Raw genomic sequence first — 72,089 nt, 5'->3', positions numbered from 1 at the left:
AAAGAAAAGTTATATTCTTTTATTAGTTTAAAGTCTTCCATAACTTGTCCTCAAGTTATGGAACTTGAAGAGTTTTTTTTAATTAAAACTACTTTAAACACATAAGTTATGGAATTAATTAGTTTTGAATAGTTTCAAAACTTGCCCTCAAGTTTTGGAATTTGAAAAGTTTTCTCTTATGAATACTTTAATTCCAAGTTAGCCCTTAGAATTTTAAAAGTTAAAATTCAAACCCTTATACTATTATTATAATTTTAATTATATAGATATGTATAATATAAAGTCAATCTTACCGTTAGTAGGCCTCATTCACGAAGCCGGTCTATAAGGGGGTATAAGGTTACTGCCTATAAAATGGCAGTTTAATGGGTGTCCACTCTCACCCACCGCTTCCTTGACTGGTGGAGGGTCGTTAGCCGAACGGGTAGGAAAGGACTATAATTATCCCTTCATTAAAAGTATTAATGATAAATACTAAGTAACTAAACATTTATAAATTCTCAATCTTAGTTACTTAGGAAAATGTGAATTTGGTGCTAACCCATGAAATTACACTTTGCACTTTGTTTAAGTCAGTTAGTGGAGCGTGTGTGGTTAACCGGCACACTAACTCGTATTTAACAAGGTAGGCAAAGGGTAACTTAATGTTTATCATAGTATCGATGGAGCGTGTGTGGTTAACCGGCACATCGATTGAGGGGTAAACACTTAAGGGTACCAAGTATATTTGCATGGTTATTCACACCTTGTTTTGTGATCCTCGGCATCCCAGTCACAAAACCTGAAGGGCACACTCGAGATTGAAACATGCCATGGAACAGTTCAATGAATCTCAAAAGAATCTAGGAGTTTCAAAATCAATTAAAACCTAATAATACATTTCGTTTATCTTGGTGGAAATTGGTGAATCGTCATTCACCTACCTTCAAATATTTTATAGCTTGGATTACGGCATCCCTCTTCCAAGTTATAAAAGTATTGTGTTGGGTCCTAGCCTTAATATTTCATATTGGGTGTTATATTAAGGACTTTAAATCAACTATCTTGAATATCTCCCAAAAGATGATCTTCCCAAATCCCTTGAAACAAGCTTTCCTAAATGAAGATGATGTCCCATGGAAATCATACTTCTTTCACTTCCTCCATTTATTCTCCCTAACCCACAAGTTCCTGAAAAGTTTAAGGTCACTCTAGCCCTATTGGCAAGCAAAGGTCTATATGTGATCACATCTTGGAGATGTAGTTAGATATTGACAAGCCGGGAGAGTTGGGTGTCAAAGTCTTGAGAAAGTTGGTGACTCAACTATTTTCTAAGTCACATAGTGAGTTCCTTTGGGACTCCTATGAAACAGACTATGACAAGACCCTTAATGATCTTATCTATTTGCTAAGATCAACTTCCTAAAAGTTTTAAAATAAAAGAAATTTTTTTTGATTTTATTTATTTTAAAATATCCTTACAATGGCATTTGTGAAAACTTTTGTTGCTTATAAGATTCCATTAAGAGCAAGAGTGGAAATATGAATTTGATTCTTTCATTTGTGGTAGTGTCTAAATTTACCAAATAAGGAAAGATTCTCATCACCTAAGTTTCAGTTGGATAGAAACTTGGAATCATGCAAGTTGTATAGCATGATGAATAAGAACTTTCAAGCATTGGAAAAATTAAGACTAAGTACTTGTTCACATGGATGTGTGAGTCAAGTAAAGGATCGAGTACACATTCTTGTGCACTGATCAAGCCCACCACAAATAATCGTTAAGACTATTCGTCATTATTTACTAAAATTAGTAAATATGGTTATACTTACAAGCTTAAGTGTAATTCTAAGACATTGGAAAAGGTTTCAATGTATGGCAGAGCGAATAAGAAGAATCAACTTAGGCAGAAAGATAAAAGTTTCTCAAATCTGAAAAGATGGGAGAGTACTTTAGTATCATGTTATATAATCATCTTAATGATTAAGAGACCTTATCACAATTCATCCTCTAAGTGCATTCTGGTAGCTAAGAAGAGGAGCTATGAATTGTTGAAGTGGTTAAATCAAGAAGATGATTTATACTTCATTCCAAAAACAATTCTTAGAGTTATACTCTAAGATTGTAACTTGAGTGACATGTCTTAAAGAAGGTTTAAAACACTTGTCAAATGTAAGAGTAAAAGTTTTCTACTCTTGTACATTTGAAATTGGTAAGTTGTGATGTTTTGGATAAAACAAAGACCAACTAAGGCCAATTGTGTGAAGTGTTTGTCTTGATTAGAATCCACACTATCTCTTGAATATCTGACAAGAAAGTATTATATGTCAAGAGGACAGTGGGAGTCTTAAAGGTCTTGAAAGTCTCAAGAACTAATCACGAATAAAACCTGAAGTTCTTCACTAGCACACGACTTGAGGTTTATAGCCTATCGTGTTGACATATTCTGTGCCCATTCCAATTAAAGTTGGCTTTGCATATGAGTTCTTAGAGTTCTCAATTGGTTGCACAACAACTTGGAAGCAATGGCAGACCCTTGACTGCCAGACGACAATAAATTAAGATTGAGTTCAGTCCATATGAGTTTGAATTTGAAATTATCCTTGTCTTGTGACTATGGTTTTGACAATTCACATGGATAAGAACACATACACCATTAAATCTAAGTGTCATAAGGTTTCTCTCCGATTCATGAAAATGATGGTGAGGAAACACTTTCACTAAGTAGATTTTAGCTAGATAGCAATTGTGATATTTGCATTCTCAAAGTCGTTAGTGGAGCGTGTGTGGTTAACCAGCACACTAACATGGACTTGTGAGAAGTGGTAAAGGTCTAAACAATCGAGACTATGATTACGGCATCCCTTTTCATAGTTCTTTAAACTGTTTAGACACACATGTGAGCTATCTAAGATAAGGTGTATGATATTGATAAAGTTTTATCAAAGCAATCTAGTATCAGAAATCTAAACTTTGGTAAGAAAGTCAATAAAGTATTGATTTCTAGAAGTCCAGCTGATTTCTGATTACATGTCAAAGCTAGTGGGAGCATAAGTGTTATGCTAATAATCATCATGTTAGTGGGAGCATGATAATTATGATAAAGGTTGCAAGTTAGCAATGTTAATTATAGAAAACAAAAGTTTCAATTCGTGAGGCTGCAGGGGTTGAAAAAGTTGTTTTGCTATAATTAAGGGAGAGAAAATTATACTTCATTTCAATTCTAAAAGCTTAGATTGAGATTTTAATCATATTTAGTCAATGATATATATATGAATTTCATGTTGGAATGGCTCAACATAAGGAAATTCTATATATGGGTCCATTATTTGCGTTCTAAAATTCGATTATGATTACGGCATCCCTTTTCATAATCTGAATTATGAGAACTTGACAAATAGAAATGGAAATGTTATAGCAAAAGACTGGTTTAGTCTTTATGTGAGACATCATGACTCGTGTCCCATATGCTTCGGATATAGGATCGATTTCATGTGCTATATTCATCCTTTCTAAAATTTTCCAAATGTCTGGGGAATTAAGAAGGGAAAAGGTCTAGAACTGGATATGACTAAAAGGATTAAGCAATTGTCGATGACAATCTAAGGTTTACCAAAGATTGGTAGCTCAAGGACAGTTGAAGTATAGTGTTAATTCTGAAAGGACCATATTGACATATTCTGTAAGGAGGTAACTCTTGTTCAGAAGTGATAGTCAAAATGGAATATGGAAATGTTTCAAAGTTGGAAATTATTCAATCTGTGTAAGATTAGGAAACTTAATGCAAGAAGGATGTTTCCAAGGAGTTGATCTCCTTGGAATGCTCTGTAATGTTTGTTGTCAAGTCCTTGTGACTTTGTGCATAATCATTACAAGAGGATCAATGCATATAAGTTTAGAATCTAACAGATTTCAGTAAATGGAATGAATTTGGAATTCATGCATTTGCAGTAAGGATTTGGGACTGTGAAAGAGGATCATTGGAGTTATGTCCAATTGATCTAATTCACAAAGTGAAGATCATAGACAAACATAGTATGCATACTTGGTGTATGGCATGACTAGTGTTTAGAAAACATAGTGTACATGCTTGGAGCATGGGACAACTATTGTTTTAAATTCAAGAATAAAGTTGATAGCTGAAACAGTATACAATGAATAATGTGTAATCATATGGTGATAAATAAAAGGTGTTTTATTTATGTTCATAGGTTTTGATACCATATTAGATTCTATTATTATTGTGTTTCATTTTGCATGTTTTGACTTCCAGAATAACTAGGTCGTTCTTCCTGATTGACTAAGTTATTCAAACTATCCACAGTCGGTCATATGTTGGAAGTAGATATGAATCAAGACTGTCATGGGTTGGCTTGTAGAGGTCTAAGATGTTGGACAAGGGGCTACAACACTCATGAGTGCTCATAAGTTCTGAGTATTGGATTCAACCCGCGCTCATTGGAATCACTTCATGGATTTTATCACGAGTGATCATGAAACGATAATATCTTATATTCTTCAAAACTAGATATATGAGTTGTTACTATGAGTTGGTTGTACATTGATTGCACGAAAATGCATTTGGTAACTCGGTGTTATAAAACGTGCCTTTGTGTATGATTCAACAAGTAGTAGAACAAGCCATATGAGTCGAAGTTTATCCATTCCTTTTACCTTCGGTATAAAAGCGATATTTGTGGGCCCCTCGATGATTTGATGATGACAAATAGAAGTGCTTGGCCGAGCCAGGACTGATTTGATATGTTCAATTAGTCAATCGTCATAAATCGGAAATCGGGAAACAACAAATGGACAGAGAGAATGATTATAATCCATGTCTCATTCCATATGATATCTAGAATGGAGGAATATATGATCCCTTATCTAATGGACAAGTCATTGACAAAGGTAAGAGTTCATCTACAAGGTCAGAGTTCGACAGCGGCTTTTGAGAGCTACGATTGCCAGTTGGTTCCTGAAGTCATTCGTAATAATAGTTTTAGACTTATCCAAGTCGGAGACTGTTGGATTAGTGTCTAAGTCCATAACTGTAATTGATATGTACTTGACCCGACTCGGCATGGTCCATTTGGGTTGCATGGCATCGGAACATTTGGATAGACCGTTTATGAGGAAAAGACATTTTGTGACATATTAATATATTATAAGTTCTAATATATTAATATGAAATCATGTTATTTAATTAGTATTGATCAAGAATTAATTTGGACTTAATTTAGTGATCAAAAAGAGACTAATTAAATATATGGGGATTGATTGTGTAAATCATTCATTCTTATATATGTGGGCTTATGATCCAAGATTCCTTTATGTTGGGTTTAACCCATGTGGTGATCCATGGATACTCCATGGAGGTTAAAACCCATGGAGCATAAGGAATGGGTAAAGTCATGAGTTACATGGTGTAACCCTAATAGCCACACTATATAAGAACCCCTTTAGTTCAAGAAATTAGCACTAGTGATACATATTTTGAGGGCTAGCCGATTTGAACATGTATGTCTTCTTCTCATGGTTATTCCAAGAGTTCATGATGTTGTGTGAACCATTTGAGGTGTCACACTTGGGGCACTAGGCTCTCAAGCTTCATGGAGTCAAGCAACAACAACAAGGTATGTATTCTATCTATTTTAGTATCCTAGTATCAATGTTTTGGTATGCTAGTTAGGATAATACCTTGGATAATCATATTTGCATGTATAATAGAGAAAACATATATCCAAGATATTTAGGGTTGCATGTACACTTAGGAGTGTTAGAATGCTCAAAACCCATCAAGCCTTGCCTAAGGGCATGGAGGATTTTGTAGTATACTGCGATGTGTTCATTTTGGGTTTGGACGTAGTATTGATGTGGAGAGGGCATGTCATCGCCTATGCCTCGAGGCATCTGAAGCCTCACGAGGCGAATTACCTGATGCAGGATCTGTAGTTGGGGGAGGTTGTCTTTGCCATCAATATTTGGCGATATTACCTCTATGGGGTCCGTTGTACCATTTACATGGATCACAAGAGTTTGAGGTACCTCATGGATCATTCGAATCTGAACATGAGGCAGCGTCGGTGGCTAGATGTGGTGAAGGATTACGACTGTGAGATCCTCTACCACCCGGGGAAGGCCAATGTTGTAGCCGATGCTCTTAGCCGCAAGGCAGCCCCGATCAGAAATATTTGCTCACGGATGACAGTAGTGACTCCGCTTCTGGAGCAGATCCGGGAGGCCCACCAGAAGGCTATGAATGAGGAACATCAGAAGAGAGAGCGTATTGTGGGTCTGGTTTCCTCCTTCGACTATGATAGCTGGGGGTTGTTAACACTACACCGTAGAGTGTGGTTTCCATATCATGGAGGTGTACGCCAGGTTTTGATGGAGGAGGTGCACAAATCCAGGTTTTCTATCCATCCCGGGGCGACGAAGATGTACAGAGATATTCGTCCTGATTACTGGTGGCCCTGCATGAAGCGACATGTAGCCTGGTACGTCGAGAGATGCCTGACCTGCAGGAAGGTCAAGGCCGAGCACCAGAGGCCTCACGACAAGACACAACCATTGGATATCCCTATGTGGTAATGTGAAGATATTACTATGGATTTCATCTCAAAGCTTCCCAGGACCGCACGAGGGGTGGACTCGATTTGGGTCATCGTGGATCTGTTGACCAAGAGTGCCCATTTCATACCGATCCAGGAGAGCATCTCGGCCAAGAAGCTGGCCGATATCTACATCAGAGAGGTAATAGCATTGCACAGAGTGCCAGTTTCCGTGATTTCTGACCGAGACATGCGATTCACTTCCAGATTCTGGTAGAAATTCCATGACGAGTTGGGTACTCGTCTGCGTTTTAGCACGACTGTTCACCCTCAGACGGATGGTCAGAGTGAGCGGACCATCCAGACCTTGGAGGACATGCTGCGAGCATGCGTATTGGACTTCGTTCGTAGCTGGGATACCTACCTTCCCTTGGTAGAGTTTTCTTACAATAATAGCTACCACGTGAGTATCGATCATCCTCCCTTTGAGATGTTGTATGGGAGGAAGTGCAGGACCCCGATATGTTGGAGAGAGGTTGGGCAGAGGGTCATGGGGAGTACCGAAGTGGTGCTCAAGACGACGGAGAGGATACATCAGGTCAGGAGCAGGCTTCAGACTGCTCAAAGTCGGCAGAAGAGCTACGCCGACAGACGTCGATCGGACATGGACTTCCAGGTCGAGGATATGGTCCTCCTGAAGGTGTCACCTTGGAAAGGTGTCATCTGGTTCAGGAAGCAGGGCAAGTTAGGCCCCAGGTACATTGGTCCTTTCAGGGTTGCAGCCCGGGTGGGCAAGGTGGCATATAGGTTGGATCTGCCAGCCGAGTTTAGTCAGATCCATAATACCTTTCATGTCTCCCAGCTGCGGAAGTGCCTGGTAGACGACTCTGCGGTGGTGCCTCTAAAGGATATTCAGGTGGATGACAGCCTGAACTACATTGAGAGACCAGTAGCCATCCTCGACAGGAAAATGAAGGATCTGAGTAACAAGAAGGTTGAGTTGGTGAAGGTACAATGGCAGCACCATAAGGGCTCATAATGGACTTGGGATCCAAAGGACGAGATGAAGGAGCACTACCCGGAGCTATTTTCATATAGTAGCAGACTTCAAGGAAGAAGTCTAAAATAAGGTGGGAGATTTGTAACGTCCGGTTCCTGGTGTGTATTTTAAATAAGAATTATTCATTTTTGCACGGGGACTCAACGAGTTGGAGGCCCCAAACTCGTCGAGTAGGAATGGGATAGGTTTGGACGCGGGACTTGAAGTCTACTTGACGAGTCAAGGAGCCCCATGGGATAAGTTTGCACCCTATTTAAAGAACTTAACACCGCATTTTGGCCTCCCTCATCGCCTCCCTTAGTCCATAAAACCCTAATTCAAAACCCTAACCCATTGTGAGTGTTCTTGAGCCATTGTTGTGTGTTCTTGGTGATTTTGAAGCTTGAGAAGGAAGAGGAAGCTTCGGGGTTCAAAAGGAAACAAGTAGATCCAGAGTTTGTGCTCCATTTCCAGTTCATTTGAGGTATAAAGTTTATACCTTGACTATACATTTACTAGACCTCTTCATGGAGTAGTTTAGGGCTTTAAGGAGCGTACTTTGGAACCATTCATGGATGCAAGCATGTTCTGGGGTATTGACTAGATCTGGAACCTTTGAGGGACTCTATGGCATAAAGGTGCCAACTTTATGGCCATGGGAGTCCCATGCAACTTGTGAACCTCATTTTAGGGCCTTTTGAGCTAGATAACTCATGCATGAACATAAAGTTTGTAACTTTACGTGTTATATCGACCCTAGGAGACCCGATATACGTTTTGGATGCATTAAGCCCGACTAAAATCGATTGTATGGATTTAGAATTTGGGGAACTCGACGAGATGTTCTTAGGACTCGATGAGTTGGCTCGTAGTTCCCCAACCTTTTCTGTTACTGAGCAAACTTATTGAGTCTAGAAGATGACTTAGCGAGATGGACATGTTTATGGACTTGAAGATCAAAGAACTCGACGAGTCCAAGAATGAACTCGACGAGTTGATAGAAAATGTCCCGACTTGTATGAAGGAGAACTCGACGAGTCCAAGGAAGGAATCGACGAGTCCAAGGAAGGACTCGACGAGTTCAAACAGAAAGTCCCGATTTTGTCATAAGGAGAAACTCGGCGAGTTAGAGAGTAAATCGACGAATTAGCTCGTGAGTTCGAGATTCTATAGAATCATGGGACTCGACAAGTTGACGGATCAACTAGATGAGTTGAGTCAACCAGAATGTTGACTTAGACCAGAAGGTTGACTTTGAACAGAAGTGTTGACCCTTGACTTGACCATTGACCAGAGTTGACCCTTAGAGTGATTATGAGAATGATAGAGTAATTAAAGGAGATTGTTATGTGTAGGGGTTTGAGAGGAGCTGACCCCAGAGCCGAGGACAGTACAACTACTAAATGACACTCGAGGTGAGTTACCTTCCAGTAGAAGTGGGTCTAAGGCCACAATGTCGGCCCACTAGTAGGAGTTGTTTGTTAGATGATTGTCTTTGTGATAATTGTCTGGTATGCCACTACCTGTTATGTTTTATGTGCTAATATGGTATGATGTCATGTGATAGTGGTAGTAGGGGGAATAGTCCCTGTATCAGGTCGAAAGGACCAAATGGGTAAGTCGGGCACCCTGGTATGCCTGACAGTATGATTATGTTATGTTTTTATGTGGTAGTAGTAGGGTTGAAGTAGTCCCTGTAACCGGTTGAGATAAACCGGAGGGGTAGGTCGGACACCACGGTATGTCTGACAGGGGTAGGCAAAGCACCCCGGTATGCCTAGCAGGGGTAGGTTGAGCACCCCGGTATGCTCAGCAGTGTAGGTCGGACACCCAGATATGCCTGGCAGTATGTTTATTATATGGTATGTGGTATGATGGGGGAACTCACTTAGCTTCGTGCTTACAATTTGTAGTTTTGATTTCAGGTACCTCTTCTTCAAAGGGAAAGGAGCCGACGTGACTGCAGTGCATCACACACACGATTTCTTCATATGAGATTTCTGGGAATTGTACTCTGACATTGTTTTATCATGTTGTGATCTGACTATTGATACTTTGGTTTTGATATGAATTGATGCTATAGTGGTATTCAGACAAATGGTTTTATAATTATTATATATAAAAATAAAAAATTTTGGTCATGATTTTGGGATGTTACAATATATTTTCAGGTATAACTTGGGGGCAATTGTTGGGACCAGGATCCTTACTATATCTAGGATCCTCAAATATCCATGATCCTTAGCAACATCAGGATCCCGGTTCAATACCGTTATTATTTTTATCAATATTTATAACGGTCATATTTTGTCTATAACTAACACGTGTGCAGAAGTAGTCAAGGGAAGACCAATTCTCAATGCAGAATCATCTCAACTATGCTAAAGACCCGGAATACTTGGTCAAATAACGCTCAGGAAGCTGGTCATAGAGGATCCCGGAAATATCAGACATCTTGTTCGCTGGATTAGACTATAAATCGACACTTGTAATCTGCACACACCACACTACACTTTACCTTAAGCTTACTTTACGAAATTCTCTACTCATTCTCACTAAGAACTCATTGTAATCTTTACTTTATATCAATAAAATCATCAAGGCAGGTGATCATTATCACCTCCCAAGGTTTTATGCCGGAGATCCTAGCAAGGATCAAGGGATTTCCTTGTAAACCATCGTGTCACTTTTCTTTTACTACTTCCTATTACACAATCTGAACATCACAACCTCTCATTCAATTTGGTTGATTCGTACTTGTGTAATTTTTGACCAAAACATGAGCTATATATCTATTGTCTAGTTTATGTGTTAGAAATATATGTGAGGATATACGATATGTTAACTATATATATATATATATATATATATATATATATATATATATATATATATATATATATATATATATATATATATATATCGATTATTATATAATAACGATAATAGAAATAATATTAGGGAAAAGAATGAAGATTTACTAATGCCTAAAATACTTTGTGATAAACATATACACTAAATTAGGATATTGTTGTCTAAACATAGTTGGTGTTGGGAGTTTTGTAGTTATGTCCGTTAATAAAGATAAAACTTATTATAGATACCTAGTTTAAATAAGTTTGATATCGGGTAGTCTCATTTGGGATATTCGTGTGTAAGTTAGGAACGGAAAGTAGAGTTTTGTCCCTTGACACTTTAGGTGTTGATGGTACGAAATACGTAACGAAGTACAAATTGTATTCCTTTTTGGATGATCGGGAATGGTGGGTCCAGATCAAACAACTGTAATTGTATGTCCGCTTATACTTTTGGGTGGCCATGGATGGTGGGTCCAGATCAGACAACTGTAATGGTATGTATGTACAACCTTTTGGATGGCTAGAACCGGTGGGTCCAAATAAAGCAACTATAAAACTATGTTTGGTCATCTTCCAGATGACAAATACTCGATTATTCTAAACGATTTTATCAGATGTTATAATCCTTCTTGATAATCATAGACTAGGATCTATGATGATCGATTGGGGTGGGTATGTTTTGGTATGAGGGTTTATAGATATCCAAGTCGGAGACACATATATATGTTGTTTTGATAACAGTTGGTTTTGGTAGTATATATATATATATATATATATATATATATATATATATATATATATATATATATATATATACATACATACATATTAACATTGTGGGATTAAAATCCCTATGTACTCACCAGGTTTCCCAATGTGACCCACTCAATTTCTTTGTATCACAGGAAACACTACGAAGGTACAATTCACTTAGAGATTCAAGGAGTTTAGTCCATTGTTACAATAAGTTAAAATAAGGCCTCTAACGATTACGTTTATGCTTATGTTTCTTGTATTAGTTATGACATCCCAAAGTTATAATAATCAATGAAAAGCATTTTTTCAGAAATAATTTTAAGGGACCAAATTTGACATTTATAAATAAAGTGTGTTTTTAAAATAAGCATAAATAAATAAAATGGTCTTTTCTGGCGGAGAGATGTCACAGTTGGTATCAGAGCATTAGTTTAAGCGAACTAGGAAATTAGGGAATTTCTAGACTTAAACTTAGAATGATAAGCAATGATTGTGAGGTGTGTGTCTATTTTACTTTAGGTAGTATACCCGAACTGATACAAGCACTAGAATACTTGGGGAATATGCCTTAATTGCTATTACGTGCTAAATGATTTATATGACAACATGCTATAAGAAGATGCCTTGATTGGTAGAATATATATATATATATATATATATATATATATATATATATATATATATATATATATATATACATACATAATAAGTCAAGTATTATAATATTAAAATACTTGAACCTACGAGCATAGAACCTCATGACGATCACGAGGAGCGGTAGAGTTGTCAATAACGAAGGAGGTCTATCACCTCAGAACGCATGAGCAGGAGTTGCTCATCTCCTGATGGATGAAGTTCGATTAATGATGTAGAAAGCTAGACCAACAAAGGTGTGAGTTCATGGATCCCCTAACGTAAGGGCTAGCTAACGCTAGGGGTGGAATACCAGTGATCAACAAACTGATAATCGTTGAGCGAATTAACCATGGGTTGGTTCCTTCGCATGCAACAGGGGATCAAGAAGGCAATAATGATTACTCTGAAAGTTATCAAGGACCAGAGCAACCAGAGGTCCGAAGGAATGGTGAACCCAGAGGCCATTACAAGTATAAGGAGTTCATGACTTGCAAGCCATCATCTTTCAATGGAAAGGAAGATGCAATTGGAGTTATGGATTGGATTTTGGGGATGGAGCTAGCCATCATCACATGCAGTTGTACCAATAAGTAACAGACTACCTACATTGTAAGGAAATTTAAGGGCTCAGTTGTTCGTTGGTGGAACACGTTGGGTAAATCAATAAACCCTAGTGAGCTATTGCAACTCATATGGATAGAGTTTCTGGTGCATTTTAGGCGAAAGTATTGTTCATCTCAGAACATACTAGAATTGGAAAACCAGTTTCTGACATTGAAAAAGGGCAGTATGACCATCGATGAATACACTGATGCCTTTACTAACAAATTGGAATTCGCCCTGCACATTGTTCCCAACGAACTGTCAAAGATCGACATGTATGCCAAGGGTCTGCCATGGGAATATTCGGTGCCAGTACATCAGGCATCCACTTTTCAAGATTCCATCTGGGTTGCAAAGTCTGAGGAGGACATGATCAAATGGAGAGAAGACGACAAGGTTAAGGTCGGTGAAAAGAGAAAAAATGAAGGTTTTCAAAAAACTACAACAATAGCAAGAAGAAGAAGTTCTCAAAGTCAAGCAATGAGTTTGGGAGCAACCAAGAAGGGAAGTGGTGTGTACAGTGTAAGAAGAAGCATTTCGACGATTGTGTCATCAGCTACAAATGCAAGAAAGTCGGGGAATATCTCTACAAACTGCCTAGTGAAAGGAAAAGGTTGATTCACTTGCGGAGAAGAAGGGCAAATGAAGGCGGAGTGCCCAAATACTGAAAATCCAACCCCGAGGATCCTACCAGCAAAGCCCAAGGGTAGAAGCTACCTAATGATCCTTGATGAAACGGATTCCATTGCAGGAAATCAAGAGTAGGAAACAGCTTATTCGGATATCGATATATGAAGTAGTCATCCTATATAGATAGTAATCGGAAGTGTAGGCTAATATAAGAGGCATAATGTATGAATAAATGTTGTAATCATTTTCGAAGGTCATAAAATTTATGTTTATGTTACATTGTTGTGTGACACCAAGAAATTATGATTTCAACATAATGGATTGGTTACGAATAAATTATAGTATAGTGTGCCTTGTAGGTAGGACACTAAACATGAAAGTATTTATATCAAAGGTTGGGAAGTGGAAATGTGGTTGAAGATATGCATGGAAGAAATCGTAGTGGAGTCTAGGAAATTTGTTGTATATGTATTAAATTGTTTTTGTGATCTTTAGGAAATAATAACTTGGGGGATGCGAGAAAGTTATTTGGATATGTATGAATATGTGTGGAAGGTAGTATGGGCCCGTACTACCGAAAGCATAGGATTCGTACTTGAATCAAGATGAGTCACAAGGCTACTAAGGCACTACTAGTTGAAATTGGTTGATGTCCGTCCTTACCATCGTTTCGGTAATGGCTAACAAGATAAATGTTTTTTCAGACCCTAGTGGTCATATCAAATCAATTCTGACTAATCTATGAAGTAAGTTACTCGGTTAAGGGAACCAAGTTGGATTTAGCATCCAAATTTAGTCAAAAAATTGAAAGGAAGGACAATCGAAGCGATCGACAGAAGTATTGCAATCGCCATTCAGAGTAAGCAGCCACTAGCTAGAAATGTTGCCTACAATAATGTGGTTGTACCATATTAGAACACGAAGGAAGGTGTCCACCATGCTAGAGTCTGACTCAAAGAGACTTGAGTCTAGCTAATGCATCATGCAATAGAAGGTCATAAGGGTATCACCATTCGGTCTGCTATGGTAGTAGGAGTAAAGATCTTATCTTGGACGATTATTAGTTAGTATGGAAAACTTACTCGTGGGATCATCATCCAGCTCTGTTTTGTTGATGATTCTGGGACGTAATCATCCTAAGGGGGAGATAATTGTAACACCTGTAGATTCGGGCTAGTCAATTAAGATATAATAAAGCGTTAAAAATGACTTTTTGATAGAAGATTATTTAAGATAAATAATTATAACCAAAGTTATAGTATATGTGACAAGGATTCCGTACATATAAAGAACGCTCAAATCTAATTTCATAAGAGGAAGTTATGATTTTTCTAATATTTTAGTGTACTAGTGTACGACTCAGAAACAAAAATTGAAAATGGTCGATTGTTAGGAAAAACAATCTTAATGAGAGTTGAAGATCTCATCAATACCTATCCGTTGATATAAAGACAGTCGAGAACAGATAACATATGAGAGAGTTATGAATTTTTAAGGGACTTTAACAGTCTAAGCCTGTTAAAAATATAACTTTAAAAATAAAGTAAAAATTAGCCGACGGAGTCTAAATGAAAGTTGTAGATCTCGTCGATAAGTACACGTGGATATAAAACCCATCGAAAACGAAGCTCGTATGAAGAAGATATGAATTTTTTAAAGGTTCTATAAAAATATGTTCCCAACGGCACGCCCAGACAGAGGGCGCGGCGAGCCTATGACGTTCCAAAGAAAAGGAAACACGTGGCACCTTTGATCGACACATCACCCTGGTCGACTAGATGAGCGACACGTAGGGGACATGGTGCTTAAAGCGCCTTCGTTTTTAGGCTATAAATTGTTGTAGTGCTCAACATTTCTCTTCACACCTCTTGTCCATTTCTCTCTAGATTACCTTCTATCCTTTTAGCCTTTTTCTCTCGAGTTCCCGATCCCTGAAGCAAAGCCCTGCAGTGTCAGATAGCCGGCGAATAGAAGCTCCTGGATCAGAGTTCCGCCTGCATAATTCCCGGCTTTCATCAGAATACTATGTAAGTTAAGCTACACTTTTTTAATTAAAGTGTAACTTTTAATTATAATCATAGTCATTATTATAAACCTATAATTAAGATTTATCAGTAATTAGTCTTACTGATCTACTTACATGGATTATTTGTAGGTTGGATTTAGTGAGGTGTTTATGGTGGGATTCCCAAACAGTATACTCTGTATGCCAAACAGACCTTACCTCCGATCTGATCCTACCTGGTTGTTCTTTACTTGATAGATCTTGATGTAGATATTGGGATTGTTGAGGAATCTAGACTATCATTAGTCGTAAGGAATATCAGACTGAGACTTAGTAATGTGAACCTAGGTCACGTCAAGGGAAACGTCAAAATGCAAAGGCGAAACGTTGCTCAGATTCTGAGGCATCCAGTTTTAACAAGTGAGTGCATAGTCTTTTTCATGAACACAATTTTAATACAAGTATTAATTAAAGTATTAAATATATGTTAGAAAGTTTATATGTGAGCCATATGTATATTTCTTGTTTTATGTGTTAGAAATATATGTGAGGATATACGATATGTGAACCAAATATGGTTTTATATATATATATATATATATATATATATATATATATATATATATATATATATATATATATATATATACACACACATATAATAACGATAATAGAAATATTATTAGGGAAAAGAATGAAAATATATTAATGCCTAAAATACTCTGTGATAAATATATACACTAAATTAGGATAGTTTTGTCTAAACAGAGTTGGTGTTGGGAGTTTTTTAGTTATGCTTGTTAATAAAGATAAAACTTATTATAGATACCTAGTTTAATTAAGTTTGATATCGGGTAGTCTCATTCGGGATATGCATGTGTAAGTTAGGAACGGAGAGTAGAGTTTTGTTCCTTGACACTTCAGGTGTTGATGGTATGAAATACGTATCGAAGTACAAATTGTATTCTTTTTTGGATGATCGGGAATGGTGGGTCCAGATCAGACAACTGTAATGGTATGTCTTCTTATTCTTTTGGGTGGCCAGGGAATGTGGGCCTAGATTAGAAAACTATAATGGTATGTTTGCACAACCTTTTGGATGGCCAGAACTGGTGGATCTAGATCAAGCAACTATAAAAGCATGTTTGGTCATCTTCCAGATGACAAACACTCGATTATTCTAAGCAATTCATCAGGGGGGATAATCCTTCATGATAATCGTTGACTAGGATCTGTGATGATCGATTGGGGTGGGTATGTTTTGGTATGACGGTTTATAGATATCCAAGTTGGAGACACATTTATATGTTGTTTGGTAACTGTTGGTTTTGGTAGTATTAAGATATATATATATATATATATATATATATATATATATATATATATATATATATATTATAACATTGTGGGATTGAAATCACTATATACTCACTAGGTTTTCCAACCTCCCACTCGGTTTCTTTGTATCACAGGAAACAGTACGAAGGTACAATCTACTGAGAGATTCAAGGATTTTAGGCCATTAATACAATAAGTTAATGTAAGGCATGTAACGATTATGTTTATGCTTATGTTTCTCATATCAGTTATGACATCCCAAAGTTATAATAATCAATGAAAAACATTTCTTTGGAAATACTTTTACCAGACCAAATTCCGCATTTATAAATAAACTTTGTTTTTGAAATAAGTATAATTAAATAAAACGGTCTTTTTTTCCGAGAAAATTGGGTATGTCACAGTACATACATGATAGTCCTTTTTCTATACCCTCGATTGCAAAGAGATGAAATAGTTGTTGGGGAGCGATTGCCAATATACCTAAAATACTGGGGAATAAGAATGTGGCAATTTCGGACCACTTTTGGCTATCAAATAATGCAAATGGAACAATTAAGTAGAACCGGCCATTAGATCCATCAAGGTTATACTCAGTCTCATCATTCATGAATCACATCGACATGTCAATCTTTCCGCATACCAATGGTAGATGGTCATGGAATTCATTGGTCCCTAATATACTAAATATTTTAGCTTGGCAAACCGGCCATGGAAAACTCCCTTCCATGGCTAATCTCTCTAAACATCACATTAGTTCGTCTAACTTGTGCAATATCTATAATGGAGCCCCAAAAAACCAAGGATCATATTTTTGTGGAATGCCCAATATCCAAAAAGTCTGATAGTAGGTTTGCAAATGGTAGCGATTGTTGGACTCTCCCATCAACTCAGATTAAGATATGTTGAAATGTAAAACAATGCTAAGGGGTCAACAAATGTTGTCAAATATCCAAAAAATTATCACGTTTTATGTTTATTTGGGTGATTTGTGGGTACAAGAATCTTTAATCTCATTATCCAAAGTTCAAAACAACATCCGGTGCTGGCTCATGAGGTATAAACCCTTTCATATTTATGGATTAATGCACAGAAATGAAAAGGAACATCTAAGATGGTTCGAATGGAGTCGTAACCCTATATTAGAATGTTATAGCATGTTATAATTCTCCTTTACTTACTTATTGCTTTTGTATGTTCTACAACAAACTCTCTCTTTGTTTTTACCTTTTAGCCCTCACAAAAAAAGGTAGTCAACATACAATGGATGCACTTAGGTTTTTTCCCCATATTGCTTTAACTCAACACACCAGTTTAATGTTGTGACCGTTATTCAACAAAGGTAAATTATTGAAAATAGGTTAGAGAAACAAAAAAGATGATTCAACCTCCTTCCCTACCTTTCTTACTCTTGTCGCCAACCACCACTTACCAACAAGAGGTCATCATCTTCTTCCACCACCGAGCATTTTCGTTCCGACCACTACTTCCCCAAGGTATTTAAGGCTTATATGAAGCTACGAGATTACCAAGAAAATAATCAATCACAACTTGTTGAATTGGGGCTTTAGGGATGATAAATCGGAGATAACGCATCTTATATTGGTCTTATTTACTTTGTGTAGTACATGCAAGTCACCATTCTTGCTGAATCGTACATTTTCTACGAGGCTATATTGAACCGAGAGTACTTTAAGGGCTCGAGTTCCAAGGATTTGAAAGATCAAGGGATTATGTTTAAGGAATTAAAGTTTTAAGTCGGCCTTGTGTTAGTTTCATTAATTTTGATCGTTGGGAGATGATTAAGCTTCTTTGCAACATCTCGATTTCTAGGTATTTTATATTTTGACCCTTAATATGAGCATTGTTTGCAAATTTGGTCCCAAATGGTATTTTAATGAAAATTAAAGGTTGCATGCGTACATTGGGCGTATGTGGCCAGGGGTCAAACCCTAATTTTTAAGGTTTAGACCCTATTTAAACATCCTTATCTATTTGAAACCTTTTCATTCTTCAGCCTCCACCTCCATATTCGACCTTAGCTAACCCTTATCCATTTTTGAGCATCCTTGAGCCATTAGTGCGTGTTTTGATGTTTATAGAGGAAGGAAAAGGAAATAAGAATATCTTGGAAGCTTGGAGAAACCTTGGATCTAGAAGTTTTGCACCCTCCTACATCTCCAAAAGGCATAATGTCACACCCCCAAACCGCAACGGCAAAAACATTCGGGGGCGGAGGACGTCGTGTATAGTATCACAACAATTGAATAGTAGTAATCAAAGCAACAACAACCATTGTATTGATATTAAAATGTTTACATTGTATTCGAATCATATATGATTTACTCCAAAAGTAAATAGCAAAGTAAAGACTTGAAGCTACTATGCTTCGTCTTCCAGGAACCTGGGGCGTGTACCTCTCTACTAGTGTCCTGAGAATACAAGTAGTTTTTGAAAGAGTGTCACCATTAAAGTTGGTGAGTTCATAAGCGTTTGGTTTTAGAAAAACAGGTTCTTTGTTCTTTGTAAAACATGATGTGTTTCTCCAGAAAATCCTATATTTTCTGATGTGATGAAAAATAAGTGAAATGACTCGTACTAGTTCCTTCTACTAGTACTTAGTGTATACAAGTTATATACAATTCATATCGAACAGACAATTGATTGTGTAATTCTGTCCCAAGCCCACAACCAAACAAGGAACAGGAAATGAGGCGGAAGCCACACATTCCACTGCATGTCGAATCCTCATTGTATATCACTCTAGCGTATTCACTAAGTACTTGAAGAGTGAACTGTAGTGGTCCTTTAAGATATGATGAATGTGTTCCTTCAGAAAATCCTATATTTTCTTAGTAAGAATTATGATGATACAAGTTCCTTCTATAACCACTTAATTTGTACTAGTTATATATAAACTAATATCGAACGGACAGTTGAATGTGTGGATATGCCCTAACCCCACAACGAAACAAGGAACAGGAAATAAGGCGGAAACCACACATTCCACTGCCTATCGGATATTCTTCATATATAACCTGGATGTATAAACTAGGGAATTATAGAATTAACAATGATTGTTCGTTAGTTGAATGATAAACCGTTTGCTTGTAAAATATTGATGTTTGCCCTGGAAAATCCTATATTTTCCATAAAAGTGAGTTGTTGTCTTAAAGGTTTCAAAACTGAAAGGTACAAGTATTTATCCATACTTAAGTAGTTAAAGTGTAGCTCTATTGTTAAATAAAACTAGCCGAAAACGTGTTTATTCTGTAAACTGGAAGTGATGTTACTACCCTCCTATGATCGCTTAGTACATACGAGTTATAGAAGCGTAGATCAAACAGACTGTCGATTGGGTGACTCTGCCCTAAGCCCATAACCAAACAAGGAACAGGAAATGGGCAGAAGTCACACATCCCACAACATGTCTGATGTTTATTTCATATCAGCCTTGTGTATATACTAAGTAATCACATAGTTATTAACCCTGGAGACTGTTTGTTAAGTATATTTTTATGTGAACGAGTCGTTGTTTTATCCATGTGAGTTTTTATAACCATACTGATGGACGTTAAACCCTACGACATACTTCGGACGTCGTAAATGTTAATGACGTTTGTCACCCAGAACGACTGTAGCTAATAGTCAGGGCGCGGGATTGTCAGTCCCGTATAGATCTATACACAAACTCACGCTCTCCCTCCAAGAGACTCTGGTTCATAAGGTTAGACTTCCCTTGGTACTTAGGTAAGTACTCGAAGACGTGTCTCACAAATTTGATCCCTCAACGAATTTGCGAATAATACAATGAAAAACCTTTTTGTAAACAACGTGTAACCTTGTAAAAGTAGTTTGTTCGTTCCTTAAACTATAATTAATATAGTTTATAAGTTTGTTTCCGTGTTTAAGTCTGTGCTTGTAAAATAGTTGGTCTTAACATGTTTTGTAAATTGTTTGTAAGTCTAGTAGCCATAATGTTTGCCGTGTTTAATAAGTTTCGCGTTCACTGGCATGCTAATGGTAAAAAAATATAATAAGCAAAATTATATTTTTAAACACAAGATTACTTGTGTTTTACTTGTATCCCCACCCCCCTAAAACATTAAAAATCTTGGAAAAATATGGGGGTATGAACTGACCTCGAATGTGTGTGCTCGGTTGAGTTGCGAAGTGCTAACGGTAATCCTCAGATTAGAATACGTAACAGTAGTCATATCCTAAAAATAATTATCCCCGACGTCGTATTTAAATTAATAAGATATTAATTTAAATAATAAATTAAATGATGATTTAATTAGTTAAGGAATACTTACAATATTTATTTGGAATTGTTAGGGATGTTTGAAATGGGTTCACGGTTGAAAAATGGAGTTTTCGGTTTGGGTTAATGTGTTTACGGTTGGATCTTGGCAATTGCTTGAAGATTTGAAAATTTGAATAAATGTTCTTGGTGTTCTAGGTGTAAATATGAAGATCTGGGAAAGAGTCTTATGAGTTTATGGTGTTCACGGATGATAGTTGAGAGCAAATTGTGAAGTGTTTACGGTGTGAAAAGTGGGAAATTAATTGGTTCATGGGTGAAAACATATATAGGGGGTGTTTACGGATCATAATGGGGTTGGGCCTTGGGATTTACGGATTTAGGCCAACCGTAAACACCATTTTGCATTGAAATTAATTTGTGAACTACTTAGGAATTAATGTCTAAACCGTGAACACCACATGGAAATGAATTCAAGTCCGTAAACCCTTTCCCTTAATTGTTTTGGACCGTGAACACATATGTGCATTGATTACATGGGCGTAAACTCCATTTCTTTTAATTACTTTGGGTGAAAACTCATTTAATGGCTATATTTAATGGCTATATTTATGATTTACACCCTTAGTCTTTTATCTTATGTTCTGTTATAATCCTCTAATTTTGATTAGGTTTCAATCCATACCTCTTTGTTAATTCTTTAAACAAGCCCCAAGGCTATAGATGATAAAATGCAACAAGAATTGCAATGTAGTTTCACTTGTACTTGGTTAGGGTTTAGGCTTTACTTGATCTAAAAATTTCGAGTTGTGAGATCATCCCCCGTTAGAGAGAATTTTGTCCCGAAATTCGAATTCCTAAGTGGTTACTCATGAACTAGGGAGAGAGGTGGGTACTTCTATTCCATATCATCTTCTTGTTCCCAAGTGAATTCTGATCCTCGCTTGGCATTCCAGTGGGTCTCCACTGTTGGGTCCGTTGTTCTGATCGGTAAAAAGTGTGTGGGTTTGACTTACTTGTCTATATTCATTCGAATGGTAGCATGTATGCTCGTAATCCTAGGCAGTTTTTGTCCTGAAGTTCATGGTAGGACCCATACCTGGTTCATCTATCATTGTCTCATGTATACAAGTTGTATATAATTAAGATTGACAAGATGGTCGGATGGTTGACTCTTCCCCAAGTCCACAACTAGACAAGGAACAGGAGATAGGGTGGAAACACACATCCTAAGTCCTTAAAATCTTAATTATATACCACCCTCACGTATACACTTAACAGTGATATGTTAACCGTATTTGTACCTATCCTCTGTGCTTGAACTTGACTTGCTGCATAATTGGTATTCCCAAAAGATCTGATGGGAATACTTCGGGAAGGTTGTGGAAGGATATAATACCCCTCGCATGAGTACTTCGGGGGTTTGAAACGAAAGACGATTCTGAGGTCGGTTTTGGGTTTGTCGTTAAGAGTGACGAGAGTTTCGTTGGTCGGTCAGTTAGAGCGAAGGTTCGTTCGGTAGTACACGTGATTGGTATGGTGAGGAGCAAGCCAATCCAGGTCGGATGACGTCGTCGTAACTTCTTATTGACACACGTGTTAATTTGGTTCGGAAGGCGTGTTTGTTAGAGCGATAGTGTATCCTATGTGTACGTCTCTAGTGCTTTCAGTTTTATCCTTGTTATTACTACTACGAGCATTTTGTACTGCATTAAGCGAGTACTAACAGTAGGAGTGTTCCGATGGATGGTATTGATACTTAATATTATGATCTCCACCAGGTCCATCTATAATCGCTTGTTGTCTACAAGTCATATATAATTAAGGCTGGGAAGACAGTAGACTGAGTGACTCTACCCTAAATCCACAAACAGACAAGGAATAGGAAATAAGGCGGAATCACACACTCTAAGTCTATAGGTTCTTAATTATATATAACTCAAATGTTTACACTAAGCCATTATAGCTTACCTGTAAGGATACTTTAGTTTTATATGAACGATGTGCTTTGTTTAGACGAGGAAGCAGTTTACAGTTAAGATCTGGTTGGTAACAGTTTTCGCAAAAATTTAAGTTTAAAAAAATACTTTTATTTTTATTTATAAAACGTACCGCTGTTCTCAGGTGGTTCCGGGATAGTCTCTCATGATGTAATCATCAGCACACTTCCATCTTCGCTGGAGTTCCTTGCCATTGGACAATCTCTCTTGTAGTGTCCCGTTTCGCCACACTCGTAACAGGCCTGGCTTACTTCGTCGAATGGGACCTGGGAGATTGGTCGTGTCGGTGCCCTGCAGAAATGGATAGTATGTCCCTTCCTGAGGCAGTTCTTGCAATACATATTTTGGCATACTCCGATATGTGGAGGTTTCACTTATTACACTTCGGGAGGTTTCCAGTATATTGAATGTCGAGTGCTGGAGTGGCTGGTATCATGGCAGCATGAATCACAATCATTTGTTGTCTATTTGAGGGATCTTGTGTTGACTGTCTTTTCTTCTTTCTCCTGGATTTTTGTTTATCGTCATACCCTTTGGTTGACTCAGGAACGGGGGTCATTATGCCTTGGCGGACTCCATGGTCCATCAGTGTTCGAGCCAGACGCTTGGCACTGTCGAACGTAAGGGGTTTCGCTGCTATCACGTTTCCTTGGATTGGAGGAGGTAGTCCCTAAATGTATCTCTCTACCTTCCTGCTCTCCGGGGTAACCATCCCAGGGCATAGCGCGGCTAAATCGATGAATCTATCGGTGTAGGCTACTATGTCCGAGCCTACCATGGTAAGGTTCCACAACTCTTGCTCTAGCTTTTGTATCTCGCCCCTCGGCCAGTACTCTTCTAGCATCATCTTTTTTAGATTCTCCCAGCCCATCGCGTTTGCCACTGGTAGGTTCAGTGACTTGACATGGATATTCCACCATGTCAAGGCTCTGTCAGAGAGGGTGCAGGAAGCAAACTTCACTTTGCTCCCTTCTGGGCACGTGCATATCTCAAAAATCGACTCCGTTTTCTCGAACCATCTTATTAGGGCGATGACTCCCCCACTTCCATCGAAGGATTTGGGTACATAATTCATGAAGTCTTTGTAAGAACACTCTCTTGTGCGTCCGTGGCTTTCTCCGTGGTTAGAGTTGTTAGTACCACTACCCGATCCACTGGTACCACTTGCGTGGATTTGATTCATGACAGCTGTCACTGCGGCTGGTACTGTCGCCTGAAAGACAACCGGATCATACTGTGGAGGTGGTGGCGGTGGTGCATTGTTTTTGTTTCTGATCGACTTCTTCGGTGGCATCTTTCTGCCATAAGGTTTAAAAGATGAAACGGTGGTAAGCCTTTAGTAGTGGTTACTAGTCGAGTGTTATTTGAATCTAAGTTACTTTAGTTCTAAGTATATCATGTTCTGACTTTTGAAAGCAATTCATAACAGAGGTCTATGTATAATAGACTTATGAATTTTTAGTAGAAATCACCTTTTAACTGAAATCCTGTGATCTGGTTTACTGTTACTAGTTGGTACTGAAGTAGCGATAAGCCTAACACATAATGTGAGTAGTGTAATCACTGACTCACTAAGTTATGTTAATTGGTTAATTATTAGTGTGACGCGTAAGGTGATATACCACCTCGCACGCCTCGTGAGTGGTTTCCTCTGTTCTCTGTCCTAGTTATGGTTGCCTTGGTTTCAACTGTAGGAATTTGTTGTCTCTGGACTTTCCTATGGTGTTCTTGTTCTCCGTAGGTGTGTTGAATCCTTACGCGTAAGGTGATATACTCTATGATGGAAAGTCTGACTCCTCGTATGATTCCTTATCGGAATTCACTCTATGAATCCTCTCTTGTTCTCCCTTGACTCCTATGTTGGTTGTTGTAGCGGAGTGGCTATATCTATCTAGGTTATTCGTGCAAGAATGGGAATTTCTAAAGAATCTTATGAGATTAAGTAAAACATTTCTTCTGAAGTTTTTGATGATCCAAACTGGGTCCTCCTATAACCACGCAGTTCATGCAAGTTTTATATAACCAAGATCAAATAGACCTTCGAATAAGTGATCCTACTCTAAAATCACAACCAAAAAAGGAACAGGTAGTAGAGAGAAGATCACAAATTCTAAGTCTATAAGATCCCAATTATATATAACCCTGGAAGCATACACTTCACAATTATAGACCTGCCAGCAAGGGTCTTTTAGTGTTCCATAAGTTAGTTATAGTGTCTAAAATACTCCTATAGTATTTTAATTGTATGATTGTTTCTGACGTTTCTTGGTATATGGACTTGGTAAGTTTTCAAACTTATTGTTATCTTATAGTACCATAAAATACTTCTATAGTATTTTAACTTTATGTTTTGTTATAGAGATCCTTTGTATATAGGGTTGGTAAGTTTTAGACTCGTTGCAACACCACTATCACTCCCAAACACATGTTGGTCGTATCTCAAATAAATATAGTTGATCAGATTATATTTATCCCAAATATGATTACATAACTGCCTAGGTTTGACTGTAGTGTCCAACATCTAAATACTTTTGTTTTGTTCTTCTTGTGATACTTGTTCTTATTATGTATGCTTGTTCGTATACTTCTCTTAAAATACTTATATTTTAAAAGTATACTTTTAGTCAGAGCACATCGGCCCCATTGTATTTATAGTTGTATATCTTTTATGGGTTGATATACTGAGTTCACTATAAACAATGCTTACCAATCTGTCACACCCCCAAACCGGAATGGCGGAAACGTTCGGGGGCAGAGGACGTCATGTACGGTATCACAACAATTGAATAATAGTAATCAAAGCAACAACAACCATTGTATTGATATTAAAATGTTTACATTGTATTTGAATCATATATGATTTACTCCAAAAGTAAATAGCAAAGTAAAGACTTGAAGCTACTATGCTCCGTCTTCCAGGAACTTGGGGCGTGTACCTCTCTACTAGTGTCCTGAGAATACAAGTAGTTTTTGAAAGAGTGTCACCATTAAAGTTGGTGAGTTCATAAGCGTTTGGTTTTAGAAAAACAGGTTCTTTGTTCTTTGTAAAACATGATGTGTTTCTCCAGAAAATCCTATATTTTCTGATATGATGAAAAATAAGTGAAATGACTCGTACTAGTTCCTTCTACGAGTACTTAGTGTATACAAGTTATATACAATTCAGATCGAACAGACAATTGATTGTGTGATTCTGTCCCAAGCCCACAACCAAACAAGGAACATGAAATGAGGCGGAAGCCACACATTCCACTGCATGTCGGATCCTCATTGTATATCACTCTAGCGTATTCACTAAGTACTTAAAGAGTTAACTGTAGTGGTCCTTTAAGATGTGATGAATGTGTTCCTTCAGAAAATCCTATATTTTTTAGTAAGAATTATGATGATACCAGTTCATTCTATAACCACTTATTTTATACTAGTTATATATAAACTAATATCAAACGGACAGTTGAATGTGGGGATCTACCCTAAGCCCACAACCAAACAAGGAACAGGAAATGAGGCGGAAACCATACATTCCACTGCCTATCGGATATTCTTCATATATAACCTGTAAGTATAAACTAGGGAATTATAGAATTAACAATGATTGTTCGTTAGTTGAATGATAAACCGTTTGCTTGTAAAATACTGATGTTTGCCCTGGAAAATCCTATATTTTCCATAAAAGTGAGTTGTTGTCTTAAATGTTTCAAAACTGAAAGGTACAAGTATTTATTCTAATGCCCGTGTTTCTAGGCTAGGCATTAATATTGATGTGATAGTCTAGGTTAACCTTTGTAACTCATTTTGAAGAAATGAAAACGAAATATGTGAATTTTATGTGTTTTATGCTTAATTACTAGGAGTTAATTAATTAAGAATAAAAATGAGCGTCGAAAATAAATATTAGATAAAGCCGATATCTATTAAGAAAGTTGTGGTGGTCGTGACAAGGATTACGGATATATAAAGAATACCGAAATCCGAGTTATAACGAAGAAGTTATGACCTGTCGAAGTTTTGCGTCAAAACCGGCACGGTGCCGAATGTCGTAAAAAGTGAGTTTTTGATAAACTACTTTTAAGCCTTAGTGATCTAAACAAAATTCGTAGTGCTCGTTAAACCTAGAGTATGTATAAAAAGAACGCCCAAATCTGACTTCGTATGAGGAAGTTATGATTTTTCTAAGTTCCAGTTTAGCAGTAGACAGCTAAAAAAATCGAATTTTAGATCAAGTGATTTTTAGCCGACACAACCTAAACGAGAATCGAAGGTCTCGTCAATAGTAGCACAACGGTAAAAAGACAGACGAAAACGGACGTCGGATGAAGAAGTTATGAATTTTTAACGGATTTCCTGTCCCGGTCTGTTAAAAATAATAGTAAAAAAATTAAAGTCAAAATTAGCCGATGAAGTCTAAACGAAAGTTGTAGAGCGTAATTTACCTACGCGTGCATATAAAGAACGTCAAAAACGGAGCTCGTATGCGAAAGTTATGGATTTTAGAAGTTTTGGCGCAAAAATCAAGAAAATTTGCAAAATCCGAGAAATTTCGCAAGTTGGACTTCGGCCACGTCACCCTCGCTCAAAACGTGCCACGTGTCCGAAATTTGATGAGTCACCGAAGCCACCTAGTGAGGCGTGTCGCCTGCCCTCGCATCCGAAGTTCGGTCCAATGGGAGTGCGACGCGTACCCTCTTCTGACGTGTCCGAGCCTCGCAGGTGTGCCACGAACCCTCCTCCTCGAACCACTAGACCTCGGTCCAATCAGAAGGCCACAGCAAGACCCTCGCATGTGCGACCCACGTGACTTCGCTTTGGATCTGCTGACGCGTGGAGGCTTCTCATCCCTTGGATCAGAAGCCTCGCCCCTATAAATAGGAGGGTGCGAGTCCTCCCGGGGATACTTTGAAAAATTGTCAATTTTCACCCTTCTTTCAATATTTCTTTCATTCTAACTTCCCCCAAAGCCCCGGTATTATACCAAACACCCGAAACATGTCCCGAAGTGCCCGAGAAGCCCGAGAAATTTATCTTTTCGGTTTTGAAGTCCGACCCTCGCAGAGCCCGGTTTCTCAATAAAACTCCCGATTATCATCAAATCATGTGAGTGTGTAGTCACTTTCATCTTACACCTAGATATGAAGTATTTTCTATAAAATACGTGTTATGTGTAATTATATTAATTGTTTATTTAAGGTGACTGTTGAATAGATGTTTTATACAAGTTTTAAACTGTATATTTATTTTATCTACAAATATGTTGTGTAGAACATGGGTAGACAAAATAGTCGATGTGTGTTAAAATTGTGAGAGGCCTCGATGTTGTTGTCGTTGTTGTTGTTGTTGTTGTTGTCGTCTAGCGGAGTATAGATGACGACCACGGACCTTTCTAGACAGTCCGGTGGCACACTAGCAGGTTCGCAACTTGTAGGTGTTGATGAACTAAATGTTCATTGGCGTACTCCATCCCCCTCATGGTTGCCTTTAGGACATGTATGGCTGAGGAGTCCCATTAGCAGTAGTGTCCATCCCGATGATATTCCTTAGGCTAGGTCCCTTGTGATAGGTGTTTAGGGACGTAAAGTGAGGACAATGGGAATGGGCAATCAGGGTTATTATTGATTGGTGAACTTAATAAGTTTATTATTATTGTGGGTTGAAAACCCTATATGCTCACCAGGCTCCCAAGCCTGACCCACTCAGCTTTTTATGTTACAGGTAGTGGACCTCGAGCATAGTCGGAGGATAATAAGAGATTTTTGGATTATAAGCCAGTAGTTGTAAATAACTGTTGTAAGGCTTATAATGTCTTGTTTATGCTTTTGATCTGTATCGGAACATGACATCCCGAGGTTTTGATATGAAATGAAATTATATATTTCTTAAAGAAAGGTTTTGATAAACTTTTATCATGTTTTGTTTTGGGGACCAATTCCGCAACATCTTTTAAAAGGATTTCTCTGATTTTATTTTAAAAAGCATAAATTAAATTGGTCTTTTCTGGCCTAGAAATTAGGGGATGTCACTGTTGGTATCAAAGCATTAGTTTAAGCGAACTAAGAAATTGTAGGATTTCTAGACTTAAACTTAGAATGCTAAGTGATGATTGTGAGATGAGTGTCTACTATATTTTAGACACGAGCACTAGTTTATTTTAGGAAAGATGCCTAAAATACTTTTATGTGCTAAATGATATATGTTTGCCATATATGCCATTATTTATCGGATCTATGGTCTGTTGCCGACCGGATCTGGAAACCTTATGTGTGTAGGATTCTAAGCGTATGATTACGAGATTAGACCTAACATGTAAACGTTTCGGAGTGATAAGGGGATTGAAATACCTATCAAGGATAAAGACCTAAATTCGCCTTATTCAGTATATAGATTATAATGGCAAGAACTCGAAGTGGAGCGGGAAATGCAAACAGAAACCAACAACCTCAACCTCAAGTGGTGGAACAGGTGCCTATAGTAGGAGCTGCACCAGAACCCATCATCATGGCTGGAGTACGAACTATGATTCAGACCATGATGGCTTAACAGAGGGAGGAATTGAGGCAATTGTTGCTGATCAACAGGGATGAACCTTCAGTTCCTGTTGAACAACGTGAATTAAATGACGATCAATCTGAAGAAGGAAACAACAGTAGATCTGTTGGTCATAGTGAACCGCTTGTGGTTGGGAGAAATAACCACGAGGATAGAGTGGAGAGAAATGGGTGCAAGTATAAGGACTTTATGACTTGCAAGCCATTGACCTTCACTGGAAAAGAAGATCTTGTCGGAGTAATGGATTGGATCTCAGAAATGGAATTGGCTTTCATGACTTGTGGTTGCCAAGGCAAGTTACAAACCACATTTGCAGTGCGTCAGTTCAGGGGTAGTGCTGCTCGTTGGTGGAACACTTTGGGGAAAACCCTAAGCCCTAATTAGCCACTGTAACTGACTTGGGCAGAGTTCTTGGTGCACTTCAAGCGCAAGTACTGCTCGGCCCAAAACGTGCTTGAGCTAGAAAACCAATTTCTGATGTTGAAGAAGGGAAGTATGATCGTTGATGAATATACGAATAACTTCACAGAAAAAATGGAGTTTGCTTTGCGTATTGTCCCAGATGAGCTGGCAAAAATTGACAGGTACGCAAAGGGACTTCCATGGGAGTATGCGGTGCCAGTACGTCAGTCACTTACTTTGGAGGCAGCTGTCTGGGCTGCCAAGTCTGTTGAAGATATGATTAAGGGGAGAGCCGCCAGCAAGGTTGAAGTTGGCGAAAAGAGAAAGTTTGAAGGAACTTCAGGTTCCAATAAAAAGAAAAAGTTCTCGAAGACTGGTTCGAGAAAATTCGGAGGAGGAGCCGAGGCCAAGTGGTGTGACAAGTGTAAGAAGAAACATGCTGGGAAATGCAGCGTGGAACTCACTTGTTACAAATGTGGAAAGCCAGGGCATTATGCCAATGAATGCACCTTCAATAAGAACGTCTGTTTTGGGTGCCATGAAAAGGGGCATATTTTGAAAGACTGTCCGAAGAAGAAGGATGCAGCAAAGCCCAATCTTCCACCAAAGCCGAAGGCAAGAGCCTTTCAGATGACACTTGAAGTTGCGAAAGAAGAAGCCGATGTCGCTTCAGGTACCTTTCTCGTAAACGAATCGCCTGCCCAAATTTTGTTTGATTCTGGAGCCAATTACTCCTTTATTTCTCATGAATTTGGTAGAAAACTAGCTTTGCCTATTGATAGACTAGCTAATGCTTTAATAGTCGAGATTGTTAGTGGCAAGTTTGTACCTGTTAGCCATCGTATGAAAAACATCTTCATTGACTTGAATGGGAATAAGTTCCGCGAGGAATTATTGCCTATCGAGTTAAATGGATTCGACATAGTTTTAAGAATGGATTGGCTTAGCGCCAACGATGCCGAAATATTGTGTAGGAAGAAGATAGTAAAAGTAAACCCGCCAGGGAAAGAGTCGTTTATGGTGTATGGAGACAAACGCAGAGTAAACTCTGGAATCATTTCCCTAATGAAAGCCAGAAAGTGTTTGGCCAAGGGATGTACATCATATATAGCGTTCGTTATCGATGCTAAGAAGGAAAAGAAGGAGGTGCAGAATATTCCGGTGGTGTGTGATTATCCGGAAGTCTTTCCTGAAGATCTTCCTGGATTGCCCCCTAATCGATAAGTAGAATTTTGTATCGACTTGTTACCAGGAACGACGCCGATAGCAAAAGCATCGTATCGATTAGCACCATACCTTGATAAATCTGTGATAGTATTCATAGATGATATCTTGATTTATTCGAAAAGCAAGCAGGAGCATGACAAGCATCTGCGTGAAGTGCTAGAAGTTCTGAAAAAGGAGAAGCTGTATGCAAAGTTCTCCAAATGTGAATTTTGGATTCAAGAAGTCCAATTTTTAGGTCATGTGGTTAACCAAGAAGGAATAATGGTTGACCCATCAAAGATTGAAGCTGTGATGAAGTGGGAACAACCAAAAAGTCCTACAGAGATTCGAAGCTTTTTAGGATTAGCCGGATATTATCGCCGATTTATCCAAGGCTTTTCTTCGATTGCTACTCCATTAACAGCTTTGACCCACAAAGGAGCTACTTATACTTGGAATGAGAAGCATAAGGAAGCCTTTGAGAAGTTAAAGAAGAGATTGTGTGAAGCACCGATTCTTTCGTTACCTGAAGGAGTTGATGACTTCGCAGTTTATAGTGATGCCTCTGGAGTTGGGTTAGGTTTTGTTCTGACCCAAAGAGATAAAGTGATAGCGTATGCATCGAGGCAATTGAAAGAACATGAAAAGAACTACCCCACTCATGATCTGGAGTAGGCAGCGGTAGTATTCGCCTTAAAGATATGGAGGCACTATCTTTATGGTACTAAATGTAAACTTTTCACTGATCATAAGAGTCTTCAATATCTCTTTAATCAGAAGGAATTGAACATGAGACAATGGCGCTGGCTAGAATTACTCAAGGACTACGACTGTGAGATACTTTACCACCCTGGTAAAGCAAATGTTGTTGCTGATGCTCTCAGTCGGAAGGTAAATCTTGAAAAGAAAAGGCCAAGAGCGTTGAGAATTGAAGTTGTATCGACAATTGTGGAAAGTATAAAGAGAGCTCAGGAAGAAGCTTTAGAGAAAAATGACCGGAAGGAGGAACGTTTGGGTAAAATGTTGGTGTTTGATACAAACGGTCAAGGACTGAAGGTATTCAAAGATAGGATTTGGGTACCTAAGACGGGAGGAGTAAGAGATCTACTGATGGAAGAAGCTCACAAGACCATCTACTTGATTCATCCCGGCAGTACAAAAATGTATAGGGATCTAAAACCCTATTACTGGTGGCCGACGATGAAGCTCGATGTTGCTAAGTATGTGGCCGAGTGTGTAACTTGTGCTAGGGTTAAGGCACAACATTAGAAACCGTATGGGAGTTTAGAACGTTTACATGTACCCATGGGTAAATGGGAAGACATCACCATGGATTTTGTGACTAAACTGCCCAGAACAAGGAACGGTCACGACATGATTTGGGTGGTCGTTGATCGCTTTACTAAGAGTGCACATTTCATAGCAGCCAACGAGAAATAGTCTATGGATAAACTTGCGAATTCTTACGTGAAGGAAATTGTGAGGCTTCACGGTGTTCCATTAACGATTGTATCCGATCGTGACAGCCGTTTTACCTCAAGGTTTTGGAGGAGTCTACAAGAGGAATTGGGTACCAAGTTGTGTTTGAGTACAACTTACCATCCGCAAACTGATGGTCAGAGCGAACGAACAATTCAAACATTGGAGGATATGCTGAGAGCATGTACCCTAGAATTCCAAGGTAACTGGGATGAACACTTACCTCTAGTAGAATTTTCCTATAATAATTATTTCCACTCAAGCATCAAGATGGCACCTTATCACGCTTGGTATGGAGAAAAGTGTCGAACGCCGTCATGTTGGCTGGAAGCTGGGGAAAAGCAGTTTGTGGGACCTGAAATAGTCCATCAGACTGCTGAAAAGTTGAAAGTGATTAGAGAAAGGATGTTGGCAGCTCAAGATCGACAAAAGATTTATTCTGACAAGAAAAGACAATCGATATCCTTCGAAGTTGGAGATTCGGTTTTACTTAAAGTCTCGCCGTGGAAGGGACTTATAAGATTTGGTAAAAGGGGAAAGTTGAGTCCAAGGTTTATTGGACCATTTAAAGTTCTTCAGAGGATCGGGAATCAAGCTTACAAGCTAGAATTACCGGAAGAACTGGAGGGCATTCATAACACCTTTCATGTGTGTTATTTGAGAAAGTTCACGGGAGATGTGCCCGACATAATTCCCATTTCTGAATTAAGGTTGGATGAAAACAAAAGGTTGATTGAAGAACCTGAGGAAATCGTTGACCGTAAGACTAAGAAGTTGCGACGCAAGATGTTCGATTTAGTGCTTGTGCGTTGGAAACATACGAATGGGCCAAATCTCACCTGGGAAACGGAGAATGACATGATGAGTCGCTACCCGCAGTTGTTTGTTGATATGTGATTCCACGGACGAAATCATCCTAAGGGGGAGAGAATTATAACGCCCGTGTTTCTAGGCTAGGCATTAATATTGATGTGATAGTCTAGGTTAACCTTTGTAACTCATTTTGAAGAAATGAAAAGGAATTATGTGAATTTTATGTGTTTTATGCTTAATTACTAGGAGTTAATTAATTAAGAATAAAAATGAGCGTCGAAAATAAATATTGGATAAAGCCGATATCTATTAAGAAAGTTGTAGTGGTCGTGACAAGGATTACGGATATATAAAGAATACCGAAATCCGAGTTATAACGAAGAAGTTATGACATGTCGAAGTTTCACGACAAAACCGGCACGGTGCCGAATGTCGTAAAAAGTGAGTTTTTGATAAACTACTTTTTATCCTTAGTGATCTAAACAAAATTCGTAGTGCTCGTTAAACCGAGAGTATGTATAAAAAGAACGCCCAAATCTGACTTCGTATGAGGAAGTTATGATTTTTCTAAGTTCCAGCTTAGCAGTAGACAGCTAAAAACTCGAATTTTAGATCGAGTGATTTTTAGCCGACACAACCTAAATGAGAATCGAAGGTCTCGTCAATAGTAGCACAACGGTAAAAAGACAGACGAAAACGGAGGTCGGATGAAGAAGTTATGAATTTTTAACGGATTTCCTGTCCCGGTCTGTTAAAAATCGAGAAAAATTGGCGCAAAAATCGAGAAAAATTGCAAAATCCGAGAAATTTCGCAAGGTGGACTTCGGCCACGTCACCCTCGCTCAAAACATGCCACGTCTCCGAAATTTGATGAGTCACCGAAGCTACCTGGCGAGGCGTGTCGCCTGCCCTCGCATCCGAAGTTCGGTCCAATGGGAGTGCGACGCGTACCCTCTTCTGACGTGTCCGAGCCTCGCAGGTGTGCCACGAACCCCCCTCCTTGGACCACTAGACCTCGGTCCAATCAGAAGGCCACAGCAAGACCCTCGCATGTGCGACCCACGTGACTTCGCTTCGGATCTGCTGACGCGTGGAGGCTTCTCAGCCCTTGGATCAGGAGCCTCGCCCCTATAAATAGGAGGGTGCGAGACCTCCTGGGGATACTTTGAAAAATTGTCAATTTTCACCCCTCTTTCAACATTTCTTTCATTCTAACTTCCCCCAAAGCCCCGGTATTATACCAAACACCCGAAACACGTCCTGAAGTGCCCGAGAAGCCCGAGAAATTTATCTTTTCGGTTTTGAAGCCCGGCCCTCACAAAGACCGGTTTCTCAATAAAACTCCCGGTTTTATTAGAAACGGTCGTTTTAGGAAACGAAGTGCTGCCCGATTATCATCAAATCATGTGAGTGTGTAGTCACTTTCATCTTACACCTAGATATGAAGTATTTTCTATAAAATACGTGCTATGTGTAATTATATTAATTTATTTGAGGTGACTGTTGAATAGATGTTTTATACAAGTTTTAAACTGTATATGTATTTTATCTACAAATATGTTGTGTAGAACATGGGTAGACAAAATAGTCGATGTGTGTTAAAATTGTGAGAGGCCTCGATGTTGTTGTTGTTGTTGTTGTTGTTGTTGTTGTTGTTGTCGTCTAGCGGAGTATAGATGACGACCACGGACCTTTCTAGATAGTCCGGTGGCACACTAGCAGGTTCACAACTTGTAGGTGTTGATGAACTAAATGTTCATTGGCGTACTCCATCCCCCTCATGGTTTCCTTTAGGACATGTATGGATGAGGAGTCCCCTTAGCAGTAGTGTCCATCCCGATGATATTCCTTAGGCTAGGTCCCTTGTGATAGGTGTTTAGGGATGTAAAGTGAGGACAACGGGAATGGGTAATCAGGATTATTGTTGATTGGTGAACTTAATAAGTTTATTATTATTGTGGGTTGAAAACCCTATATGCTCACCAGGCTCCCAAGCCTGACTCACTCAGCTTTTTATGTTACAGGTAGTGGACCACGAGCATAGTCGGAGGATGATAAGAGATTTTTGGATTATAGGCCAGTAGTTGTAAATAACTGTTGTAAGGCTTATAATGTCTTGTTTATGCTTTTGATCTGTATCGGAACATGACATCTCGAGGTTTTGATATGAAATGAAATTATATATTTCTTAAAGAAAGGTTTTGATAAACTTTTATCATGTTTTGTTTTGGGGACCAATTCCGCAACATCTTTTAAAAGGATTTCTCTGATTTTATTTTAAAAAGCATAAATTAAATCGGTCTTTTCTGGCCGAGAAATTAGGGGATGTCACAGTTGGTATCAGAGCATTAGTTTAAGCGAACTAAGAAATTGTAGGATTTCTAGACTTAAACTTAGAATGCTAAGTGATGATTGTGAGATGAGTGTCTACTATATTTTAGACACGAGCACTAGTTTATTTTAGGAAAGATGCCTAAAATGCTTTTATGTGGTAAATGCTATATGTTTGCCATATATGCCATTATTTGTTCGGATCTATGGTCTGTTGCCGACCGGATCTGGAAACCTTATGTGTGTAGGATTCTAAGCGTATGATTACGAGATTAGAACTAACATGTAAACATTTCGGAGTGATAAGGGGATTGAAATATATATCTAGGATAAAGACCTAAATTCGCCTTATTCAGTATATAGATTATAATGGCAAGAACTCGAAGTGGAGCGGGAAATGCAAACAGAAACCAACAACCTCAACCTCAAGTGGTGGAACAGGTGCATATAGTAGGAGCTGCACCAGAACCCATCACTATGGCTGGAGTACGAACTATGATTCAGACCATGATGGCTAAACAGAGGGAGGAATTGAGGCAAATGTTGCTGAACAACAGGAATGAACCTTCAGTTCCTGTTGAACAACGTGAATTAAATGACGATCGATCTGAAGAAGGAAACAACAGTAGATCTGTTGGTCATAGTGAACCGCTTGTGGTTGGGAGAAATAACCACGAGGATAGAGTGGAGAGAAATGGGTGCAAGTATAAGGACTTTATGACTTGCAAGCTATCGACCTTCACTGGAAAAGAAGATCCTGTCAGAGTAATGGATTGGATCTCGGAAATGGAATTGGCTTTCATGACTTGTGGTTGCCAAGGCAAGTTACAAACCACATTTGAAGTGCGTCAGTTCAGGGGTAGTGCTGCTCGTTGGTGGAACACTTTGAAGATTTGAATAAATATTCTTGGTGTTCTTGGTGTTCTAGGTGTAAATATGAAGATATGGGCAAGAATCCTATGAGTTTATGGTGTTCACGGATGATAGTTGAGAACAAATTGTGAAGTGTTTACGGTGTGAAAAGTGGGAAATGAATTGGTTCAGGGGTGAAAACATATATAGGGAGTGTTTACGGATCATAATGGGCTTGGGCCTTGGGGTTTACGGATTTAGGCCAACCGTAAACACCATTTTGCATTGAAATTAATCTGTGAACTACTTAGGAATTAATGTCTAAACTGTGAACACCACTTGGAAATGAATTCAAGTCCGTAAACCCTTTCCCTTAATTGTTTTGGACCGTGAACACATATATGTATTGATTACATGGGCGTAAACTCCATTTCTTTTAATTACTTTGGGTGAAAACTCATTTAATGGCTATATTTATGATTTACACCCTTAGTCTTTTATCTTATGTTCTTTTATAATCCTCTAATTTAGTTTAGGTTTCAATCCATACCTCTTTGTTAATTGTTTAAACAAGCCCCAAGGCTATAGATGATAAAATGCAATAAGAATTGCAATGTAGTTTCACTTGTACTTGGTTAGGGTTTAGACTTTACTTGATCTAAAAATTTCGAGTTGTGACATATAAAGTTTATACCTTGATGATTATTCGGTTAGATCTAGCTTGTATGATGTTATTATGTGCTTTTGTCCCCAATCAATGATGTTCTTGAGTATGGCATGCTCTAGACCCAAATGGATTGTCCTTCCAGATGTTTTGGAGTGTCTAAGGTCATAAATATGCAATCTTGGTCATTAGTTTATATCCATGCAAGGGTTATGATGTCGTAATTAGTTAAGAAGTTAGGGTTTTTAGTATTGAGCACTTCCTAGCCACACAAAGTCATAAAGTTGGAAACTTTATGACTTAAGATGTTATTTTGGGACTAGATCTGGATTTTGGACTAAAAAGCTTAAGGGATTAAGCACTTAATAGAAGGGAAAGTTGGTTGGCACGTACGTTGGGTGTACGCTATGTTATGTTGTGCATACGTGGTCAGCAGCCCGTAACTTGGTCAAGGCCCTAGTACGTCGTGCGTACAAGCTGAGTGCGTTGGGCGTACTCAGCTGAGTTGACTCGGATGACTTCTTTGACTTTTGACTTTGATCATTTGACCAAGTTTGACCTAAGGGTATTTTGGGTATTTTGAGTTGTAGTTGAGTTTGGTCACTATTTTATGTATAGGTGACTTGTAGAGCTGATATTCGGAGCAGTGTCCTGCTCAGCTATCTTTCCGAACTGAGAAGTGAGTTTTTCCTCACTGTACTTGTGGGTCGATGGCACCAATGTCATCCCACTTGGTTATATATCCTGGTACATAGGATGTTGTTATTATGTAGTGATCTGTTAGATCTGTATCCTGATATATAGGATGTGCTATGCAGTAGTGATCTGTAGATCTGTCTGTTTCCTGTTGAATGTTTATATGCTTATCTATTACATATGTCGACATATTATGGATTGGGGTTGAGGCTTTACTGCTATGTGCGTGAACCAATAGACCGGGGGTAATCCAGCCCGATGGTTGTGGACCCGAGGGTATACCAGTTTGATGACTGATTGGACCCGTCGTATAGTGGCATTCCAGTCTGATGACTGATTTGGTCAGAGTAATCCAATCCGATGGCTGTGGACCTGAAGGTATTCCAGTCTGATAACTGATTGGACCTAACATGCATGATTGTATATGTTATATATGTTGTGTGTGGTACTTTGGGGAACTCACTAAGCTTTGGCTTACAGATTCAATTTATTTTTTCAGGTACTTCAGATGACCGTGACAAGGCGAAAGTATGATCGTACACATCTTTCTATGACATGTTATTGGAGATTTATAATATACTGATCTTGGGATATTTGTACTTTATACTTGGTTTTGTTATGGGTTTTGTTTGAAAACAATGGTTTCTTTTGGTTTGAAAATGAAAAATTTTATCGTAATTTTGGGATGTTACATTCTTTTAGATTGGTTTAAAGCGGTAGTATATGATAGCAAAGCCCAATTCTGATACAGATTCAACACACTCCCTATCCATATTCATTATTTAAAGTTTTTATGACCCATATTTAAGTTAATTCTTCTGAAATTATTTGTTTTTAGTGTAATTTTGTTTCATTGGGATGTATTGACTTTATGCATGCTACCAAAAGAAACATTTATACTATGATGGATTTGGCTTTTGAATCAAATTCAAGGTTTTCATCCAAATTCAAGTTGTAATCCATATTGATCGGTGTTGGTGGAGGTGGAGGATTAAAGGAGGATGGAGGTAGACTGGGGGCTTCTAATTAAATATTAATTATAAATAAAAAATAAAAGATAAATGATGTTAAAAATGGTATAAACAACATTAAGGACCAACCAGGCAACGTTTACAACCTATAGCGACCAAGCATATAGAGATTTTAATAGTTGTGCTCACTATATGAGTTTTGTCTAACCACATGGACCATTGGTGTAATTTTATCCTACCTTCATTTTCTTGCTAGGGGAAAAGCCACTCTGTGTAAAGGCCGGTCCTTGTCTCATATGTTTGTAACGTGCATGTAGATTCTGCTTTTATCTAGGAACTTTTGCTTCTTTTTATCTAGGAACGTGTACTACACTGATTTCTTAAGGGCAAGATCGTCCTTCCCATTTTATATTCATACAAATCTAATATATTAAGCATTAATGAACAAAAACTTAAAAGCAAGTCGCCAAGACGCCAAGTTATATTTGAAGACAAATATGTTATCACAATTTATGTTTAAAACATATATAGACCATGAAAGATAAACATTTCTAAGAAGTAATTTAACACTTTGTTGATGCAATCGTCTTTTGATGTGTATTATTACACATGCATATATACACACACTTAGGACATATCCAACTCAAAACTAAACCTATTTTTACACCATTGTTGTATATTTGCTAAAACCCAATATTTGTATATTTGCTAAAACCCAATATCAAATATTACACCAAATTTGATGATAATAAATAATAGAACATCATGTAATATAAAATTTTGCTAGTATAAAACGTCATTTAACTTTATATATATATATATATATATATATATATATATATATATATATATATATATATATATATATATATATATGAGTGTTTGATCGAAAACATTTCTTATTACGAGAACATTTGAAAACAAAAATCATTCATTAATTTGCAAGGTGACACTTTTGTAATTAAATCAAAAACTCTCAAATAATATTCATATAAATCAAAAAAATAATTAAAACAATTAAAAAAACTCACTAACCTACTGTCACACCCCCGAACCAGACGGCGGAAACGTCCGGGGGTTCGTGTGACTTAAATTGAAATATCATCACAATGAATATGCATGAAACATAACATAAACATCACCATGCATTAATACATTACAACCGTCATTGTTCACATCAAGTACATTGTTTACATTATATAATCCAAAACATAAATTGTTTATCGATTGACATTACACTAAAGACATTTCAGAAACACGTTTGATAATTCTTCAATCTAACGGTTACCTGAGAACACAAGTTATTTTGAAAACGGTCAACATATATAATGTTGGTGAGTTCATAAGCAGGTTTGATGTAAAAATGTTTTGTATTGTTTGTAAAACCCAGCAAATCCGATATTTTCTGTAACAAATCTGTTTACGAAAATGGTGTGATGATCCATAAGTATACGTGTATATGATTTCAAAACATGTAAAAGTGAAATGTCTTTCCTAATTGTTCCTTGTATCATAGTTGTTGTAAGTAAGAGTGAAAAATGTCGTTCCCCGAAAAACCCGATGTTTTCCGATTTAAATAGTATGATAGTTTTGTATTATTGTATAATCACTTTGCATCGTCACAGCGTATGAATATGATTTCCCATGACTACTTAGATGGTAATGAATCTCTATGTGAGTCGTTATAACCATGCATAATAATGACTAATTCGTCTGTCTTGGCATTTTATCGAATGCCGGTTTTGAATTAAGATTTTGTCATCCTAGACTGGCCGAGTCTAACTGTAGCGAACAGCTCAGGTGTGGGGGAGTCACCCCCGTATAGATCTATACACAAACTCTCGCTCTCCCTCCATGAGACTCTGATTATAACTACAGACTACGACCGACACTTATTGGTGCCAGCCGTTATTTCTCACTAAATCCAAATGAAATTGAATAACATTGTTTTATAACCCGATTTATGTTTACGTGAATTTAAGGTAAGCCTATCAGACAAAAAAAAGGACAACGGAGGCCCACTAACTTTGTATGTTATTACAGGCTGTCGAGTATGCTACGGGCACGTTATAGCCCTTTAAGCATATGATGAATGTTTAGGACCATATTAGCAATGCAAATGGACCACTAAGGCCCAATAGCATGTCGAAGCTAATAAGGGCCCGTCGGGCATGTAATTGGGTCACCAAGGCCCAATATACATGTTTTGTTTATATCGGGCCCAATAATTGATATTGGACCCAATCCTTGAATGGTTTATCTGTTTTGTCGTTAAATTGTAGTATAGGATTTAGAATACACTTAGTGTTTACTTTTTGACGTTAAAATACTAAGTGTTGTTTATAACGATATTTTTAGTTTTTCTAAAAATACCATTTTTTTAAACCTTCTTGTTGTAAAATTTTATATCTTTGATCAAATTCTTTTAGAATTTACATATTTGGCTCAAAATGTTTATTTGATCATTTCAGTCTCTTTTCCATATAAAATTTACATTTTCAGCTCTTAATGGTACAAAATGACACTTTTAGTCCTTTTTGATGAAAAATGACATTTTAGTCCATTATATTATTTAACTTGGCATTTTCAGCCCAAATAAGATCTTAAATTATAAGTTCAGCCCAAAATACCACTTTTGACCCTTATTTGCTAAAAAATTTACATTTTTGGCCCAAAATCTAAAAGTTTTGCATTATTAGTCCAATTTAGCGAAAAAGGTCATTTTCAACCTTTGAACTTAATGCATTCACGTATTTGACTTTGTACTTTGATAAATTTAAAATTTTTGTCCCAAACTTCCATATTTTCGCAAATTTGGGCCCAAAAACCGTTGGGGCCCAAATATAAGCCCAATAAGCAAAAAGTTGTGTTTTTGGTCCTTTGAGAAGTTTTATTTCCATAAAAATCATATTTATATAGATATATTCCATATTATCCTTGTAAAATCGAAAATGTCATCTTTTAACCAAATCTTTGTTATTTTTGCAAAAATGACACCTATGACAATCTTGCTCTTGTTTTTCACCTTTTAAACATAAAGATTCTTAGATCTTTGAAATATGTTGTTTATTTTGTTATTATTCATGTATCCTTCACACTTTAGCCATAGATTTTGAGATACAGCAAGTAATATCATATTTTTACAACACAAACCAAAGAAATCACATATAACAAGCATACACACATAGATCAACACATAATACTTGTATTCTCCCCCAAAAACAAGTAAAAACCGAAAACAAGGGGGTATGAACTCACATTGGGGTTTGTTGGTTCGGTTTTGAGGAGGATGTGGAGAGATTTTTGGTCCTAGCTACAACTTGGAGGTACTTTCGAACTTAGAGGAGTTCTAGGAAGTTAGATCATGAAACAAAGCTATGTAAGAAGGAGTTTTAGTAATAAGTTGGAAGTAGACGTTTGTGTTTGATACCAACTCTCCAAAGGTTGAAGAAAACTTGATGAAGATCCTCAAAAACCCAAGCAACTTCGAGATTTTGAGGGAATAAGGAAGATGTTCTTGAGAGAATTTGGAAATTGTTTGAAAGTGAAATTTTGGTGTGGATGTGTGGTGCTCTCGGCCGAGGATAAAAAGAGACGGGAGAGAAGGAGATGTGATGTTCACCTAGATGCATGGGACATCATGCCTTGATATCCTTTGGATAAAAATGATGTGTCAAGACTTAATAATCCCCATTAATCCTCCATAAACCCCCTTTTTTTAACTTGGGCCGAAATGGGCCAAAGAAAGAAGGAATGAGTTAGTTTGGCCCACTTCAATTCTTGGTTCAAGATCATGAGGTTTATAGAAAAAATTTCGGCCCATTGGGCCTTTAGGGTAGTTCACGGCCTAAATTGTATAAAAGAATGGGTTTTATGGCCCATTAAAGCTAATTGAGTCAATTATGGCCCAATAAGGCTTATTGGAGTATTTTATTCCATTTTAGGCCCAATATGGCCCAAAATGTTAAGTATCATGAAAGTGGGTTGAATTAGAGCCCAATTAAGAGTTCTAAGTCCAAACTAGTCAAATTGGAGACTTATTGGTCCATTAGGCCCAATAAGAAAATCCTAGTCCATATTGGACTTAAACCGGGATTTTTAGGGTTTCCAATCTTTTGTTGACTATTTGAAGTGTTTGTATAGAGTGTTTGATGAAATTTTGGTGTCATTGAATGAACATCATGCATGTTTTCAAATTTTTGGTTACAAATGTTATCATCATTATTGTTACAAAAGCATAGAATTCCTAGTTGTGACATCATCCCCCCGTTAGAGGGAATTTCGTCCTGAAGTTCTCTTTGAAGCTAGGTTTGAGAATGCGAGAATAAGTGAGGGTACTTTTGCTTCAACTGGTCTTCGCGTTCCCATGTGAATTCCGGTCCACGCTTTGTGTTCCATCGAACCTTCACAATCGGAATGCGACTTTGCTTAGTACGCTTCACTTCCCTGTCCATGATTTCAATTGGTTCCTCGATGAACATGAGATTCTTGTTGATTTCGATTTCTTCCAATGGGATGACGAGAGTTTCATCGGATAAGCACTTTTTCAAATTGGAAACATGGAACACGGGGTGTACGCTGGTGAGCTCAATAGGTAGCTGCAGCCTATAGGCCACTGGACCGATTCGGGCAAGAATCTCGAATGGCCCAATGTATCGTGGGCTTAGTTTTCCCCGTTTCCCAAAACGAATCACCCCTTTCCAGGGAGAGACCTTTAACAACACCCGATCCCCGACTTGAAATTCTAAGGGCTTTCGCCGTTTATCAGCATAGCTCTTCTGTCGGTCTCGTGATGCTTGAAGTCGAGCTCTGATTTGAACTATCTTCTCTGTCGTTCCATGTATGATTTCTGGCCCTGTTAAAGCATTGTTTGGTGTCTGTCCTCTTGCTAGGTGAGTGTCACCTACCTCAGCCCAGTACAATGGTGATCTACATTTACGACCATATAATGCTTCGAATGGGGCAACTTTAATGCTCGTGTGATAACTATTATTGTACGAAAATTAAATCAAAGGTAAGTGGGTATCCCACAACCTTCCGAAGTCTATCACACATGCTCGAAGCATATCTTCAAGCGTTTGAATGGTTCGCTCACTTTGACCATCCGTCTGTGGGTGGTAAGCAGTGCTCATGTCGAGTTGTGTTCCCATAGCCTTTTGTAGTGATTGTCAAAAGCGTGAAGTGAATCTACAATCTCGATCTGAGATGATAGATATTGGCACTCCATGGAGTCTCATAATTTCCTTGATGTAGATTCTCGCCAATCGTTCCATCTTGTATGATTCCTTTATTGGCAGGAAATGGGAGGATTTTGTCAACCTATCGACTATCACCCATATGGAATCCAATCCACCAGTTGACTTGGGTATTTTGGTCACAAAGTCCATGGTAACCCTTTCCCATTTCCACTCGGGTATTACCGGCTGTTGTAATAGTCCCGAGGGCTTTTGATATTCTACCTTCACTTTAGCGCAAGTGAGGCACTTGCCAACGTAAGTGGCAATTTCTGCCTTCATGTTAGGCCACCAATAATATTGCTTGATATCCAGGTACATTTTATCTGAACCCGGATGGATGGAGTATCGTGTCTTATGAGCCTCATTCATGACTACCTCTTTGAATCCCCCAAGTTTAGGGACCCAAGTTCGGTTCATGAAATAATATGTTCCATTCTCTATGACTTCGAAATTCTTTTCCATTCCACGTAACGCTTCGCTTGTTATGTTTTCTGTCTTCATGGCATCAAACTGAGCTTCTTTGATTTGCGAGGATAGATGGGATTGAATGGTTATCGAAAGAGTTTTCACACGACGATTCGAGTATTCTTTTCGACTCAAGGCATCATCTACCACGTTAGCATTGCCTGGGTGGTACTTGATTTCACACTCATAATCGTTTAGCAGCTCAAGCCATCTTCGCTGCCTCATGTTTAACTCTTTTTGATTCAATATGTGTTTGAGGCTTTTGTGGTCAGTGAAAATGGTGCACTTTGTACCGTAAAGGTAGTGCCTCAAAATCTTCAAAGCAAAGACCACAGTTCCCAATTCGAGATCATGGGTGGTATAATTCACCTCATGTGTCTTTAGTTATCGGGATGCATAAGCTATCACCTTCCCATGTTGCATGAGTACACAGCCTAAACCCTGATTCGAAGCATCGCAGTAAACTATGAAGTCCTCAGCTCCCTCTGGTAATGATAGTACTGGTGCACTACAGAGAGCTCGTTTCAGAGTTCGGAAGGCAACTTCCTGCTTTTCTGTCCATTCGAATGGTACGCCCTTTTGTGTAAGCATGGTAAGAGGCTTGGTTGTTCTGGAGAAGTTCTGGATGAATCTTCTGTAATAGCCTACGAGACCCAGAAATTGACGAATTCCTGTGGGTGTCGTTGGGACTGCCCATCCTTCAATAGCTTTGATCTTAGAAGGGTCCACATGTATCCCTTCTTGGCTGACAACATGACCTAAAAAGTTTACGCTACGGAGACAGAACTCACACTTAGAGAGTTTTGCGTACAACTTTTCGGCTCGCAGGGTTTCCAAGATTTTTCGGAGATGTCGACTATGTTCCTCTTCGCTTCAAGAATAGATCAGGATATCGTCAATGAAAACGATTACGAAGTTGTCAAGGAATAGTCGGCAAACTCGATTCATCATGTCCATAAATGCGGCAGGGGCATTCGTTAGACCGAAGGGCATTACAACAAATTCATAATGTCCATAGCGAGTTCGGAAAGCGATCTTGGGGATATCCTCCTCCCGGACCGTGAGTTGATGATAGCCAGATCGCAGATCTATCTTAGAGAAGTAATTTGCTCCTTGAAGCTGGTCGAAGAGATCGTCGATTAGTGGAAGTGGGTAGCGATTTTTTATAGTGAGCTTATTCAGCTCTCTATAGTCGATGCACATCCTAAAGGATCCGTCCTTCTTTTTAACAAAAAGGACCGGAGCTCCCCAAGGCGAGAAGCTGGGTCGGATGAATCCTTTGTTCAAGAATTCGCTGAGTTGGCTTGACAATTCTTGCATCTCCGCAGGAGCCAACCTATAGGGCGATTTGGCGATGGGTGTAGCTCCTGGTACAAGGTCGATTTGGAACTCGACTTGTCTTTCTGGGGGTATCCCTGGAAAATCTTCAGGAAAGATGTCAGGGAAGTCGCAAGCCACTGGTATGTTTCGAATATTAATCTCTTCCTTGGATTTATCCACAACGTGAGCCAGAAACGTAAAGTCTCTCTTTTGTAGACACTTTTGTGCCTTAATACATGAGATAAGACGAAGGTTCGTACTAGGTTTGTCTCTGTATATGATTAGGGTTTCATGGTTAGGGAGATGAAGGCGAACGGCCTTCTCGTGACACATAATTTCAGCATGATTGGGGCTCAACCAATCCATGCCGATAATCACATCAAAACTCCTAATAGTTACAGGCATCAAGTTTATTTGAAATGCGTGGTGATTTAAGGTTAGGGTACATCCTACGTAGATTTCCCCAGCTGATTCTGTTTTCCCATTAGCCATTTCCACCGTAAAGGTTTCATTAAGCTTCTGGGGTTGTTGTTTTAGCAAATATTTGAATTTATTACTAACACAACTCCGCTCTGCCCCGGTATCAAACAGGATGCATGCATCTGTGTTGTTAAGGAGAAACGTACCAGTGACAACAACGGGATCCTGAACCGCTTCCCCTTGGCCCATGCTCAGCACTCTCCCTGCTCCTCCAGTCCCTTGGTTGTTGACATTGGGGCAGTTTCGACGGAAATGCCCAGTCCTTCCACATCCATAACAGGTGTGGCTAGCCCCAACATTGTTGTCGTCGTTGTTGTTGTTGTTGTTGTTGTTGTTGTTGTTGTTGCGGTTATTGTTGTTGTTGTTCCCCTGTTGCTGGTTCTGGGGAGGATAGGTCCTACAGTATCTTGCCGTATGACCCTTTCAGTTGCAACTGGTACAACGCATCTCCCTGCATTCACCATTGTGATGGAGATTGCACTTGTTGCACTTTGGGAGATTTCTAGAATACTGCTTAGGGGCACTTGGGGTGGATGAGGCTGGGGCATGTGGTGTGGAGGGGATTTGGGTGGTTGCAGCATGAAGTGTCACCGTTTGTTGTTTCTTTGACGACTCTGTGCCTTGTCGTCCCTTCCGCTTGTTATTCTTTCCCTTCTTGTTATCACTCTCCTTCTTGTTTTCCGTTTCCCCAGCTTATTCGCTTTTCTTGTTGTTGTGGTCGTACAACTTCTTGGCCAACCTCTTGGCACTGTCAAAGGTTTCAGGATTTGCAGCTATCACGTTTCCTTGAATTGGGGAGGTTAATCCCCAGATGAATCGTTCGATTTTCTTTCCTTCCGAAGTAATCATGCCAGGGCACAACAGAGACAGTTCACGAAACCTTGATATGTAGGCATCGATGTCGGAGTTTCGGACGGTGAGATTCCATAACTCATGCTCCATTTTCTGAACCTCGCCACGTGGGCAGTATTCAGCCATTAGCATTTCTTTCAATTTCGTCCATGGCATGGAATTAGCCACCGGAAGAGTCATAGCCTCCACATGTCCATTCCACCAGGTGAGGGCTTGATCAACAAATGTACATGCTGCAAACTTCACCTTGACTTCTTCAGGGCATCCGCATATCTCGAACACCGATTCCACCTTTTCGATCCATCTTTTCAGGGTTATTACTCCCCTTGTGCCATTAAAGGTTCGTGGATTGGCGTTGGTGAAATCTTTGTAAGAGCATGTCTTGGTAGGTCCTTGGTTCATCCCGTTTTTTGAACTTCTGGCCCCCTGTCCGTTGCCTCCACCATTGTTTCCATTGTGAATCTACGCCAGTGCTGCTGTGACTGCAGCAGATACAGCTGCTTGAAATGCAACTGAGTTGATTTCTGGTGGTGGCGGTGGTTGATTGTTTCCACGGTTTGGTCTTTGCGGCATCTTGTTGTTATGGAACAGAAAGATGTTGAGTACGTGTTGTATTTAAGTTGGGAATTCCGTGAATCGATTGTGAATCTAAGTGGTTCCATATATTTGCACCAAACAATAAGAATATAAAACACATAGCAGATAACTACATCACGATAAAACACATAATATTTTCCACTAATAATATCCGCCTTTGATACATGAAAATTTGCCCGAAAGGGCATACATAGGGGTACAAAGTTTGGCAGCATAACGACTCTATGAGTAGTGTAATCACTTAAACATGGAGTCGGTAGTACATAACATGGTAAACATAAGAGAACATTGCACTAGTAGGGGGTCTACTGATTCTAAACACACTAGGAGATGTCTAACGGTGGTGGTGAACTCATATCCCAAAATGTTGTGCCAATAACTGAGCCATCTCGGTCATTTCCCCGATGACCTCATCCCTTTCCTGCTCAGCTTGCACGGTTCGTGCCTCCATGGCAAATAGTTGTTGCCAAAGTGTGGCAGCCTCTGCTTCCAGAGAACGATCCTTACCCACGGGAATTCCTGGTGGGGCAGGGTGGTCCCGGTGTGCCTCGTCGGTAGGTGGTTTGACGGGAGCTTCGTCTGTGTCTCTTCCCTCCTCCATGTCGTCATCAGTCCCATCAAACTCGTAGTCTGTATCAGTGTACTCGTCGGGCCCAATGTCGTGTGCTGCCCCTTGTCCTTCCTCGGGGTCGTCTTCAATCATTATGTGGGCCACCAGGGCCTGGTGAACTGTATGCCTTGCTGTTCCTCCTCCATGGTGACTGTGATGAGGAACGCGTAAAGAGGATAAATTTTGTAGAAATGAAATTGTCTTTTTCTGGGCATCAAAAGGGTATGCCTTAGGGTTACTGACCATCGCGATCGCTCCAGGGCATGTGATAGTTGTATTCTGAAGGAAATGTAGTTGATCAGGCTATATTCATCCCTAATACAACTCTGAACAGTCCTGGCTTAACCGAGATGTCAGGATTTTCCCAATGTCTTATTTGAATTGTTATTATGTTTATTTTTCTAAGTTGCACAAGAAAGAGTGTTTATTATTATATTTTATTTGTTTTGTTCAGAGTTATTTAGTCCCTCTTTGGGTTTATAGTTGCATATCAATGTGTGGTTAGATATGCCAGTTCACTATAAACAAAGCTCTGATACCAACCTGTCACACCCCCGAACCAGACGGCGGAAACGTCCGGGGGTTCCTGTCACTTAAATTGAAATATCATCACAATGAATATACATGAAACATAACATAAACATCACCATGCATTAATACATTACAACCGTCATTGTTCACATAAAGTACATTGTTTACATTACATAATCCAAAACATAAATTGTTTATCAATTGACATTACACTAAAGACATTTCAGAAACACGCTTGATAATTCTTCAATCTAACGGTTACCTGAGAACACAAGTTATTTTGAAAACGGTCAACATATATAATGTTGGTGAGTTCATAAGCAAATTTGATGTAAAAATGTTTTGTATTGTTTGTAAAACACAGAAAATCCGATATTTTCTGTAACAAAACTGTTTACGAAAATTGTGTGATGATCCATAAGTATACGTGTATATGATTTCAAAACATGTAAAAGTGAAATGCCTTTCCTAATTGTTCCTTGTATCATAGTTGTTGTAAGTAGGAGTGAAAAATGTCGTTCCCCGGAAAACCCGATGTTAATAGTATGATAGTTGTGTATTATTGTATAATCACTTTGCATCATCACAGCGTATGAATATGATTTCCCATGATTACTTAGATGGTAATGGATCTCTATGTGAGTCGTTAAAACCATGTATAATAATGACTAATTCGTCTGTCTTGGCATTTTATCGAATGCCGGTTTTGAATTAAGATTTTGTCACCCTAGACTGGCCGAGTCTAACTGTAGCGAACAGCTCAGGAGTGGGGGAGTCACCCCCGTATAGATCTATACACAAACTCTCGCTCTCCCTCCAAGAGACTCTGATTATCACTACAGACTACGACCGACACTTATTGGTGCCAACCGTTATTTCTCACTAAATTCAAATGAAATTGAATAACATTGTTTTATAACCCGATTTATGTTTACGTGAATTTAAGGTAAGCCTATCAGACAAAAAAAGAGGACAACGGAGGCCCACTAACTTTGTATGTTATTACAGGCTGTCGAGTATGCTACGGGCACGTTGTAGCCCTTTAAGCATATGATGAATGTTTACGACCATATTAGCAATGCAAATGGGCCACTAAGGCCCAATAGCATGTCGAAGCTAATAAGGGCCCGTCAGGCATGTAAATGGGTCACCAAGGCCCAATATACATGTTTTTTTTATATCGGGCCCAATAATCGATATTGGACCCAATCCTTGAATGGTTGATCTGTTTTGTCGTTAAATTGTAGTATAGGATTTAGAATACACTTAGTGTTTACTTTTTGACGTTAAAATACTCAGTGTTGTTTATAACGATATTTTTAGTTTTTATAAAAATACCATTTTTTAAAAACCTTCTTGTTGTAAAATTTTATATCTTTGATCAAATTCTTTTAGAATTTACATATTTGGCTCAAAATGTTTATTTGATCATTTCAGTCCCTTTTTCATATAAAATTTACATTTTCAGCTCTTAATGGTACAAATTGACACTTTTAGTCCTTTTTGATGAAAAATGACATTTTAGTCCATTAGATTATTTAACTTGGCATTTTCAGCCCAAATAAGATCTTAAATTATAATTTCAGCCCAAAATACCACTTTTGATGTTTTCAGCCCTTATTTGCTAAAAATTTATATTTTTGGCCCAAAATCTAAAAGCTTTGCAATATTAGTCCAATTTAGCGAAAAATGTGATTTTCAGCCCTTGAACTTAGTTCATTCATGTATTTGACTTTGTACTTTGATAACTTTACAACTTTTGTCCCAAAATTCCATATTTTCGCAAATTTGGGCCTAAAAACCGTTGGGGACCAAATATAAGCCCAATAAGCAAAAAGTTATGTTTTTGGTCCTTTGAGAAGTTTTATTTCCATAAAAATCATATTTTATATAGATATATTCCATATTATCCTTGTAAAATCAAAAATGTCATCTTTTAACCAAATCTTTGTTATTTTTGCAAAAATGACACCTATGACAATCTTGGCCTTGTTTTTCACCTTTTAAACATAAAGATTCTTAGATCTTTGAAATATGTTGTTTATTTTGTTATTGTTCATGTATCCTTCACACTTTAGCCAAAGATTTCGAGATATAGCAAGTAATATCATATTTTTACAACACAAACCAAAGAAATCACATATAAGAAGCATACACACATAGATCAACACATAATACTTGTATTCTCCCCCAAAAACAAGTAAAAACGAAAACAAGGGGGTATGAACTCACCTTGGGGTTTGTTGGTTCGGTTTTGAGGAGGATGTGGAGAGATTTTTGGTCCTAGCTACAACTTGGAGGTACTTTCGAACTTAGAGGAGTTCTAGGAAGTTAGATCATGAAAGAAAGCTATGTAAGAAGGAGTTTTAGTAATAAGTTGGAAGTAGATGTTTGTGTTTGATACCAACTTACCAAAGGTTGAAGAAAACTTGATGAAGATCCTTAAAAACCCAAGCAACTTCGAGATTTTGAGGGAATAAGGAAGATGTTCTTGAGAGAATTTGGAAATTGTTTGAAAGTGAAATTTTGGTGTGGATGTGTGGTGCTCTCGGTCGAGGATAAGAAGAGACGGGAGAGAAGGAGATGTGATGTTCACCTAGATGTATGGGACATCATGCCTTGATATCCTTTGGATAAAAATGATGTGTCAAGACTTAATAATCCCCATTAATCCTCCATAAACCCCCTTTTTTTAACTTGGGCCGAAATGGGCCAAAGAAAGAAGGAATGAGTTAGTTTGGCCCACTTCAATTCTTGGTTCAAGATCATGAGGTTTATAGAAAAAATTTCGGCCCATTGGGCCTTTAGGGTAGTTCACGGCCCAAATTGTATAAAAGAATGGGTTTTATGGCCCATTAAAGCTAATTGAGTCAATTATGGCCCAATAAGGCTTATTGGAGTATTTTATTCCATTTTAGGCCCAATGTGGCCCAAAATGTTAAGTCTCATGAAAGTGGGTTGAATTAGAGCCCAATTAAGAGTTCTAAGCCCAAACTAGTCAAATTGGAGACTTATTGGTGCATTAGGCCCAATAAGAAAATCCTAGTCCATATTGGACTTAAACCGGGTTTTTTAGGGTTTCCAATCTTTTGTTGACTATTTGAAGTGTTTGTATAGAGTGTTTGATGAAATTTTGGTGTCATTGAATGAACATCATGCATGTTTTCAAATTTTTGGTTACAAATGTTATCATCATTATTGTTACAAAAGCATAGAATTCCTAGTTGTGACACCTACACCACTCACCACCGAACCAACATCACTCATGACCACTACCTACCACCTACCCACCAACGACCCACCACCACCCACCACTACCAACCACCCATCACCACAACTTACAACCCACTACCACAACCATCCACCATCACCACCCTACCCATAACCCACCAAAACCACCACCACCCACCACCATCACTACCACCCCCACCACTCATCACCACCACCACCCACCACCATTACCAATACCCCCAACTGCCACCAATCACCACCCACTAACACCACAACCTACCACCACCATCCATCACCACCACCCGCCTCAACCATTACCACCCATCACCCACCAAAATCCCCACAACCACCACCACTCATCATCACCACCCACCACCTATCACCACCACCCATCTCCACCACCCATTACCACTACTACCTGTCACTACCACCCACCAACCACCACCCATCACCACCGCCCACCCGACACCAATACCCCCACTACCACCACCCACCCACCCACCACCACCACCCGTCTCCACCACCCATCTCCACCACCCATCACCACCACCCGTCACCACCATCACTACGACCCGCCTCCACCACCCACTACCACCACCCCTACCACCAATCACCACTACTCACCACCACCACCCACCACCTGTCTCAATTACTTATCATAACCACCCGTCACCACCACCCCACCTACTACCCACTAATATCACCACCACCCACCTCTACCACCACCACCCCACATATCACCCATCAAAACCACCATCCACCATCACCACCACCACCCGCCACCACCACCACCTACCACCATCACAACTAAAACCACCAACCACCACCACTCTCCACCACTACAAAACATCACCATACGCCACCACCACTCATCACCCGCCTCCACCATCTGTCACTACCACCCTACCCACCACCACCCATAACTACCACAAACCAATTATCACCAAAGACCCCCATCCACCACCATCACCACCCCAACCGACCACCACCATCTGTCACTACCACCTACCACCCCTACCACCTATCCGTACCTCTACCACCACTACTACCTACCACCCATCTACACCACCACCAACAACTACCTACAACCTCCAACACTATATATGATTAAATGAATATAATCATATAAATCATATGTGGTTATATGTATTTGATCACATAAATCACATGTGATTAAATACATATAATCACATGTGATTATTTGTATCTAATCACATATGATTTATATAAACAATATTTGTTTTCATGTTTTCCATTAAATAATTTTTCTCATGTATTTAATCATATGTGATTATATATATAATGTATCTAATCACATATGATTTATATTGACAATATTAGTTTTTTCGTTTTCTATTCAATAACTTTTTTTTCATATTTTTAATCACATGTGATTATATGTATTTAATCATATATGATTAATATGGACAACGAGCAATTATTAAATCGAGAACGCGAAAACGAATCTTGTTCATATAAATCATATGTGATTAAATGGATATAATCACATATGATTTATATGGAAAAAAGTTCTTTTTTTTGCATTTTCGATTCAATAATTTTCTCATGTGTTGAATCACATGTGATTATAAGTATTTCATCACATATGATTAATGTGGATAAATAAAATTCACGAATTGTGATTATATATATTTAACCATATATGATTATTATGGACAATGAACAATTATTGAATCGAGAACACAAAAACGAATCTTGTTCATATAAATCATATCTGATTAAATACATATAATCACATATGATTTATATGATTTTTGATTCAATAATTTTTCTCATGTGTTGAATCACATGTGATTATAAGTATTTCATCACATATGATTAATGTGGAGAAAAAAATTCACGTTGTCAATTTGATAGTTGTTCTTATGTATTTTATCACATGTGACTATATATATTTAATCACGTCTGATTTATATAAACAAAATTCGTTTTCGTATTATCATTTCAATACTTATTCTAGTGTATTTAATCACATGTGATTATATGTATTAATCACATATGATTTTATATATTAAAAAAAATAATAATAATTATATTTATATAATATCTCTTTTAACGATACAAAATGTTGTAGAAACATTGTTTTCTATGATTTGAATTAAAAAAAAAAATAGTAATTAGGTACATTTTTAAGAAAGTATTTCTAATTAGACTTAGGGATATTTCTTAAAATACAATTCAACACCTCGGATTAAGTTTACAAGATTTGAATTTTATTAAGTTTGTAAGAAAGTATTTCTAATTAGACTTAGGGATATTTCTTAAAATACAATTCAACACCTCGGATTAAGTTTACAAGATTTGAATTTTATTAAGTTTGTAAGATTTAAATTTTGTTAGTTATTAATCCATGAAAACACCTTTATGCATAATTAAAATAATAATTTTTAAAGGTAATTATAGATCCACTGGTTATGAAAAATAAATACATATATCAAGCCTTTAAAGTAATTCTATTTTAATGGAATAAGTTGTGTCGCTATTTTAACACATCACTGATTTTAATGAAATACGTCTTTACGATTGTCATTTAAGCCCAAACTAAGTCCATGTAAACTTGTCTAAGGTTTTAAGCCCAAATAAAAAATAAAACCTAATTGTAACCTAATTCATTTGATTGAAACACAAACAGCGAGTTATACCTCATCAGTTGAGTGTCGTTCATAACGATTTCCAACTCCAACCACCAGTTTTCTGTCGGCGACATCCATCTCTATCTCCGACCACCACTTCCTTCCCCGACGACATTAAATCTGTAAATTCTTTCGCTTAGACGCACTCAGTCGCCCCATTCACGTATTCTAGTCATCTTCATTTCCGCTTAACCAGTGACAATCAACACTCCGACAAATCTCCTATCTTCGACGAGTCTGAATTAATATGAGAATCTTCAATTAATGATGTTGCTTCAGTAGCTCTACACGTGCTTAAGAATCTCAACACATTTTTATCACATAGAGGCTAGAACGATCAAATTATACAAAGTTACATATCAAAAAATTTAGTACCGAGAGTCGTTAGAATCTGTCACAGGTGAGTAAATCGGAAAACAAAATACGATACCTTCTGATGAGTTACTAAACATCGCCGAAATTTCTTAGTTTTCATATGGTGTAGCTTTGTTGCATGTCGTTGTGAGCAAATTTACAAATTCGCCGACACTCTCAACATTTATGATGGCATTCTGGTGGATCCGGTGATTCCGACGTCGTTCCGGTGATCCCAACGATGTTCTTGTGACTCCAACGACATTCCGGTGGCATAGGCGGTTTGTCCGGTGGTTAATGGTGGTCCAGCTCCAATTATCCGATTATATTGCTAGAGTAAGAATGGGGTAAGATAGGGTGGAGTACGATTAGGGGTAGGTGGCAATGGGTTCTTTTATTTGTCTGATTATTAAAATTTGTTCTCATTTCTCAATTTAAGAAATGTTCTGGTTTGAACATTTATATATATATATATATATATATATATATATATATATATATATATATATATTATTTTATTTAAAGTAATTATTGTATGGATATATGCATAAATGTGGGTCAATCAAATATTTAAATTTTAATAAAAAATGATTAATATTAAATTGATATTAAAAAATGAAAAAAGCCTCACATTTAAAGAAAACGGGTGAATAAGGATATTTATATACATTTGTCGTCTCCATTAAAATAGGTAACTGACTCTATTTATCACAACTTCCCGCATAATCCCTATAACATCGTATGAACCCGGATTCCACTCCCCTTTGTATCGGAACACAAAATCAAAGATATCTTCTCTAATCAACCAAAAAATCGGTAGATTCTGTTGTCGTTTTTATATATACTCATCGATTCCCGAAGAGTTGATTATAGAAGTTGCATTGTGATCGTTCGTAGTAAAAAAAATTGGAGTATAATGAGGAGTACTAGGTCGACTTCTTTCAAATCGAAATTTAAGAACACACAAGCAATGATGTTGAATCTAGATGAAGACGATGATGATTTCGTGTCTCCGCCTATTGGTAAATTTTGTTTTTTTTAATTTATTGTTTGAATACACAACATTCTGTTGGAATGTCTGAACAATATAGTATTAGCATGTGGTTTTGAAGTTGTATTAAGTAAAGTAGACCTAAACAGTGGAAAAAATGGTATTTTTTATTAGAGTTTTCTGAAATTGGGGATTGAAAATTCTTTTAAATTTTTGGAATTTTAAGTTATGTGACTATTGTTTTGCAAAAAAAGGGTATGTGATTGTTGTTTTTGTTTTGTGTTTTGTAAGAGTAAAAAAAAAAGTATTGTTTTTTTTTTTTATTATTTTGTCGATTATGTTAGAATTATTATAGATGATATTCTGTTAGAATACATGGTTGTTTGGCAATGTTTCTACGTAATGCATTCTGTTAGAATCACAATACTTAAATTCTTATATGTGGTTGTTGTTGTGTACGTTTAGGGGCTGATAGTGTCATTTGGTTTTTGTATTTTTTTTAGTATAGTGAGTTGGTTTTTTTAAACATTGCCAAAATCTTGTATGTGTTTGATGTTCTGTGACTATAGGGGATGATATTGTTGTTTTGTTTTGTATTTTTTTGTATTATGAATTAGATTGTTTTTTTGTTTTATTCCTGTGATTTTGGGGGGTTTACTTTATTTGTATTTACTATTTGACTTTAGTTCTCAAAGAATTATTGTATGAACATGTGTTACATTCTTAAAGAATGAAAACAAAATAAGTATAGATAACGGTTATAGAGATTGAAGTATGGCTGGTTATTTTGAAAAATGCTACTAATGAACTATTTTTTTATTCCTGTGATTTTGGGGGGTTGGCTTTATTTGTATTTACTATTTGACTTTAGTTCTCAAAGAACCAGTGTATGTACATGTGTTGCATTCTTAAAGAATGAAAACATAATAAGTATAGATAGCGGTTATAGAGATTGAATTATGGTTGATTATTTTTTAAAAATGTTACTAATGAACTGTAATCATTTGATTCATTAGTTGTTGCAGAACCAGAGTCGGAGCCAATTAATGTTGATATTACAAGCCAAACAAATGTGAGAAGGAAATATCATACCAGATCAACACCCGTGAAAGAGAATATCATTTCTCAACCTACAGGTAGTCTTCTTTTTTTGGTTCATGAAAAATAATAACAATAATTTTAGAACATGTTGATGCCAAATATGTATCTTTTGTTACTTGATGAAGCAGAAGGTGTAGGAAATGAACCAATTCATATAAATATTGTTGGATCAAGTAAAACAAAGGAGCACAGAAAAAAAACATCAAGATCAGAACATGGAAAGAAGAATGTAGAATCTGGAAAATCAGGTAAGTTCTTAAGTGTTTCTAATTACTGATTTATAGTATATAATTCTGATATGGCTAGTGTAAAATTAAATTTTGTATACAAGTTCTTGTAGAATTTGTAATTGTATACAATATAACTCTAGGATAAATGGTATTAAATTAAATATTACAACAAACTTACTTATTAAATTTCTAATATATTTTTGAATTAGTGTTATTGGGTTATTAAATAATGTTTGTGTAATGCAAATGAGTATAGCATGAGTAATTATGTTTATGTGATTCAACAGTTGATAACAAAGATAAACAAGAGACAATACGTATCGATAGTACAAGTGTAAGAAGGATGAAAAGGAAGGGTTCTGCGAGAACGACACCTGTTAAGGATAATAAGAAATCAGCAGAAGCAAGTGCTGAAGGAAAAAAAAACCAAGAAGTTTAAATGAATTACTTATGGAGAGCATGAGTGGGTCTAAGAGAGACAATGAAAAGGTAGAAATTGGTATGGATATGGAAGATAAGGAAGATGTTGTTAAAAGAAAAAAGGTAGTGAATGATGCACATTCAAAGAAATCTCCAAAGAGAAAGAAGGGAAAAATAGAACATGAGAATGTTAAAATCAAAAAGATGGAGGGGGAGGTTAGAAAATTAAGCAAGGACCATCCACAAGGTTATAGAAGACTTGCAACTAGGATGACTAGTGGAAGGGTTAGTGCAACTGTAAAAGTAATGTCCCCTGCACAGAAAAATGGGATTGTGTCTATGGGTTTTGGTTCACTTCTGAATATTGACATGGACACTACTCTGGGGTTACTTAACTACTATCTCTTAGATCACTATGATCCATAGAGTAATCGTCTAGTTTTAGAGAGTATGGTGATTAAAATTACAAAAGAGACAGTGCATGACATGTTGGGGTTCCCAAATGTAGAGGAATACTTCTTGAACATGAGTAGTTGTGAGAAAGATAATGAAGTTTTGCAAGAATGGAAAAATCAATATGAGAAAAGGGTTTAATGGTGAAGAAAACCTGAAAAGGATAAAAAAACACAAAGCAAGACAATCTTATGTTTAGGCTGAATTTCCTTACCCTTTTCATTAACCCATTTTTGGAATCAACTTTGAGTGGTACCAATCAAATAAATGTTGTTAATAAGTTAGTGTTGGTAAAAGACTTCTCGAAAATTGATTGGTGTAAGTATATTCTAGATTGTTTGGTCAGCAAAAAACAGTTGTGGAGAAGGGATGATAAGACATGCTATTACAGTGGACCTATACTCGTTTTGACGGTAATCTTGTTGTCTCGATTAGATATATACTTTAATTTACATTGAAATATGTATATTGAACTAATTAATGTAAAAAAAATTTGATGTAGCTGGTGTATGTGTATAACATGAAGTTCTCAGGCGTCAAGATAATGAAAAGGTTACCGTTTGTGAGAAATGTTACGGGTGTTGTTCTTGAAAAAATAGAGAAGTTGGAGATTAGTGTTGGGGGGTTTGGAAGGCAGCTACAGGAAAACTTTGAAAATGTTGATGTTGATGATGAAATGATGGATGAAGATGAAATGTTGGACGGGCTGAAGAGAGACTATGGGGATGAGGAGGTAAGACATAAATTCTATGAGAATTTCCTGGAAAGTAGTGTTAAAATGTATAGTTTAAAGCTTAAAGTAATTGAAATAGTTATTATGTTAAACATTAATTCTGTCAGAATTTTAGTACTCATATGTTGATATACCCTTTACAGGCATACATGGCTATTATCGAGCATAACTATGGAATAATCTTATCCGAAAAGAAGAATATTGAAATGGCTTTGAAAGGTGAAATTGAGAAATTCCCAGAAGCTTGCTGTTGAAGGAGTGGTACGAAAAAAACAAAGAATTGTTCAACGAAGTGAAGAATGCAGAAAGTGGAGGAATGAAAGATAATGAACATGGTTTTGATGCTAATAGTAACAAAGGAGAGGCAGATGGTGGTAATGAAAATGGATTCTCTCCAGTTAGAGGATTGATAGTTTATGGGGATAAAAAGGATGATGGTGGAGGTTTCAGTACACCTAATGTGGAAAAGGTCGATAATACAGACCATCTAACCTGTTCACAATTCTTGGAGCATCCTTAAGTGTTGGAAACAACAATTAAAATGACAGATGATACTGTGTTGGACAGTTATAAAAAAGAAAAAAGAAGAGGAAAAGAAATCTTGGAAATAGTTGAAGTAGGTGAGGAAGATGAAGACAATGGAAAAATGGGAAAACGAAGGCAAAAGTTACCTGTATATGGAAAATCACCGTTTGTTGAAAGGATTGTAAGAATTGGTGACAATGTGAAGAATGATGAGATGGCATTATACAATTCAGTTTTTGCATCAAAAAGAGATTATGGGTAACTGAACTAATATATATTAGTGGTTTGCTTTTAAAACATGGATGTGAAATTGATTTCATTAAAATTGTTGAGCAGGGAAGAGATATGGAACATTGGGAGCGGTCATGTGTTGCATCAAGGATTTGCATATCATTTTAAAAGCAACACGTTTATACATGCGATAATCATTGACTGTTGGACATCATTACTCAATAGAATGGAGGAACTAAGGGATGTAGGATCAGTTGCGAGAGTTTTCTTTGACACAAATTTGTTGGTAAGTATTCAATTTTACTACTAGTAGTAAATAATAATATGTGTTATGTTGATTGTTTCATTTATGTATACAGGCAGATGAGATACTGGATGCATCGGTTGCATACGATCGAACCCAATCATTATTTGATTCGATGTTGAAACTCCACATTAGAAGTCTACCAAAAAAGGAAAATATCTAGGATGTTGGACTGGTAATTTGATTAATAATTGTGTTTTATAACATACATATTTATTATACAAATGTAGCTTATTGTTATAAATTATGTTTTATACCAGGTTTTCTTTCCAGTAGTTGATAAGAGTAAATATTATTTGATATGCTTTGATCTAAGGGTACTAACCTACTACATTATAGACCATGTCAACCGAAAAGGTATTGTTGAAGATATATATGGAAGGAAACCAGTTCTTGTGGTAAGATTAAGAATTACATTTTATAAGTTTTATATAACTTGAATTTTGTATTGTTAAAAAAGAATTTTAATATATAGATTGTATTGTATTGTAGAAAAAATTGCTTGGGAACTATTTAAAAACAGAGAATTACCAAAAATTAACAACTTTCAACAAAATTAAAGCTCGTATAATGAAATTCACATGGAAAGTAGAAAAAGAAGGATCAGACTGTGGAGTGTATCTTATGAGGCATATGGAGTCATATATAGGGGAAAGTGCAGGGTGTTGGGATTGCGGTTTTACAGGTAAAAAACAAAGTGATGTACTTGCTTTAAATAATTTAAGAATCAAATACATGGCAAGGCTTATGAAATCCGACTACAACAGGTATAAAAGTATGTTGGAGAGAGATGCAGAAGCGTATGACAGGCTTGATCCATTGGAGAAAATGGTTGTGATGAATGAAGTGAAGGAAACTAGGGAGAAGCAGAGACGTGGAAGGTGTCATTTTTAAGATGGGCATTTTATCATGGTAGGATGGTTTGTGTTGAAAGACTTATGGTAACATGTTTTGTTTTGGACTAGGTATTTTGTTTGGGAACTGTCGGAAGACGTATGTTAGGATGTTTTATTTTGTTCTAGAAGTCTTTGTTTTGGGAAACAGTAGAATGTGAATGATGTTTGTTCTAGTTGTCTTTTTTTGGGAAGCATTAGAAGTTGATTGATGTTGGAATGTGTATATGGATATGAAAATTATGAAAATAAGTAATGTGTTGAAGTTTAAAATGTTTGAAGTTCATGTTTTGACATAATGTTACCAATAATGATTGAGTTGAAAGATGGTTGGTAGTGTACATGTAAGTTATGGTTTTCAAGTATGTAATTATGATATGCCTTTGTTATGGAAATTTGATAAAAGTTATAATACACATTAATCGTGGTTATGAATTGATAAAATTTTGATTCCACCATGTTCTGATAGAATGAAGTAACTGGAATGAAAGTGGTAGAATGTTTAAAGATTATGTTCTTTCATGTTTGAGCAAAGTTTATAATTCAGTATTTTTGTAATGAAAAAATATTGAGATTTTTTGTGTGTGTTACGTAGTAGTGTTTTTAAAGGGTCTTAAAATTATAAAATATCCAAATGGTTTGCCAGTGTTCTGAAAGAATGAATATAATGTGGAATATATATAAAATTATTTTATGATTTGGTAAGTTCTGATATTACATTGTTCTGAAAGAATTGACATAAATGGATTAAAGTTAAATTGTTTTTGAATATTTTACTGTGGTGTTGAAAGAATGTTTTGGAAAAAGTGAGTTTTTGGTCAGAATAAATCCTAATGGGAAATAATGATTGTACATAGTCGAATAGTTGGGGTAATACGCTTGGATAAAGAATGACAACACAGTGTGCAATAGTGCATAACCATATATGATAATTATATTAAAGACTCGTAAAATTGTAATCAATATCACTACTAAACGTGAAATAAAAAGTTTTAATGTAATATAACATTTCAAAAAACCTATATATAAAGCAGACTACTTAGACACGTTTTTAAGAGGACAATTTCGCTTATCATGGTTAGTCATCTATTTACATAAAGCACACTTTCGCTTAGGCTTCGAACTTACTTTTTCCAGCATTTCTTTTTTTGATTTTAATCTCTTACCACGTCTGCCAGTTCCCTTATTATGAATATCAGATGGATTCTCAATATCGGGGACATCATTAGTTAATTCTACACCTATAATCTGGTTGTAGAATGATTCTCTTGATGACATCTCAGGGGCTGGACAATCATCTACTAATTTTTTCTTCAGCTTATTCAACTCTTCAAGGTATGACTTTAATTTTGCTGCATCATGGCTCAAAAATGAAACGCAACGATCTACATTTGAAAAAATTTCAATAGCAGTCATGTCAGAATTTGAGTCAACCAAAGAATTAGAGAAACGCTTCTTAAGCAATTCTGTTGGAATAACATCCTGACGCCAACGTCTCATAATGTATTCTTCAGGAATCTGTTGAATACTGTAGAACTTAAAGACACAGAATATGTGCCTGCACAAAAGACCGACATGTTCAAAATGCATGCAGGTACACTTGTATGAACCATCTATTTTTGAGTGTGTAACCTGTAATATTTATGATAATATATGAGTATTTGTTAGAAAGTCTTATTATGTGATTAAAAATAAATGATTATATAAGGAAGTAATAACATACCGTGTATTGGGTATCATTTATAAGACAATTGTAATGGTATTCCTCAAGTTTGTCATCAACAACAGGATTTGATGGTTGCATTGTGCTTATGTTCTTTTGTTTCTCCAATAAAATAATAATGTCAACATCATTGTTAGAAGTAACACTCATTTGGAAACAAGTATTATCAGAATCCGAAATCTCTTTCTGAACCTGATAAAATATTTTACGAGTGTAGACCTTTGAAGCATGTGGATCAACTGGACTAGATGTGATGAATCTAGGAAGTGTTGTAGCAGTGTTAAAGTCACTGACAAATTGATTACGTCTTTGACGTTCCATAACACCCTCAAATGTCATCATAAACATTAAAAGATAAGAACCGGTAAGGGTGTTGTTCTGAAACGACCAATTTTGGCCTTCAGAGAATGATGTAGTTCTCATAAGACCAGACATCGGTATGTCCTTGAAAAATGCAGGTACCCAACGTCTACCCAACGCATACATCTCTTGCATCCACTTGTTATTTGAAATGTTAAACTCATGTAAACAAGATTGCCATGCGTTATCAAAATCATGTGGTTCCATCTTAGAATTCCAAATTATAGAGTGAAAACGCTTCCAAAAAGCTGAGTTTGTGGTAGTTGGGATGTTATCTGAATAAAAATACAAAAAATCTATTTGAGTAAAATATAAAATGGTGGTGTACGTCGAATGAAGGAGATGAATTTTCCGAAACATAAATTCTGATAGAATTTTGTTAAATGATTCTAGCAGAATTACATTATGTAACTTAAGTATAATTCTGGCAGAATTATACTCTGAGAGAAAGATATGTACTAACACGATAAACCTTTTTACAGTATTATCAGAATAAAAAAAATAGTCACCTTGTTTGACAATTTTTTTGTAATATGCCACATATAAAACCTATGTGATGACATTGGAAAAACTTCATTTACAACGTTGTTTAAAGCTGGATCTTGATCTGTAAGAACAAGCGTAGGTTGCTTTTTGAATGCTTTCAAGAATGCTCTAGCAGCCAAGAATAAGAACTACCATCTTCTCTACTCAAAAGTCCAGCACCAAAAGTGACACATTTCTTGTGGTTATCTATCCTAGTGAACGGTACGAAAACCATATCATATCTGTTTTAAAATATAAAAATTGGTTATCATTATTGGGAGTAAAAAAAAGTTGTGATAACATTACAAATTTAAAAAATACTTATTCATGCTGAATGTGGCATAAAGGGATACAACGTCTCCAAAAGCATTGTAGTTGTACTTTGCGGTTTCGTCAGCCCAAAAAAGCGCATTCAATTTTTTCTGCACAACTTTAAGCTCGAAAGAAAAAGTTGGGATATTTTTTTTTCCTTTCCAGCATCTTCACTACAAGGAATTTTGCGTCCCTGGAACCTATGTAAGAATTGAGATTTCTCGTACTGTTCTTGAAATCAGAACCCAACCCACCTCGAATGTCAGACCCACCCTGAAGTCCGGTATACAATCTATGTGCTCTTTAGGCACCAATATTTTGCTTTGACAAGTTATGAATAAACATCTCCTGAGAATAATCAAGTTTCCTCTTTGTACGAGACAAAAACATGATGTCCTTACCAAACAACTCATGATTATGTTGTTCGACAAATTCATCAACAATATATTTATTAGTACCATGTAGTAGAATAAAAACAATTTTCGTTTTGCATTCGCACCTAAATGAGTCTTTCCTTCTCTGAATCTTATTATGTTGAGGGTCTAGAGTATCCACTTTAGCGGTTCTTGGTTTACCTTCCCGATTGCATAGCAAATGTCGTTGTGTGATAATGCCGGATTTGGTTGTTCTAATTGTTCCAAGCCTGACATCAAAACCTGCTAATGATGCATAATTGTTATACATTGATAATGCGGCACCATATGATTCAACGATTGAATTGATTTTAGGTTTGATGTGGTCCGAAACAACAGGAATCCAATAAGATGATCGACTAGGAGAAACATAATCATGTGTAACATGATATTGTTCTGCATCAAAAAAAAGGATTAACCTTTATGCAAATTGCAAACAATCGCAAAGAATTAATCTAGTTTAGTAAAATATTCTCTTATTGGTATACTAACATTTCTGTAAATCAATGTTATCATCGGCTATAGTATCATCTGCCTCATAATCAATGAACTCGATTTCGTTTTCTGCATCTTTTAAGTAGAATACGTGTAATGGATACTTAAATATATAAAAAAACAAATAAATAATTAAAATACATCACCTGGGATATTATTACTACAATCACCGAAGTGATATTCGGAATTGTCATATATATGATTTTGAATGTGTTCTAATGTATCCTCATCTTTGTAAGTGCAAGTTTCGCCAGATTGCAAATAACAATATACAAGTTCGACATTATTATTATAAAAATTAACAAGTATAAAAACTTATAAAGATATATCACCTATATTTAGATTGCTATTGTCTACTATTTGAAAATCGATATTATGTAGAGAATCATGATCAGCTAACCCGAAATCTTCATAATCATGTGCATAATCATTAGGATATTCATGTTGATCATGAATATGATCGTCTCCAGCTGATACTGTATCATCCATAAGATAATTTACAGCACGATTGAACACCAGATGATTGGAGAAAACAAAAAAAATTCAATCTTACAAACTTTGAGCCAATTAAGTATATATTAAAAAAAAGGAGAAACCCTATAATTGATATGTAACTAAAAATGCGTTATATCTGCATTCATTATTATCAATGATTTAGTTTTTAAATTTTTAGAAACATTGTAAAGATAAGAATCAACACAAAATCCTATTATTCATCATGATATTGTAAAAATTTGACAAATTCATATTCCAAAGATAATACATTCCATAGATAAGGCCTTACAACTTATCATCCTGCGTAAATTTGACTTTTAATTAATTTATTCAGCAAACTTTAAAAAAATAAATTTATTTCGTATGAATTTACGTATGATTACTGATTAATTACGCATAAACGCATATACTAAAAAAACAATGAGGATACCAGACTCTTATTCTGTCATAATAGGTGAAACAAGAATTACAATAAATTTATTTTGTGTTTGTTTGTTCTGGATATTGTAATAAACATTAACATTTTGCAAAAATTTAATAACAACAATTCTAACAGAATCTTTGCATAATCATTAATTAAAACGCAGTTAGGAACAATTATTCTATACGAATAGAAAAACAAAATGCATTTAAAAACATACATTAAACTGTGTATTTGTTTATTCTGGATTTTGTAATCCACATTAACATTCTGCACATCTTAATAACAATCGTTCTAACAGAATGTTTGCATAAAATATTAAGTATAACACAATTACACACAATTATTCTATACGAATATGAAAACAAAATACATTTACAGCAACATATCAGTAAGCAGATGATAAATAACAAAATGTATGAAATTATATCAAAATCAAAATGAAAATTATTAATATTTATTGAATGAAAACATAAATTACAAGGATAAAACCCTAAAATTCATGAATCCATATAATTATTAGACTGAAATAAAACTCCATAACATCTGATAAGACTAAACTGAAAACATTATCGGATTTCTAATCTCTCTTGACGAAACAAACTTCTACTCTCTCTTGACCAATGCATGAGGACAATTCCTCCTATCATGACCAATACCAAAACAAATTCCACATCTTTTTTTTCTTCGAATCTTGATTCACTTTGGATTGCTTGACATTCCGACCATTGTTATCAGAAAAGTCCTTGTTATTGTTATCAACATTATCTTTGTTCTGAAATCAAAACAAATATAATTCAAAATATGAATTTCATCAATGAAATATCATAACAACAAATATGATATGTATCTGATGAACCATTAATCTGCAATATCAGGATAACAAAAATTATATGCATATGATGAACGATTAGTCAAAAATAACATAATAAATAATGTATGAAAAACATACCTCCATTAACGAAATATCAGAATAAGAAATATGATATGAAGATGATGAACGATTAGTCTTCAATAGAATAAAACATATCTGATGCATATATATATATATATATATATATATATATATATATATATATATATATATATATATATATATGTTATGGTTGATAAGATCCATATTTAATAGCCTGATATTTAGGAATTTGATTGAAATCAATCAGATTTTAATTAAATCGGGATAATATTAATTATATGTTAAGATTACACTAATACCCTTTAAGAATGATTGGCTGATATTAAATCCTATAACCACACAATAATTACATTGAATACCTGAACCTATCTCTCTCTCTCTCTCTATATATATATATATATATATATATATATATATATATATATATATATATAAAACAAGGAACCAATGAACCAATGAACTAATCTTGAGCGTCAGAAATCATAATGATCAACGGCCAAAAGAATGAATGTACACCTATACATTGGACGCACATGCAACAAATTATACCATAAAACTCATCTTTTTACAGAAAAACTCATTTCTTTTTTTCGTTTAAATTTACTACGTTTTTTATCGAAAAAAAACCGAATATAACGTTATTCACGATTTTTCGTCCTCTTTCCATAGAGATCCATATTCATATATGTAAAAAAAATATTTCGAAAAAAACTCACTTCGTTTTGTTGTTTCTTTTCAATATTTAAGTTCATTTTTATCCACAAAAAAACTAATTATACCAAAAATCTCAATTTTTTGTCTTCTATTAATAAACATCAACATCGATTTAAAAAAACTCGATCAGTTCATATTCACACTGTGAATCTGAACTGTAAATATTTTAATTTTAACATTCACAATGTGAATCTGACTTACTATTACAACTCTTTGATCATTCACAAATTAAGTGAAATTTACATATGAATCGAAATATATTTCCATGTAGTTTTATAATATTTTAACGTTTTGATTACTCGTAAATTAATTTTGTAGAATCGACAAATAGATCTATTCACATTGTGAATTCGAACTGTATATAATATAGTTTTCAGAATTTACAATGTGAATCTGATATTATTCACACTGTGAATCTGAGAAGATTAACAATGTGAATCTGAACTGAATTTTTTATTTTAACATCAATATGGATCTTTGTTAAAAAAGTACCAAAAAATATGAATTTTGATATATTTATTAGTTTTTTTTCCGATAAAAAATATACCTTAAATTTTCAAAAAACAAAGAAAATGAAGTGGTTTTTTTGAAAAAAAAATCATTTTTATATATCAGTATCGATCTCTATGCAAAGAGGATGAAAAATCATGAACAACGGTATATTCGGTTTTTTTTTTCGATAAAAAACATGGCCTAAACAATTACACTAAAAAAAATGAGTTTTGTTATAATCCGATGCATATACGTCGATTGTAAAAGTCTACAACCTTACTTTTGCCATTGATCATTTTAAATTTCGACGCTTTGGATTCATTTCTTGGTTAATTAATTAATAATGGTTTTATATTAAAATATATATATATATATATATATATATATATATATATATATATATATATATATATATATATATATAATTTAGCTTATTAGTATTTAGTATTTTGAATAGGGAAAACTACAATAAAGTCCTTACATATTAGCCTCATAATCGATTTAGTCATTATATCTTTTTTTATTCGATTACGCCCCAAAAATCGGTAATCGTATTCAATTTAATCATTTTACCTGGTCAACAGGTAATCCAACTTTCAAAAATTATATTTTTGGTCCAGATTTCAAAATTTATTACAAATTTGGTCCAAAATTTACACTTTTGGCCAAAATTTTAAACTTTATTACAAATTTGGTCCAAAATTTACCCTTTTCACCCAAATTTTAGAATTTTATTATGAATTTATCCTAACTTTAGTTTTTTTACACCTTTTTATCTCAAATTTTGTTCCGATATGTTTTTTCTTTATAAATCTATATTTATACAAAAAAAATAATCACATAAAAATCTTATTTTTTCTATATAAAAACTTTTTTCTAAAACTTTTTTTTGTATACGAAATATCTATTTATGAAAATAGGTATTTATTAATTACATAAATATATACAAATCTACTTTTATAAAAAAAATATATAGAAACACCTATTTTATTATAAATACATTTGTATACAAACACATATTTATAAAAAAATTGTAAACAAACACCTATTTTCATAGTGTATATATATATATATATATATATATATATATATATATATATATATATATGTATGTATGTATGTATGTATGCATGTAGGTTCTATGGAAACAAAAAAAACCCTAAAAAACCCTAAAAATCATAAAAATGCATAAAAGAATACTTAGAGATGACAAATCTTTTTTTTGATTTTATATTCTTAAAAATCACAACTTATTATATAGTTTCCCTGAATTTTTTTTTGAAAAAAAAACCAAAATAAAAAATAAATATAAAAATAAAAAATAAAAAAAAATCGATTTTTAAATTTTTTTTTCAGCGAATTTATAAAACAAGCTGCGATTTTTAAGAATATAAAGTCAAAAAAAAAAAGATTTGTGATCTTTAAGTATTTTTTATGCACTTTTATGATTTTTAGGGTTTTTTAGTTTTCCATATAACCCTTCCATGTATATATATATATATATATATATATATATATATATATATATATATATATATATATATATATATATATATATATATATAGACACACTAGCCGGTACCCGTGCAATGCTGCGAGCGACGGATATTTTGTTTCGACAATTCGTTTCTTTTCGGGACGGGTACTTTGTTTCGGCAATTAGTTTTTTTCGGTATGAAAACCATCTCGACCATTTATGTGATGGAAAAACATTCAGGATGAAAAACCAAGAATCTGGGAAACCACATGTACCATTTATGTAATGTTGTCTAAAACTTATTAAGACTTTCAATAATGACTTTGTGATTAATTCTTTTCGGTGACGAATGTTTCCTTGCGACGACGGTATGGTGGTGCTATGATGGCGTTGAGGCATAAATCGATTCAAGTATACATAATCAAACAATCACATTGTTGTAACTAAGGAATATCGGTTGTAAGCAACTTCGATGGATTTCCCATCATATCTTGGGAGAGTTCTACAGTGTTGTGAATCTGCGTTGGTGTGGTGGATTGTGGTGATAGCAGTGGTGTGATGGCAGTGGTTATTGGTTAGTAGTCGGGTGGTAGTGAGTGACGTTTAAAGTTAGTCAGGTTTACTTTAGGGTTACACTGAAGGAGTAGAGCAAAGCAGGTAGTTTAAGGGGTTAGGTGGTTGAGAAAAAAGTTGTAAAAAACTAAAGTTAGGATGAATTCGTAATAAAATTCTAAAATTTAGGCAAAAAGGGTAAATTTTGGATCAAATTTGTAATAACATTTAAAATTTGGGCCAAAAGTGTAAATTTTGGACCAAATTTGTAATAAATTTTGAAATGTTAGCCAAAAAATGTAATTTTTAAATATATAAAGATTTTATTGCAGTTTTTCGAATAACATAAAAAAAAATGCATATCCTAATAGTATACATAGTTCACCCAATTAAAATATAGATTACTTTCCTAATAATATAATTTAGAAAGTTACATAATTGGTTCTTTTGGTTTATCAAAAGACTTATGTTCAGTTTCGGTCTTTTGTTTTGCTAAGGGGTTGGGTAAACATATTGTCGATGTAATTTCGTTTTTTTATGTTCTACTTCGTTGACGCATGTAAAAATATATTTTTACCATTTTAGTTATTTATTTTATTAAATATTAAAGTAAGGGGTCCAACCATACCCATAGCTTGTCTATATCCTTCTTTTTCTTCTTGTTGTCCACGGTCATGACCACCATTTTTTTTTTGTCATTTAAGTGTGAATTTGAAATTGGCATATGCCATTTCCAAGGTCGTAAAAAACATTAAACACCCCGCTAATTGGCTGACTGGGATCATGAGATTAATCGGTATAGGTGGAAATTAATCAGGATCACTTAATTATTACATAAAAATTATTTAATATAATTTATATTACCAACATCCTAAAAAAAAGTAAATAATCATAAAAAGAATAATAATCTAGTGTTTAAACATCTAAGTCACGAATCATCATACATTAACTCCATAACTAGTATCAATGTCGTCGTGAAGAGAAACAAGAAGCAGTTGCAGATTCCATGAAAAAAAATAAATGAAGAATTCTGCTGAGAAGTGAGAACTAGATATTTATGTTTACTTTTTTTATCTTTAATTTTGTATTTTTTCCAAGCTTTATCAATTATTTGAGTTTTGTTTTTTACTTTTGTGGACCATTTTATTAACTTTGATCTTTTAAGTTTATTGAATGATAATGAAGGATTCAGACCAAGATCGATTAATGAAACACCCCGCTTTTTGTTTTATATTTTTAAAACCATTTAAATTACTTTTTAAAGTAAAAGGAAAGAAAGTAATGCATGATGCAATCTATACCCATGTTCCCCTCTTCGTCTCTCATAGTTTTTCATTTTGATAGTAGTGAAGACTATGACATAGTTAGCACATAGCACCATATGTCACAACTTCTCTCTTTTTCATCTTAGTCTCTTAATGGGTACGAACAAGCTATCAAATCATGGTTACCCGTAGAAGTAGTAGCTATCCTCTTGCACACGTGGGCATGTATAGGATAACACACTACTATTGGGTTATGAAGTCTTGACCAACATTTGGAGCACTTGGAATTCGCTGCAGAACTTGGAGTTCAATGAAGCATGTGACAAAGGAACGAATCAACTGAGAAGGGAATGGTTCATGTGACAAAGGAACAAATCATGTGACAAAGTAACACATCTTAAATGGGATGTATGGAGTAGGGATGTGATTTAAAACCGAAAAATTGGACCGGAACCGGAACCGTTAGAACCGAAATATATAGAACTGGTTCCGGTTCCGGGTTTAAAGAATGACTTTATCCAGATTTCGGCCAATCCGGGTTTGGGCCCATCGGGTCTGGGTAAATCGGGTTTAAGAACCGGAACCAATGTTAGGAACCGGAACCACTTTTAGGGGCCAGAACCGGTTTCTTTGAAAAGTTTAAAACATGCATATCTCATTCGTTTCAAATCGGATTGACATGCATTTTTTTCAATGTTTATTTTATAGTTTGTACATGATTTTAGACTATACATTTGTCATTTTTTTGTTTTAGTTTTTTAGCTTTTTTTTTGTATTCTTTTAAAATTTTAAAACATGCATATCTTATTCGCTTGAAGTCGGATTGACATGCGGTTTTTTCCAACTAGTAGTTTGGAGTTTGTACATTAGTTTAGATTATAATTTTGTCATTTTTGGTTAAAAATTCAATGAATTACAATCCTCCGAAGTCGAGATATCAAAGTTGACAATTTTCAACTTTTCAGCTATTTGTTTTTGTACTTTTTATTCTGTGAAAATATTAACACATACATATCTCACTCATTTAAAGTCAGATTGACATACAGTTTTTTCCAGAGTGTACTTTAGAGTTTGTAAATGATTTTATACTATAATTTTGT

At 36.3% G+C, this 72,089-nt stretch overlaps 1 long non-coding RNA gene across 1 annotated transcript; it reads right to left on the bottom strand.

Moving 5' to 3' along the window:
• Positions 1-52,536: 52,536 nt before the first annotated feature.
• LOC145135975 (uncharacterized) lies at positions 52,537-55,381 on the bottom strand. Its single transcript, XR_013720147.1, has 3 exons — positions 55,025-55,381; positions 54,604-54,922; positions 52,537-53,022 (listed from the first exon to the last, which is right to left on the bottom strand). It is a non-coding gene; the product is annotated as an uncharacterized LOC145135975 (long non-coding RNA).
• Between the last annotated feature and the right edge of the window lie 16,708 nt (positions 55,382-72,089).

The sequence above is a fragment of the Lactuca virosa genome, chromosome 9 (assembly GCF_052849685.1).
Source record: "Lactuca virosa cultivar CGN04683 chromosome 9, Lactuca_virosa_CGN04683_v6, whole genome shotgun sequence".
Lineage (NCBI taxonomy): Eukaryota > Viridiplantae > Streptophyta > Magnoliopsida > Asterales > Asteraceae > Lactuca > Lactuca virosa.
The sequence above is the reverse complement of the archived record's forward strand: the minus strand, read 5'-3'. Positions and strand labels throughout refer to the sequence as shown.